This window comes from Bufo bufo, chromosome 3 (genome assembly GCF_905171765.1).
Source record: "Bufo bufo chromosome 3, aBufBuf1.1, whole genome shotgun sequence".
Lineage (NCBI taxonomy): Eukaryota > Metazoa > Chordata > Amphibia > Anura > Bufonidae > Bufo > Bufo bufo.
The window spans coordinates 140,388,324-140,460,412 of NC_053391.1; positions in this window are offsets into that span (position 1 = coordinate 140,388,324).

Consider the following 72,089-nt stretch of genomic DNA (forward strand, 5'->3'; position numbering starts at 1 on the left):
GGAACCCCTCCCCCTTTCTTGCCTTCTCTGTCTTTCCTATATAGAGAGAACCCTGGTATTGTTATATCCTAGTCATTACTCCCATTGAACCATGTCTCAGGAACAGCCACTAAATCTATATTCTCAAATGCCATTATAGACTCAAGTTCATTGATCCTATTCCCTAAACTGCGAGCATTTGTAGACAAGACTCTGAGCTTGTCATTTGTTAACCTATGTGCTACTGGCATCTTCTGGCATTGCTCCGGGGAGCATTCGGACTGCTGGATTATCACTCTTTTGCCACCCTTTCCTAGTTTAAATGTTCCTTAGCAAATACTTTGAACTGTTCACTGAGGACATTCGTTCCCTTGAGAGAAAGATGCAAACCATCTTTCTTGTACAGTTCTTTTCCATTCCAACGAGAGCTAACATGAGACACAAAGCCAAACCCTTGGTTCAGACACCATTCACCAAGCCATACATTGAATTCCTTAATGTGCATCTTCCTGTCATGCTGAAGGTTATGCACAGGCAAAACTGCAGAGAATGAAACAGTTGATGCAACTTCCCGTATATAATTTCTAAGTGTGTGAAAAGCTTCCTTCACCTTTGAAACCTCATTGCAAGCCAGATAATTTGTCCCAAGATAGACAATAACATCCACCTCCCTTTCCTGCTATGCTTGCCTAACAATATTAAGGATATGTCGTCTATCCCTGCTAGCGGTAGCACCAGGGAGACATCTCACAAAACCATTTTCCCCTGAAACTTCACACCTCTTATGATCGAATCACCCACCAACAGCTGCTTACTATCAGTCCTTACCTTATCCATTTTGTTTTTGGCTGCAGTCTTGCATACTTTAGGCATGGGAGATGATTGTTCCTCACCCACTGTGACTGAGCCATCCTCCATGTTGCTCTTGTGCTCTGAAAGTGCTGCAAATAAATTATGGAGAGCCACAGACTGTGGGACATGTCTTCTATCAACAACTCTGTCTTACAGAACCTGCAGTAACCCATCTTCCATTTCCAGGGGGTCTCTGTGGCAGTGGCATTGCAACATTTCCAGCCTGAGTTTGTTTAACAGTTAATTTACAAATCTCAGATTTCAAAAATGCAATTTTCTGCTGCATTATGGAAAGCTGTCTACAGATCAGACAGCATCCAAACCTCCGAAGAGTGGAACCTGAAAAAAAAGCACAACAATTCCTGCACAGAACCAGGTCTGCCATTTTAAAGAGGGGAAAGATTTTAAACAAATCTTACTTTTTTAGATTGTATCCACCTCCAGATTACCTCCAATGATAATGTTTAGTTATATGAATACTTATATTTGTGCTATGTTTTCTGTGTATTTTTTTATCTAATTGTCTTATCTAATGTGTGCATTTCTAAATAAATATTTACAGAATCTTTCATTGACCAATTGTATCCAATCTTTATTTTCAGCTCACTTAAAGCCTGGTCATTTCCACAATTACTTCAAATCCTTTCTTGAAATAGGTCACACATATTCCACCCTATGCAAAGATCTGTGTTACTGCTTTCTGAGTAAAATATCAACTTCTTAGATAAGTGTGACAGGATAGCTCTAATAGACGGTAAGAGGATTTTGGTGTAAAAGAAAATGGTAGTTGTTATTTATAGTATAGAAATGTGTCGGTCCAAACTAATTAACAAAAAAAAATCAATGCAAGTTTGTATAGAGTAGAACCAGGACAGCCAACCTGAAGCTTTCCAATTGTTGGAGAACTACAACTCCCAGCATGCCCATTCTGCCTAGAGTTATCAGCCTACAGCAGGGCATTGTGGGAGTTGTAATTGTACAGAAGCTGGAGAGCCACAGGTTGGCCATCCCTGGAGTAGAATGTCCACTCTGATGTTGCAGCCCACCTGGAACAGTTTATACATTGCTGTGATCTCGACAAATGTTCCTCCAGTCTATCTCTCTTCTCTTGCCTTACTTATGTACCTAACCAACCACCACAACGGACTTACTGTTGTCATTGTCTTTCAACACCACCTTCCACTCCATATCCAAGTAGTTTCTGTCTTTAAAGTAAGTAGAAAGTAACGTGCTTGTTAAAACAATACCTTTATTAGTATAAGGGAGTAACGGAGCAAAAAATTGCTCAAGTGATATCCTATATTTAAAGAAAGATACTTTTTAGAAAAAACTCCTGCTATGAATAGGATAATTAAGATAAATACTTACAGGGAGAGATAGATGATCACATAGGTTGATTTATATAACTATAGGTGAGGGGGATTATTGTTATAGGAAAGGAATATTTTTACCTAGATATCCCTAGAGATATAAATCCTGTGCCCAGGGATACCCCCTGATGGTGGAAGTACCCTGTCCCCGTAACTATATCTTAAACCCTAGTAAAGCCCTACTTGGATGATGGATACAAGATAAATCCTATGGGATATATAAATTAGCCCAAGGAAAAAACAACATGATATCTATATGTTTGTATAATAAAACTCCAACGCGTTTCACCTGCGCCTGGCAGCTCATCAGGGGGTGATAAACAAATATTGGTAGGAAATACAGATAAACCAATAGGTAAATGAAGATAATACTTAGCTCCCATAAACAGCCTGTTGGATATGATATAGATGATGAAGAAGAATTAATTACGTGTCTACTATCTATATCATCTGTCTGATAATTCTCTTTCTATCTTTCTGTCTTTCTCTATTGCTCACTTTCTATGTTATTCTCAGTTTTTTCATCCTCTATATTATATATGCATTTCTAAAAACACTGATTCTATGAAATGTATCATATCCTTGCAGCAGGTGTTGAAGATGCCCTCAATCAGGGCTGATTATATTTGCTCTACTGCGCCAAATCAATAGTAAACCAAGGGTTTTAGGTGCACGTAAGAAAATAACACACACACTGGGTTCAAAACAAATTCTCATTTATTACAGGAAGTACAGCAGTTTAAAAAGACATCAGAGGGGCATCCCTGAGGCATGTGGCATTGTTACTGTAACGGATCCGCTTCCGTTAATGGACGCTTCCTAGCTTGCGCCGAGGTTTACAAGCACCGCACTGGACACCAAAAGCACCGCAGACTCCACAACCGCCGTAGCTTAACTGGAGCCGCGCCGTCTTCCTTCCACCCTTAATGAACCTCCAGCATTCAGGACCGTGTGGGAAAGATCTCTCCTCCAGGGAATATGCAGAGCATAGCAATCCCCAGCGTGATGCAGCAATTTCCTCCAATAACGAGACGAGGCTGCGTTTTGAAGGGTTAGAAAAACATGAACTGAACTGAACTCTTTATTGAGGGCTACCCGCCCGTATTTATGCAGGTCCCCACAATGCATCATGGTTTCCTCCTCTCTGCCTGGAGACACCCGAAGTGCAATTCAATTATCTCCCAGGACAAAGGGAGATCACCAATACACATGTGGGAACAATAGGAGAGGAATCCCCACCCGAATACACAAAATCCTCCCTTCTGTCTGGGATATAATTATGGATTAACATAACTATCACAGACAGTAAAAATACAGTTTTTAAACATACACTGTAACTTTAAAACCATACATTCCATCTCCATAAAAATTACACATTTAAACTCAGCATACATCAAACATAAACACTTCCAAAAATCACACAAATCCCTCCAGCGGATCAAAAGTTTAGTGGAAGTCCTTTATGACCGACCGCAAGCACAATTTCCTGCCCAAAACAGTTCCATAGATTTGGGCTGTGCGGTCGGTCAATTCCATGCAGAAAAATGACTAAGTCCCATCTTCGAACGGGACTTAGTCTCTGGAGCTGAAAGTTCAGTATGGCAGAAGGTAAGGGTCAGCGGCGTTCGTGTATCCGCGCATCCGATTCCAGATCCACAGAATCCCCAGCATACACCGCTGACCGCGTTCGGTCCCACCAACAGTCCAGACATGCGGTACAGTTCTGTCACTGTTCCTGAAGGGCAACATGTCCAGGGGCCATAGTCGTAGGGCAGGAGGCTAGCCATAAGTCCTCTACAATGCCCAGTGGCAAATGGCAGTTTGTCACAGTTACATTGGCTAGAATATGAAAAGATGAAAAGACATAACACTTGGCATCTGCGCATTGTGCATTGTTTTACTAACTCTGGTATGCAAACTATGTAAACATCTAAGTCCAAGCACCATATTGTAATGGCTTTACTGTAACAGCAGTACAGCATACATCATATATTACACGTCAGGGAAGAGGGTCCTCTTGGAACTTAAGTGAATAAAGCGTTAGCTGAAAGCTGGAGGATATGGGGGCCATCTTACTTAATCAACAATTATATCCACATCTCTATCAGTCCCCCCTTTGCAGCCATTTAAATTGGCCTAACACTGTCCCTAATCTAAGTGGGTTCTACAATCTGTCCCATTGTACCTGTTGGTTGTTTCACCACTTTGGAGACAACCTATCCCTATTGGATAGACTCCCTCGTAATGGACTTATACAATGGGAAGTCAGATTCTCACCTATCCTTAATACAGAATATATGGGGTCGATGTTAAGTAGTGGCTTCTCCATTATTGTGAACATAAAAATTATTAATACTGGGAATCTTTGGGCAATACTATCCATGGGTCACTGGACTGGAAGTATCAGGCTGTAACAGCTTTGTTCTTCCTTTTACCCAACTTTTTCACAGCTCAGAAACCTATTTTTACTATCTCATTTGAAATCCATATTCTTTGAGTCAGGATCAGTAGTCACACAAGGAGGAACAACAGCACACAAATCTCAACATTTTCTTGCATTGACGGGCGTAGATCCAATTAGACTTTCTTTTGAGCTTTTCTGATGTGCTTGTGGTCAACAACAGTTGGAATGGACCACTAAGGCATGAGTCTGCCTGGGCAATTTGGCAGCCATTGTTGCCACCTGATCTGCCTTGGCTTTTCCCTTTGCCTCCTCTGAGTCTGTTTCACAGTAACCTTTGTTTTTATCACCGCCACTCAAGCTGGCGACATGAGGGCTTCCATAAGAGACCTCATTGCTTCCCCATTTTGATGGGTTTACCTGAAATGGTCAGGAAGTCTCTGGCTTTAAAATGGGCCCACATTCATGGGCTATACCTGGAATCAGCATAAATGTTGGCTGCTTTTTTCCTCTGCGTATCTGCAAGCCATATCCAGAGCCCTTAGCTCTGCTTCTTGGGCAGACATGTGTGGTGGTAAGGACTCTTCTTTTTAGTGTCATGTTTAATCACCACTGCTCAACCAGTGTAGTACCTGCCATCCTGGCCATACCTCGATCCATCCACAAAGAGCACATAATCTGGATTATCTAATGACTGATTTAACACTCTTTATCTCTCGCGACATCATCTGCAAACAATCAGTTAATGATCAGCCGGCACTCTGTTAAGGAGGCGTGGTGCACGCGTCCGAGATAGCAATCTCACATGTATTAGAAGAAGGGACCGGCACTCACTTATATTCAAGCTTTGTGCTTTGGTGGATACGTTTGTATCCAATAAAACTATTGACCCTAAATTGGGGGAATATTTGATCAATTATCATCCTGTAACACCAGTGTTTTATACACTCCCCAAAGTACATAAATCCCTTAGTCAACCGCCTGGCCGTCCAATTGTGGCCCTGACTGATTCCATCCTATTCCTATTCCTATTCCTACCTGTGATTCTCCTGGAAAAAGTTACTAAAAGTTACTCTTACTAAAAATATGCCATCTTTTTTGCTGGATACCAATCAATTTTTAAGCGAGATTAGGAACCTGGCGTTACAGGATGATGATTTATTGGCCACCTTCGACGTGTGTTCTCTATACACTTCTATTATCCATTCCAAGGGTATACGGGCTGTAGAGTGGCTGTTGTCCTTTTCCTCTCACACAGAACGTGAGAAAAATTTTTCTTGCGTTTACTTGAGATTATTTTGAATGAAAATTATTTTTTGTTTCAAGACACGTACTATCAGCAGTGCTGTGGGACTGCAATGGGCTCGAATTCCGCACCACCATACGCAAATACTTACATGTCATGGTTTGAGGATAAATATATTTATAACAATGAACTATTCAAACTCCATTGCATTTTTTTGCGAAGATTCGTCGATGACGTGTTTTGCGGGTGGCGGGGCGGCATTCGATCCCTTCGGGACTTTGCTGATTATCTAAACTTTGTATGGCATGAACTCCAATTTACGTTGCACTATGATAACCATGAGATTAACTTCCTGGACACCCTTGTGATCAAAGGTGAGGATGGAGCAGTGGAGACCGATTTGTACATTAAGAGTACTGATAGGAATTCTCTCCTTCATTACTCCAGTAATCATCCTCCTACAGTCAAAAAAGCACTGCCCCATTCTCAGTTCCAGAGGGTTCGCAGGATTGTCTCTGGTGCAGGAGTTAAGGAAAATCGCTTGAATGAGATGTCGGAGAGATTTGAGAGTCGAGATTATCCCACTTCACTGCTGAATAGTGAGAGGAATAAGGTTACTTCTTTGGCCCCTACTAAAGAAAAAAGTCACGTATACCATTTGTTGCTAAATACCACCCATGGGTGGACAAGTGTAGGCTGATTTTTAATCGACATTGGAGTATTTTGTCGAGGGCATACCCCTCTGTGGAGGAGTTTAAGAGTCCTCCTTTAATCTGTTATAAGCGCAATAAAAACATTCGTGACATGGTGGTAAGGGCTGACGTTGGTAGCAGTCAAATCGAGAAGTGACAGCATACTTTATCCACTCCAAGAAAGGGTACATTTCCCTGCTTGGGATGTATACACTGTTCGAGCGTGATCAGAGGGGAATATTTTTTAAATCCCCATACGGGAAAGCAATTTCCTGTTAAGGGGTTTTTCACGTGCAATAGTAATTATATAGTGTACTTACTGAAATGTCCGTGTGGACTCCTATATATAGGAGAGACTTCCATGCGGATGAAGGATAGCTTCTCGAAACACAAGTCCACCATATGAAAAAAGAACCTGCTCTTACCGATTCCCTACCACTTTGATCGCTGTAATCATAATATCGCACAATTGCGCTTCCAGATTATTGAACATGTACGGCAACCTCGCAGAGGGGGTGATAGGATTAAAATGTAAAAAAAAACGTGAATCCTATTGGATTCACACACTGCAGACACTTGAACCCAGGGGATTGAACCGGGAGTATGATCTCAATAACTTCCTGTAATTTTTAAGCTCTATTATTTTATCTATATATGTTTATGTGATTATTTGTTTTTCTATTATATTTTTTTGTTTTTCAGAAAACGTGATGAACCCCCAACCGCATCATCTCACCTTGAAATTGTTCCTACCTTTGGAGAATTCCTCATATGTCATAGTAATGTTGTCTTGATTGATGCTGCTGCAGTTGGGCTGTTCTTTCACGTGTTTCTGTTGTCTTTATCTTTGTTTAGTTCATTACCAAGGTTACCTGATGTCACTTCCGCCTTGGCGATTTATTTAAATAGTGTATGCTATACTGTGTGTATGCCATTATCTGCTTGAGAAAGGCTCGTATTGTGAGCCGAAACGCGCGTCACAGAAACTGTATTCCATATGTGATGATTAAAAGCTTGAATTTGCAGAAGATAAGTGAGTGCCGGTCTCTTCTTCCAAATCATCTGCAAACAGTCATGAGTCTCTTCCTCTGGATCTGGACGAAAAGTTTTTTAAATGCCTTAACTCTTCCCTTCCCCCGTGCTCCAGACGCAACAGGTTGGCCGGATTCAACGTATTACACCTTTGGACAGTAATATTGTTAGGCAACAAAATAGAACACTGCATTCTCAAATGGCGGTCAAGTAAAAGGATTTTGGATTGTACTTTCATGAGGAACAAGCACTGTCACTTTGAGGTTCTGGACTATTTCAGAGATTTTATCAAGCATGGCTTGTACAACTGCTACAGCTCTGACGTAGTAAGGGGCACCTCTGGCCATGGGGTTAAGTCTGGTTGAATAATATGCCACAGGGAGTTGTTACCTTTCCATGCAGTTGGGTGAGGACAGCTGAGGCCATTCACTTCTATACAATACAATCTAAATGTAATAATCTGATAGGCCCGGTGCAGGGGAGCACAAAATTGCCAGATTTAGGGCATAAAGGTATCTACCACTTCATTTATAAAGTGGAAGGAACTAAAAGATAAACAAGGTCTGTGTATCCAAGGTCTGCAATAAGGAACAAGGTCCAAAAATGTTCTCAGTGCATTAATGTTTCTGGGCTCCTTGCAGCAGTACCACCCAGGTATCCTGTTTACCCTCATGTGTGAAGGTAAACTACCAACTGTCTGGATGTAGTGGTACTGAAAAGTAAACATTTGTCAAATCAATCACAGTGGAGTGGGTAGGGGTAGTGGGAACCTGAGCCACTGGGCACAATGGGGCTTCATTGACAGCACGTAGGTCACGTACTATCTGGTACTTGGTGGGTTTTCCCTTCTTACTTTTCTTTTTCACAGGGTACAAAAGAGTGTTAGAAGGGGATAAAATCTCCTTGATAACCTCCGCTTCCTCGGACTGTTTGACATATGGCCTCTGACTGTGCCATACTCAAGAGATACTGTATCTTCCTGTGGGGCGCCAGGTTTCAGCTCCACTTTCACAGGAGAAACTGGGAGCATGCCAACATCCGTGGGTTCCGCAAGCAGGGCTTCTTTCTCTTTCTGCAGGGAGTACTGGCACAAATATGGTGTCACGGATAATACGGAGAAGAGGGACATCAGAAGGGAGAGGACAAAGAACTAGGCCTCAAGGCTAGGGAGAAGGGAAAGGGTCACCTCCTAGGAAACCCCTAGATCTGGCCCTGACTCCTTTCAGTATGTATAGACCCTGAAGGTGGGAAAATACATACGCAGGAACCTAAACCCTAGGAGCTCTGAGATGCCCTAAAGGTACTGAAAGGGAATAAGACTACTGGTTCCTTCCCAGGTGAATGAACCAGCGTCTCCCCGAGGCCTAGTAACAACAAGCACAAGGGAACAACCAAATACAAGAGCAGTAAAACTTGTCTCATATAAAATGGATGAGCAGGAACATAAGGAAGGTCCACACACCAACTCCTCCAAATCCAAGAAGAGAATATCAACCGCATGGTATGATGTGTGAAACCAAACTAAATAGGGAAGCAGTAATAACCGCCAGCTGCACCTGACAAGAGATATGGTCATTACCAAACAACACTGAGAATCAAGAGACTGTCAGTTAACCTCACGTGCAGTCAGTCTCTCTGATCTTCTAACCTCTGTCACAGAAGCTACCGTGAAACATGGACCATGAAGTTTTATAACTAACTGCCAACAAACAAAGTTCCTGGTCTTTGGGGGCACCTGTGAGCTTCACAGCGCCATCCTCCTATGAGATGCTGACACGTACTTTTGGAAGCAAGTCTACAAAAGGAGGCAACAGGGGGCGTTATCACTGACCAGCAACCAGGCAAGCACTTCTTGGGTAAGGGCAAATCTAACGCAGATGGGTTCTGGTAAAATGGGAGTGTACTACTTTCCCATCCCCTTCTACCCAAGGACTGGTGTCCGTGGAGATTAAGTCAGAGGGGGACATGTTTGCTGTGTACAATTGTCTTGGTTGCTCCAGTATCAATCAGAAACGGGACTACTTCTTTATCACCCAGAGTGAGGGATATCATTGGGGCCGGACTTGAATCTGCCAAAATGTTTAAGGGCACAGCCGATACGGGATTGCCTGTTTCCTAATCATGGTCTAACTTTTCCCCCTCACCTGTCATCCTCACTGCCTTCCCAGCCATCCCAAGACACGGTCAACAAAGAATACAATCCTCTCATGTGGTGTGGTCGAGAAGTACAACACACAGCACAACTCTCTCCCATCTGGGCTCTGGGTCCTGCAGACTCTGAAGGTCCATCCACTAGGACCATTATAGGGTGGCAGACTTACTTTTTCCTCTCTGTTTGGGAGGTGGTTTAACATTATAACATTCAGAACGCGACTTTCTCTGTCTCTCTACACCTCCTCCTCTATATAGTTGCCTCTAGCAGGAACACTTCTGTCTGTTCTATGAGCTTGTTATCTTTCAGCCACCCTTTATTTCCCTACATGCTTTTTCTCACTACTACTCTCAGTTTACCATCGGGGGGTGCATGTCTACACCTTTCATTAGCTTGCGGATGTCCTTCACTGCCTGTCTACATTCTTTCTTCCCTACTACCTCTTCAGAATCTTATCTCAAGGATAGCATTCTTGCGCAGCATCATATGAAAGACAGAAAGAACAGAATCTGTCTGGAAACCATTTCCATCCCAATCCCCTCCTTCTGTGATTTTAGCAGATGGGCAGGACCCCCAGGGCCGAATACTTCTCTTGACCTGGAGTCCTGAACATCTGCACCAACCACAACAAACTGTTATGAATCTAGATAAAGTTGCCCCCAAGGGCTGACTTAATCCTAGTAAAGGAAACAAAAACATAGAAGTTTAGGCATTTCATCTAATTAAACAATTAGACAATACTACCATTAATACCTAATTATAGGTACAGTACAGACCAAAAGTTTGGACACACCTTCTCATTCAAAGAGTTTTCTTTATTTTCATGATTATGAAGGCATCAAAACTATGAATTAACACATGTGGAATTATATACATAACAAACAAGTGTGAAACAACTGAAAATGTCAAATTCTAGGTTCTTCAAAGTAGCCACCTTTTGCTTTGATTACTGCTTTGCACACTCTTGGCATTCTCTTGATGAGCTTCAAGAGGTAGTCATCTGAAATGGTCTTCCAACAGTCTTGAAGGAGTTCCCAGAGATGCTTAGCACTTGTTGGCCTTTTTGCCTTCACTCTGTGGTCCAGCTCACCCCAAACCATCTCAATTGGGTTCAGGTCCGGTGACTGTGGAGGCCAGGTCATCTGGCGCAGCACCCCATCACTCTCCTTCATGGTCAAATAGCCCTTACTTTCAAAGTTTTCCCAATTTTTCGGCTGACTGACTGACCTTAATTTCTTAAAGTAATGATGGCCACTCGTTTTTCTTTACTTAGCTGCTTTTTTCTTGCCATAATACAAATTCTAACAGTCTATTCAGTAGGACTATCAGCTGTGTATCCACCTGACTTCTCCTCAACGCCACTGATGGTCCCAACCCCATTTATAAGGCAAGAAATCCCACTTATTAAACCTGACAGGGCACACCTGTGAAGTGAAAACCATTTCAGGGGACTACCTCTTGAAGCTCATCAAGAGAATGCCAAGAGTGTGCAAAGCAGTAATCAAAGCAAAAGGTGGCTACTTTGAAGAACCTAGAATATGACATATTTTCAGTTGTTTCACACTTGTTTGTTATGTATATAATTCCACATGTGTCCATTCATAGTTTTGATGCCTTCAGTGTGAATCTACAATTTTCATAGTCATGAAAATAAAGAAAACTCTTTGAATGAGAAGGTGTGTCCAAACTTTTGGTCTGTACTGTATATGTGTATCCTTCATTTACTGAGTTCAGTACTCTGTGTAGTGCTACTTAGATCTATGTGTATTTTCTCGTGCTTGTAGCCGTATCAGGAAAAATAACAGTAACTAAGATGGCTGCCGGGCAGGAAGTTTCCTCAGTTAACATGGCTGCTGGGCCGGCCGTAAGTTACAGGACTTAAGATGGCAGCCAGGCCGGAAATTGAATTAGTTAAGATGGCCACTGATGAAGAAGTTACCTTAGCTAAGATGGCCACTGGGGGTGTGGTAGGGTCTCTCAACGCCATCTTAGAGGGTAGTATCAGCGGCATGTAAAAATAATTACTTGTCTGTTCATCATAAATTTTTGTCCAGCCTAATTTCTTATACTTAATTATTTTCATGCTGGTGCTTGCATTCTTTTTTAGAATTTCAAGAAAAGAATGTCCTAAATTCAAAGCCGAATGTCCTGTGTTCACTCCTGTGAGAAAGTTTGTGATAATTTCACTCCTTTTTGGCCTAAAGCCAGAGCACACACTTCCCTATATCTCTGTGACGATTTTTTTTTTCATTCTTGATTTAACTCTTAATATAGCCTCATCATCACATTAATAGAGGTGATTTCACTCACAGTAAACTTGGCTGTGTGACCTTCCTTCACTAGTCAGTTTTCTATTTGGCAACACAGACATAATATTCAATGTAGAGCAGACATAAAGAAACGTTTCCCATACATTAACACACATAGGTCTTTGAACTTAATAACAAATAACATTTTCTGGAGCTTCATACACGCACACTCAGTACCTCACACACATTGCCTTATTTATTAGTTTGTTAGTATTGCAGACATTGTACTATCACACATTCCAATATTGTGACGTCACTCCCCCTCACAGCTGCGGACCCCGCTCTCTCCCTTCATGCACACCAGCCACATGGCCATATATTCACCAGGCAACCGAGACACAGTACACCCCATGGTACACAGACAGACAGACACGACACTCCCTGAGGACCACAACCAGACTCAACTCTTGACAGTCGGTCCTCTCAGGGGAGACACACAATCGATGAGCTTAATCACTCAAAGACAAACAAGACAAAAACAACCAACACCTTCCCCTTTTTTCCACCAAGCAGAGGTCACCCCTGTGCAGAATATTTATTTTTTCCCTCGCTACCACGTCTGGTCTGCCAGTCCAGGACTAACCCTCCGCCACTCCAGGCAGATAATTTATAGTCCTCCCAGGATTTTACATCAACCGATCAACGTACGTAACATCAACAGCAGAACAAATTACCACAGCACAGTGGAGTACAGCAGATGAGGCAGATGAGATGACCAGAATTTTCTCACCTTGCCTCTGAGGCTGCAGTCCTCGTCCTTAAGCGTAGTCCACCATGCTCTGGTAACCCCAAACCTCGGCTAGAAACGCTACTTCTCCTGAGCCCGTATCGGGCGCCAACTGTTGAAGATGCCCTCAATCAGGGCTGATTATGTTTGCTCTACTGCTCCAAATCAATAGTAACCCAAGGGTTTTACGTGCACAAAAGAAAATAACTGACACACACACTGGGGTCAAAGCAAATTGTCATTTATTACAGGAAGTACAGCAGTTTAAAAAGACATCAGAGGGGCATCCCACCTGAGGCATGTGGCATTGTTACATTGGCTAGAATATGAAAAGATGAAAAGAGATAACACTTCGCATCTGCGCATTGTGCATTATTTTTCTAACTTTGGAATGCAAACTATGTAAACATCTAAGGTCCAAGTGCCATATTGTAATGGCTCCACTCTAACAGCATACGTCATATATGACACATCAGGGAAGAGGGTCCTCTTAAAAACTTAAGTAAATAAAGCGTTAGCTAAGAGCTGGAGGCTATGGGGGCCATCTTACTTAATCAAGAATTATATCCACATCTCTATCATAGGCCCACTTCCATTGGGCTGAGCTTTCCCCCGGACACATGACCTATAGCTGTGACATTATTCACCTGCAGGAAGCAGCAAGAAGGCAGTGGCGCTACTGCGCTGCTGCCTTCTCAAACAGCTGATCGGAAGGGGTCCCAGGTGTCAGACCCCCACGGATCAGATGCTGATGACCTATACATAGAATAGATCATCAGTAAGGTAAATAACCCCTTTAAAAGGTTATTCCCATATCAAGCTCTGTGACACATACTTATCTCAATAATGTGAGGCTGTCTCCTTTAATTTTTATGGGATTTCCAAAAGTAGCCAAGGATACTTTTACTTATCAAGATGGGATCCAAGATGAGACCAGAACCTGCTGAACATTTATGACATATCCTGCAGATATGCCATAAATGTCGAGATGGGAATAGCCCTTTGGGGACATTGAACTCTTATCTGTAAGTGTCAATTGTAAGGTTCAGGTTACACTGACATCATAGTATCAATATATTACATTTCTGTTGCACCTGATGGGCTGAATGAACAGTTTGATAAAATGTTCTATCTGGTAATAAATCAGATGGATCCATTTTATATGAATATAATATATTATAACTGGAGATGGGTGAATCTCTTAAAATTTGTCTTGAGAATATTCGATTTTGGTACAAATTTAACAAAAATCAAAAGTGCTCGATTTGCCCTGAAAAGTTGTGGATGACATACTGGGGTATTCTAGGACTGTATACAATTACTTTCAAGCTCTTTAACGCCAAGACACTATAAGTAATCTTAAACTGACAGCAACATATATTGCTATGAGTAAGCACATGGTTGTTGGTGGTAGCAAATGGCTTGTTTCATAACATACTATGCTGTTGGATTTGTTGTGTTTTTTTAAATTAAAAAGCATAAAAAGTACATGGTCATATAGGAGGAAGCAATTGCTTGTTTTGAACAAGTGTTACAATAAAATTATCCCTTTTTGAGGACTAATTAGCTACCGGCTTGTTGTTCGATGAATAAAATACATATATTTGTTCTATCTTTACCAATTCCACCACCACAGATACAGTGCATGTGCCAGTTACAGTTTTCCAGGACAGTGATGAAGAAATGGCTTTAGTTGTTACAAAAGCTATGGAATTTTTTTGGGGGGAGCAGCAGCAGTTGTATGTAACCTCATGGACAAGGCAGGTGTGTAGGGGTAGTAGCGCCAGCAGGGGCAGTAGTTGCTGCAATGGCAGCAGTACAGTATAGAACTTGACCAACAAGGTAGGAGATGTGTGACTGTGTAGGGGTAATGTTACAAAAGGACACAGCCCACGGCAATGTATAGTCACTCTGATGTGGCAAGATGCATTGGGTCAAGTTTGGTGCACATACTGTATTAATGTATGAAACCTTGCAACAGCTTTTGAGAAAACTTGCAATTAGATAAAATCCCCTCCAATAGATGGTCACTTTGATATGGCAAGTCTAATCAGGTTTGGTAAACTCATTGATTTAAAAAGATTTGCAAGTGCAAGAGTTTTTTATTTTTTTTTTACTAATTGGAAAAAGTCTAGTGCAGTTAGCGCATAAAAATTTGTCAGCCAGTACACTCATGGATTTTTGGGATATAAACTGAGTTGCTAGCTGGCTCCTACACTATAAGGAAAAAAAATGAGTACTGTAGCTTTAAATATTGTTTCACAGTGTTAGATTAACTTAACTAACCCCATCTTGTCACTAAAATCTATCAATTCAATCTAACTACCTATTGTCTTCCCTAACACTGTCCCTACTTGAATCTAAACTAGTTCTATTGACTGTCTTTAGGGTACTTTCACACTAGCGTTCAGAGCGGGTCCGTCTGATGTCTGCACAGACGGATCCGCTCATATAATGCAGACTTGGGATCCGTTCAGAACGGATCCGTCTGCATTATATTGTAGAAAAAATTCTAAGTCTGAAAGTAGCTTCAGACGGATCCGTCCAGACCTTACATTGAAAGTAAATATGGGACGGATCCGTTTGAAAATTGAGCCATATAGTGTCAAATTCAAACGGATCCATCCCCATTGACTTACATTGTAAGTCTGGACGGATCCGTTTGCCTCCGCACGGCCAGGCGGACATCCGAACGCCTGCTGAGCGGAGCGAAGGCTGAACGCTGCCAGACTGATGCATTCTGAGCGGATCCTAATCCACTCAGAATGCATTAGGGCAGTATGGATGCGTTCGGGGCCGCTTGTGAGCCCCTTCAAACGGAACTCACAAGCGGAGCCCCGAAGGCTAGTGTGAAAGTAGCCTTACTCTGTCTCTCTGACACATATGTCCTGCCTCATGAATGTACAAGCTCAGAAATAAAGATGAATACCCTGATTAGGGTCTTTTATAGTGCCTATGACACAGCCACAGATGGCAGCTATAGCCCCCCCCCCCCTCCCGCCATGATTGGCTGAGGTTGACTTGCAAGGCATTATGGTCAGAGGCACCACCTAGGGTCATGTGATCTTCCTTCTTCATCAGCCCAACTCTGTGACTGTCTTTAGATCTTTAAAATGGAGGACGGTCTTATGAGCGATTTGCCAAAACTGAATTGTCAAAGATTCGGATTGCTTGGGAACATATGCATGATAGATATACTATAGACTGTATTACATTTATGGAGCTACTTTGGTGCCTCCAAGGGCCCATACAAGTTTGAATTCACCTCCACCTTTAATGAGCATTAAAAGCCTGCACACAGATATTTGTTGTCCAAATGTGTTGCAATGCTATAAATGAGTTGGCGGCACCAAATTCTGACACAGGTTGGTTATGTGTGTTGACATCAAGAACCATCTAAGATGCCTACATTTTATCTTATCTGCTCTATCTATGCCACTATTATGGATCCTTTAAAGCCGAAACCTTTCTATTATGAGCAAAGTCTCAATTTTGTTATTGAAGTATGCATTTATAAATTGTGTATTATATATTACTGAAGCTTAAGTTTGTGCTTATAAAAAAAAGTTTGTGTTGCACTGAGGTTTTTGGCTCTGCTGGGTCAGTATTTTGTGCAGCATATTGGCATTGCTGACCTCACCTACTTGAGTAGGCCCTTCCTTCCGTCAATTTGGACCTGGCTACAACACGGGGCCACTTTAGGTTCCCAGTCCACCCCTGAGGAGGCCCATAGACTTATTTTAAAGGGTTTTTCCAGGAGTGCAGTATTGATTTCCTATCCTCAGAATTAGAGATGAACGAATTTCAGGTTATGACATTCATTCACGCTTCGTTTGGTGGTAAAAGCAGAATTGCGTTATGGATTCCGTTACCACGAACTATATGGCAATTCTATGATGGAATCCATAACGGAATGCCTTTAGAAGCATTCCGTTATTCATTCTGTCATAATAGAAGTCTATGACTTGCATAGCGGATCCCTCCCGTGCAGGCGAGGACTCCAGCCTAACAGAAACAGGGTGGATCCGTTTTTGCAGCCCATAGACTTTTAATATGATGGAACGAATAACAGAATGCCTCTAAAGGCATTCCGTTATGCATTCCGTCATAGAATTGCGTTATGGTCCGTAGTAACCAATTTAGCTTATACCAGTAAATGAAGCATGAGCGAATTTCAAAATATGAAATTCGCTCATCTCTACTCAGAATAGGTCATCAATATCTGATCCGTGGGGGTCTGACTCTATGCAACCGCCGATCAGCTGTTTGAAGAGGTGAACACTGCAGCCTCCTCACAGCATACTGAGCAAAGACCCTATGTTGTATAGTTGTATTGCAACCAGGCACTTTCACTTGAATGGAACTGAGATACAAGCAGGCTATGTGACTGATGAAGGTGACGTCACTGTATGTTGTGGTATGACCTATCCTGAGTACCCCCCTAAAATCTCCATTAACCAGTCTCATGACTACAGAGCATCATTTTGGTATACATTTTGCCAGTACGTGTTATTATCATTATACATTTGTCTTAGCTTTAATTTTTGTTGGGTGTCAGTGGCATGTAAAATACATTACATACGTTCAGCAGAACTTAAAGGGCTTCTGTCACTCCACTAAACTCATATTTTTTTTGTCTCCTTAAAATCCTTATGCTGCGATTTCTCAATATATAGGGATATTACTCGGTTTGGTTCAGTAGTTATATAAAAAAACTGACTTTTATAATATGTAAATTACCTCTCTAGCAGCAGGTAGGGCGGCTACTTGCTGCTAGCAGCCGCATCCTCCATTCATAATGATGCCCCCTCCTCATGTTGATTGACAGGGCCAGCGGACGGGCTCGTTCTCTGCTGGCCCTGTCTGCATTCAAAATCTGGCGCCGGCGCCGTACCTGTCTTGAGTCGGCGCAGGCGCACTGAGGGGAGGACGCTCGCTCTGCCGCTCCATCCTCAGTGCGCCTGCGCCGATGACATCACATGTACACCCGGCGCAGGCGCACTGAGGATGGATCGGCCGAGCGAGCGTCCTCCACTCAGTGCGCCTGCGCCAACTGAAGACCGGCGCGAGATTTAAAACGCAGACAGGGCCAGCAGAGAATGAGCGCGTCCGCTGGCCCTGTCAATCAACATGAGGAGGGGGCGTCATTATGAATGGAGGATGCGGCTGCTAGAGAGGTAATTTGCATATTATAAAAGTCAGTTTTTTTTATATAACTACTGAACCAAACTGAGTAATAGCCCTATATATTGAGAAATCGCAGCATAAGGATTTTAAGGAGACAAAAAAAAAACAACGAGTTTAGTGGAGTGACAGAAGCCCTTTAATACCCTAATGTAGTGTGAATCTAGCCTAATGTTTGCACGCATTTTCTTTCCCTGTCTAATGATAGTATGGAATTATTTTCTCTTTAAAATCATGCATAGAAGGTGAAAATAATTACTTTTTATCTTTATTGAGCAGACCCAACAACAACGTTATTTGTCAGAAGGGGTTTATGCATCATTTGTGAAGCCATTAGTAGCTGTATATGTGTTTATCACATATGTAAATGTATTGAATGAGAAAAGGCTGCACTAACCTTTGCAAAATATTCATATTTCTATTGTTTAAGCTATAACAGTTTCTGCTAACATTTAACCACTTCCCGCAACTGTAACGCCGAAAGGCGTCATCGCGGCGGCTCCCCCAGGCTACGCTAACGCCAATAGGCGTCATCTCGCGTGAGCCGAGATTTCCTGTGAACGCGCGCACACAGGCGCGCGCGCTCACAGGAACGGAAGGTAAGAGAGTTGATCTCCAGCCTGCCAGCGGCGATCGTTCGCTGGCAGGCTGGAGATGTGTTTTTTTTAACCCCTAACAGGTATATTAGACGCTGTTTTGATAACAGCGTCTAATATACCTGCTACCTGGTCCTCTGGTGGTCCCCTTTGTTTGGATCGACCACCAGAGGACACAGGTAGCTCAGTAAAGTAGCACCAAGCACCACTACACTACACTACACCCCCCCCCCCGTCACTTATTAACCCCTTATTAGCCCCTGATCACCCCTGATCACCCCATATAGACTCCCTGATCACCCCCCTGTCATTGATCACCCCCCTGTCATTGATCACCCCCCTGTAAAGCTCCATTCAGACGTCCGCATGATTTTTACGGATCCACTGATAGATGGATCGGATCCGCAAAACGCATCCGGACGTCTGAATGAAGCCTTACAGGGGCGTGATCAATGACTGTGGTGATCACCCCTTATAGACTCCCTGATCACCCCCCTGTCATTGATTACCCCCCTGTCATTGATCACCCCCCTGTAAAGCTCCATTCAGACGTCCGCATGATTTTTACGGATCCACTGATAGATGGATCGGATCCGCAAAACGCATCCGGACGTCTGAATGAAGCCTTACAGGGGCATGATCAATGACTGTGGTGATCACCCCATATAGACTCCCTGATCACCCCCCTGTAAAGCTCCATTCAGATGTCCGCATGATTTTTACGGATGCACTGATAGATGGATCGGATCCGCAAAACGCATCCGGACGTCTGAATGAAGCCTTACAGGGGCATGATCAATGATTGTGGTGATCACCCCATATAGACTCCCTGATCACCCCCCTGTCATTGATTACACCCCTGTCATTGATCACCCCCCTGTAAAGCTCCATTCAGATGTCCGCATGATTTTTACGGATGCACTGATAGATGGATCGGATCCGCAAAACGCATACGGACGTCTGAATGAAGCCTTACAGGGGCATGATCAATGACTGTGGTGATCACCCCCCTGTCATTGATTACCCCCCTGTAAAGCTCCATTCAGATGTCCGCATGATTTTTACGGATGCACTGATAGATGGATCGGATCCGCAAAACGCATCCGGACGTCTGAATGAAGCCTTACAGGGGCATGATCAATGACTGTGGTGATCACCCCCCTGTCATTGATTACCCCCCTGTAAAGCTCCATTCAGATGTCCGCATGATTTTTACGGATGCACTGATAGATGGATCGGATCCGCAAAACGCATCCGGACGTCTGAATGAAGCCTTACAGGGGCGTGATCAATGACTGTGGTTATCACCCCTTATAGACTCCCTGATCACCCCCCTGTCATTGATTACACCCCTGTCATTGATCACCCCCCTGTAAAGCTCCATTCAGATGTCCGCATGATTTTTACGGATCCACTGATAGACTGATCGGATCCGCAAAACGCATCCGGACGTCTGAATGAAGCCTTACAGGGGCATGATCAATGACTGTGGTGATCACCCCATATAGACTCCCTGATCACCCCCCTGTCATTGATTACCCCCCTGTAAAGCTCCATTCAGACGTCCGCATGATTTTTACGGATCCACTGATAGATGGATCGGATCCGCAAAACGCATCCGGACGTCTGAATGAAGCCTTACAGGGGCATGATCAATGACTGTGGTGATCACCCCATATAGACTCCCTGATCACCCCCCTGTCATTGATTACCCCCCTGTAAAGCTCCATTCAGATGTCCGCATGATTTTTACGGATGCACTGATAGATGGATCGGATCCGCAAAACGCATACGGACGTCTGAATGAAGCCTTACACGGGCGTGATCAATGACTGTGGTTATCACCCCATATAGACTCCCTGATCACCCCCCTGTCATTGATCACCCCCCCTGTCATTGATCACCCCCCCTGTCATTGATCACCCCTCTGTCAGGCTCCATTCAGACATTTTTTTGGCCCAAGTTAGCGGAATTATTATTTTTTTTTTCTTACAAAGTCTCATATTCCACTAACTTGTGTCAAAAAATAAAATCTCACATGAACTCACCATACCCCTCACGGAAACCAAATGCGTAAAATTTTTTAGACATTTATATTCCAGACTTCTTCTCACGCTTTAGGGCCCCTAGAATGCCAGGGCAGTATAAATACCCCACATGTGACCCCATTTCGGAAAGAAGACACCCCCAGGTATTCCGTGAGGGGCATATTGAGTCCATGAAAGATTGAAATTTTTGTCCCAAGTTAGCGGAACGGGAGACTTTGTGAGAAAAAAATTAAAAATATCAATTTCCGCTAACTTGTGCCAAAAAAAAAAAATTTCTATGAACTCGCCATGCCCCTCATTGAATACCTTGGGGTGTCTTCTTTCCAAAATGGGGTCACATGTGGGGTATTTATACTGCCCTGGCATTCTAGGGGCCCCAAAGCGTGAGAAGAAGTCTGGTATCCAAATGTCTAAAAATGCCCTCCTAAAAGGAATTTGGGCACCTTTGCGCATCTAGGCTGCAATAAAGTGTCACACATCTGGTATCGCCGTACTCAGGAGAAGTTGGGGAATGTGTTTTGGGGTGTCATTTTACATATACCCATGCTGGGTGAGAGAAATATCTTGGTCAAATGCCAACTTTGTATAAAAAAATGGTAAAAGTTGTCTTTTGCCAAGATATTTCTCTCACCCAGCAAGGGTATATGTAAAATGACACCCCAAAACACATTCCCCAACTTCTCCTGAATACGGCGATACCACATGTGTGACACTTTTTTGCAGCCTAGGTGGGCAAAGGGGCCCATATTCCAAAGAGCACCTTTAGGATTTCACAGGTCATTTACCTACTTACCACACATTAGGGCCCCTGGAAAATGCCAGGGCAGTATAACTACCCCACAAGTGACCCCATTTTGGAAAGAAGACACCCCAAGGTATTCCGTGAGGGGCATGGCAAGTTCCTAGAATTTTTTATTTTTTGTCACAAGTTAGTGGAAAATGCAGATTTTTTTTTTTTTTTTTTTTCATACAAAGTCTCATATTCCACTAACTTGTGACAAAAAATAAAAACTTCCATGAACTCACTATGCCCATCAGCGAATACCTTGGGGTCTCTTCTTTCCAAAATGGGGTCACTTGTGGGGTAGTTATACTGCCCTGGCATTCTAGGGGCCCAAATGTGTGGTAAGGAGTTTGAAATCAAATTCTGTAAAAAATGACCTGTGAAATCCGAAAGGTGCTCTTTGGAATATGGGCCCCTTTGCCCACCTAGGCTGCAAAAAAGTGTCACACATCTGGTATTGCCGTACTCAGGAGAAGGTGGGGAATGTGTTTTGGGGTGTCATTTTACATATACCCATGCTGGGTGAGAGAAATATCTTGGCAAAAGACAACTTTTCCCATTTTTTTATACAAAGTTGGCATTTGACCAAGATATTTATCTCACCCAGCATGGGTATATGTAAAATGACACCCCAAAACACATTCCTCAACTTCTCCTGAGTACGTAGATACCAGATGTGTGACACTTTTTTGCAGCCTAGGTGGGCAAAGGGGCCCACATTCCAAAAGCACCTTTCGGATTTCACTGGTCATTTTTTACAGAATTTGATTTCAAACTCCTTACCACACATTTGGGCCCCTAGAATGCCAGGGCAGTATAACTACCCCACAAGTGACCCCATTTTGGAAAGAAGAGACCCCAAGGTATTTTGTGATGGGCATAGTGAGTTCATAGAAGTTTTTATTTTTTGTCACAAGTTAGTGGAATATGAGACTTTGTAGGAAAAAAAATAAAATAAAAAAAAATCATCATTTTCCGCTAACTTGTGACAAAAAATAAAAAGTTCTATGAACTCACTATGCCCATCAGCGAATACCTTAGGGTGTGTACTTTCCGAAATGGGGTCATTTGTGGGGTGTTTGTACTGTCTGGGCATTGTAGAACCTCAGGAAACATGACAGGTGCTCAGAAAGTCAGAGCTGCTTCAAAAAGCGGAAATTCACATTTTTGTACCATAGTTTGTAAACGCTATAACTTTTACCCAAACCATTTTTTTTTTACCCAAACATTTTTTTTTTATCAAAGACATGTAGAACTATAAATTTAGAGCAAAATTTCTATATGGATCTCGTTTTTTTTTGCAAAATTTTACAACTGAAAGTGAAAAATGTCATTTTTTTGCAAAAAAATCGTTAAATTTCGATTAATAACAAAAAAAGTAAAAATGTCAGCAGCAATGAAATACCACCAAATGAAAGCTCTATTAGTGAGAAGAAAAGGAGGTAAAATTCATTTGGGTGGTAAGTTGCATGACCGAGCAATAAACGGTGAAAGTAGTGTAGTGCCGATTTGTAAAAAAGGGCCTGGTCTTTAGGGGGGTATAAACCTGTGGTCCTTAAGTGGTTAACTAACTCTTTTGTATGTAAATCACATTGCTGTATTTCAGCCACCAACAATTTTCTGTCTGCATTACTTTTTTTTTTTTTGTATAATGCCCAATGCTGCTGCATAATAGAAAATTCGGCTTTTCTGGCTAGCTCAATTACACCTAATTGGATACAATTTATGGTTTGCCTTATTGATTCACAATGGCAGATTGAACACCAAACCCAGAGGCCATTTGATTGATAACAAATATAAATTGCTGTGTTTACTGTACGTGTTATTACAGAACCCATTTTGAATGTAGCAGATGATTAATTTGAGCTTGTGTTAGTGGGGCAGTTTGCAATTTCCTTTCACCACTTTCAACACATTCAATGATTACTTATCAAATAACATAACAATATATTTTTTTCCCATCCCTAAAAAATTAAAATGTAGTTTACTTTATGCATATAAATCACACAAAACAAATTCTAAATTGTGCAGGTATATGCTAATGCTGTATAAATTAATTAAATATAGCAATTATACTGTAGACCATATGCGCCCAGTGCAATTCACCATTCTAAATGCAAAGGAACAATAAAGCCCAAATATAAGTGGTGATACAAATTGTATAGGTCCATGTATGTAAAGTTCTGCCATATATAAATATTTAGGGAAAAAGCACAGCCATTTGAATGGAGTATACATAAAGATACACACTCTGTGGCTCCACTGTAGGCACCATATCATGGAGTTTTAGAGCATTGCTTCTAGATGGCACTAGAGTGTTGGGGTGTGCCACGATATTAGTATAGTGCATCTATAAATGTACAACCCCAATTCCCAAAAAGTTGAGACACTGTGTAAAGTGTAAATAAATGTAAAAAAAATCTCATAGACCCATATTTTAATCACAATAGAACAAAGAACACGTTTCACAAGTTCATTTTACCATTTCATTAAAAAAATGTACTCAAATTACTCATTTAGAGCTTGATAGCAGCAATCTTAAAAAAAAGTGGCAACAGGGCAACAAAAGGCTGGAACTAATAAAAACAAGCTGGAGGAGCAGTTTGATCCTCACATGACTGGGTATAAAAGAGTAGAGTCTCTCAGAAGCAAAGATAGGCACCGGTTCACCAATCTGCGAAAAACTGCATCTAAAAATTGTGTTCCATTAAATTTGAAAGACTTTGAATATCGCACCAAACATGGTAATGCACTCTTCTCACAGGGATGTGCAGGAATAGTTGTGTGGGAATAACCTGGTAAAATCCACGTGTGCAAGGGACAAGGCAGACGGTCAATATTAGATGCCCGTAATCTAGGGGTCCTAACATTTCCAGAAATCCTTGTGAACATAGTGTGCCTTGCAATCCACAAATACAAGTCAAAGCTGTACCATGCAAAGTCATATGCCAACATAATCCAGAAATGGATAGCCAAAAGCTCATTTAAAATAGACTGAGGCAAAATGGGAAACTGTTCTGTGGTCAGATGAATCTAAATTTTTAATTCTTTTTGGTAATAACTACAGATGCTCTGTTCCGCAGACTTGAGAGAAGAACCATCCAGCTTGTTATCATTGCATAGTTCAAAAGTCTGCATCTCTGATGGTATGGCATGGGCAGCTCACATATCTGGAAAGGCATTATTGATGCCGAACAGTATATAGAGGTTTTAGAACAACATATGCTCCCATGCAGACATTGGCCTGATTTATCATACCTTCTCTTCAGAATTCAGTCATCAAAAAGTCACAAAAATAGGGCTTTTGCAAAACTTCTGTACCCCCGTGCAAATAATTAGCGACTTTTTAGCATTTGCTTGTGCCAAATTTTGTGACTTTTTGCATTTGTACACCACTCACTCCAGATTTGTAATGTGGGCGGAAAATTGGGTGTGGTTAGCTATGTTAATGAGTTTCACTCTAGATTTAGCATTGAGACTTTTTTGAAAAAAAGTTGCAATCTCACTCCAGGAGGAGGGTGGAGTAGAAAAACTGAAGTAGCTTCTCTAGAATAAAGTGTTACATCTAAAGACAAATTTATCCAGTAACATGAGACATTTGATAAATGTGGCATAAAGTACTCCAACGCGGACTTAAAATTTTCCCCTCATGATAAATTCCCCCCAATGTCTCATTAAGGGAAGATTTTGCATATTTCAGCAAGACAATGCTAAACCATATACTGTATCTATCAAAACAGCATGGCTTTTCAGAAGAAGTGTTTGGGTGCGGAACTAGCGGACCTGAAATCCAGACCTTTCACCAATAGAAAACATTTGGAGGAGTGAATTGATTCTACCAGTTTGGAATTCATTTAAAATTGAGTGAGTGAGAGAGATGCTACTGTGGGTTTTTTGTTAATATATATGCATTGTCTGGGGGTACTATCTCATTATGGAGAGAGCCTAGTATGCGTCCTACATGTGCGGAGTATTGTTTCTGGGAAAGATATTCAAATTAGCCTTGCTAAGCCTATCTGATGTCAGCAGATATAAGATTATATATTTTAACCAGAAACCCAGAGGAACATTGGGTTATGATACTCCCCATGCATACTCAGTGCCCTCCGCAAGAAGAAATAATACCCCAACCAAGGCCTCTCAGGCAGCCAAGCAAAGTTTGTTTTGCTCAGCTCTGTTAAAGGGTAGTTGCCCAGAAAAATCTGGATTTCTGTACTAAGGTTTCTTTCCCTTTTGGAAAGGAGTCTTGCTTGCATGTTTTTTCCAGAGAATCTTTATGGGGAAATGCAAGCATAGCAATAGATAAAAATCTTATTATGAAATAACACTGGTTGAACAGTTTGAGGCTACCACCAAATCTTAGTGGGGCATTGCTCTATGAAGCACAAGGAGGTATTTATAAATATAGATACTAGAGATAGGTAATGTTAGACATGGTATTTTGTATCTTTTTCCCACCAGAAACCGTGAAGAGTGTTGCCTAGCCTACAATGGCATATATTAACTGGCCTCCATAATAGAAATAGTACCCACCTAGAGGTCCCCCTCAATTAACTAGAATATCTTTCTACTTGCTTCTCTGCTTTGATTTGCTAAAGGGCGCTTTTGTCCTGAAAGAGCTAGTTGCAGATTAAACTAGTTTTGTAGTCGCTTTAAAAGGCTTAGCAACGAATGGAAGGATGTGCTGTAGTTGTGAAACACAGCTTTTTAAAAAAAAAAATTGGAAGGAAAGCTGAATTACACATGCTTTTCCTGTGTGGATGTCTCTTTATTTGTCTGGGCTTTTTAGAATTAAAAATTAGCAAATCCATTTTGCCATTTCAGGATTAATCAGAAATGAGTGCGATATTCTAGCTGTTTTGGATGGAAAATTAGCTTGCTTTACTTCCAGTTGAATATTGGATTGGATTGGGTCAGTCTTTCTTTTAGAATCAATTTTTTTTGTGAGGCTTTTTGGAAAAACATGAGTCTTAAGAGACTAGAAAGTGTTAACCAAATCATAAAAGGTTTGTTCATCTCTAATTTGGAGCATCATGAAAGAAAAAATCAGGAAAAGAAGACCCAGGACTGTTAAGCAGCTACAATCCTACAGTACATGAGACAAGAATGAGACAACATTCGTTCCTCAAAACTCCAACAATTGGTCTCCTCACTTATCAAATATATACAGACTGTTGTTAAAAGAAGAGGAGATGCTGCAAAATTATATACATGGCCCTATCCAAACATTTTTTAGATGCGCTGCTGCCATCCAGATCTAAATTATTATTATTATTTTTTTTAAATTGGTAAAATGTCTCACTTTCAATAGGACAACCGAATCTGAATTATAAACAGTCCATATGACCCCCTTTAGCACACTCCAAGAATACAGACCACACACCAGACTCAGTAACTAAAAATATATAGATCCCCAAACAGATCCCCCTCACCAGACCCAAGTAATACAAATGCAAGATAAGCCAAGCCTTGTATACAGAAGCAGTATTAAACCCCCTACAAAGATGCCAGACTAGAACATCAACATAAATATGGATGCTGTAAATAAAAACACATCTAGGCACCCTAAAAAATACTGACTCCAGGCTAGACCCCTTAAAATACTTATCTCAGACCTCCTATTATTAGACCTCCTATTATTCACTTCAAAGCCCTTACAAGTAAATACAGACACCTCTGTATAAAAATACCTCATCTTTACTGTTTATAGACCCTATACGCCAAAAAAATACAGACTCAAAATGAGAGGTAATGGGGTATTCCGCTGACTAGGTGTCTGCAAGATACATAGTTAGCTGAATAACCTTTGATTCACCAGTCAAAATTAAAGGAATTTTCTGATATTAAATCTAGTATTGAGCGAATTGAAGTCCACGAAGTGGACAAAGCGGAAGTTCTTTTTGTAAAATTCGGTGAAGCAGCCAAATCAAATTTTTCAATAGTTTGCTCATCACTAATTAAATCCCTTCCAATGATCCACGTTGATGCATGATGAGCTTACAGGGAAAAATATCCCATGTAGACATTTCCTCTTAACTAAAAATAGAGTCATGTACAATGTGGTTCTTAGCTCTTGATTTGGTTGCATTGATCAGAGCCACTGTCTGAGACCTACAAATAGTAATGGACGAACATCTGCCGGGGCGGTTCGCGAACGCGATCGCGCAAACACGATCAAATGTTCGCGAACCGCAAGTTCGCGGCGGATCCCATTTATTTTAATGGCAAGCGATCCTGAAAAACCTTCAGCTCATATTTGCCGCCAAGAAATAATTACTAGAAGTTGCACAAATAGTCCCACAACATGGACAGTGACATACCAGATGTATTATTCGAATTTGTGATCTCCATTCATTATTTTTTTTTTTATGCAAAATGTCGGCAATATAATTTTTTGCGTACTCGCGTGCGCAAATGCACTATAAACTACCCAAATGCACTATAAAGAAAGTATATTGGTATATAACACCCCGCTTCAATCAGTTTTTTTGGGGGGCAACTGGTAAATTATTTGTTCCAAAAACGCTTGTCCCTCTATATACCTGCAGTATCGCAGCAGAACCGCACACAACTGCCGCACAATACAAATGCACTATAATATACTTTCTAACATAGAAATTATATTATAACATTGTACACGGAAGGCAATCCATTAGAATATACATAAAGATAAAACGTAACCTTTAATAATGTTACTATGAGGGTCCATTCACACGTCCGTAAGTGTTTTGCAGATCCGCAAAACATGGACACCGGCAGTGTGCATTCCGCAATTTGCGGACCGCACGACGCTGGCACTATAATAGAAAATGCCTAATCTTGTTTGCAATTGCGGACAAGAATAGGACATGTTCTTTTTTTTTTGTGGAAATGGAAGCACGGATGCGGAAGTGCGGATCCGCAAATGCGGTTGCGGATAGCACATTCCGGCTCCATTGAAAATGAATGGAGCTGCACCCGTTCCGCAAAATTGTGGAACAGATGCGGACCCATTTTGCGGACGTGTGAATGGAAAAGATATCCCTCAAAATGAAAATAAATTAAATTATTAAGGTTAAGCAAAAAGCATAGATGTGATAGGCAATAACAAGTGCTCGGCGGCACTAAATCAGGTGCTCGGCGGCACCAAATCAGAAACCATATGTCCTACCACAATCCGGGGGGTTCCAGTGCACATCCATGAATCCCGGAGGGAAAGCAAAAAACATCTATCCCTGGGCTAGATGATGATGTGGTATTGAAGGACAGGGTGGGCAAAAAACTGTCCCTGATATTGCCCTACAGGGGGGTGCTATTCTGGCCTTGATAGCCTAACCACAGACAACCCGCCCTGATAAGAGCGACCCCGTCCGGAACCTTACCCTATATAAAAATGGCCCTAGTAAGCCCCTAGCCCCTGACTTCCAGGTAATCACTATATAGATCTATGTGTTTTTGACTCATTATAAAAGTATATTATAAGTATATCGCACCCCTCTGTGTATCACACCTATCGATAGCACACCTATACCAGTCCTTAAATTGACATTTGTGGCCCTATTAGCTAGCGTTTGGTGTCTCTGACAGCCTGTCCCTGCTCCACACACAGCAACCTCTCCCTACACTGGCAAAACACTGAATGTAAAATGGCGTCCAGATCAGGTTTATTTATAAGGTAGGGGGTATGTCCATGTGCTGAAACGTCTTAATTGGCTGTCCTGAACCACCTAATGGATGTGTCATGGGTCAAAGTTCTTCACAATGTAAAAGAATATGGCGGGTGCTAATATCTCCATATGTTCGCATGTTCGGTGAATAGCAAACACGCAAAGTTCGCCGCGAAACGACCGCCGGGCGAACCGCAAGGCCATCTCAACCTACAAATAAAAGCCAGTCATTGTGGTTCCATATTGCTGCTATTCCATGTCAGTTTAAAAAAAATAAAAAATTGACAAGGGCACCCGCATGGAGATTTGATATCGGCTAGCTATATACCTTAACCCCTTAAGGACTGGGTCATTTTTCACCTTAAGGACCAGTCTGATTTTTGCAAATCTGACGTGTCACTTTATGTGGTGATAATTTTAAAACGCTTTTACTTATCCAAGCCATTCTGAGATTGTTTTCTCCTCACATATTGTACTTCATGACAGTGGTAAATTTTCAAATTTCAATTTCTCTGCTTTTAAAACAGATAGTGATACCTCATATAATAGTTATTACTTTACATTTCCCATGTGTATACTTCATGTTTGGATCATTTTGTGAATGCCATTTAATTTTTTAGGGACGTTAGAAGGCTTTTAGAAGTTTAGAAGCAAATCTTGAAATTTTTCTGAAAATTTCCAAAACCCACTTTTTAAGGACCAGTTCAGGTCTGAAGTCACTTTGTGAGTAGGGTTGAGCGAACCCGAACTGTAAATTTCAGGTTCGTACCGAACTTTAGGATTTTTGGATCCCGGACCCGAACCCGAACATTTCAGTAAAAGTTCGGGTTCGGGTTCAGTGTTCAGCGATTTCTTAGCGCTTTTTTCATGGCTGTGATTGGCTAGTGCAGCATGTGACCCAGCCTCTATATAAGCTGGAGTCACGTAGCGCTGCACGTCACTCTGCTGTGCTTAGTGTAGGGAGACGATCCTGCTGCTGCTATGAGGGAGAGAATAGAAAAGAATCTGTTATCAGAACTCCGATTGAACTCAGCGATCTACATAGATACAGTTGCAAGAAAAAGTATGTGAACCCTTTGGAATGATATGGATTTCTGCACAAATTGGTCATAAAATATGATCTGATCTTCATCTAAGTCACAACAATAGACAATCACAGTCTGCTTAAACTAATAACACACAAAGAATTAAATGTTACAATGTTTTTATTGAACACACCATGTAAAGATTCATAGTGCAGGTGGAAAAAGTATGGGAACCCTTGGATTTAATAACTGGTTGAACCTCCTTTGGCAGCAATAACTTCAACCAAACGTTTCTTGCAGTTGCAGATCAGACGTGCATAACAGTCAGGAGTAATCCTTGACCATTCCTCTTTACAGAACTGTTTCAGTTCAGCAATATTCTTGGGATGTCTGGTGTGAATCGCATTCTTGAGGTCATGCCACAGCATCTCAATCGGGTTGAGGTCAGGACTCTGACTGGGCCACTCCAGAAGGCATATTTTCTTCTGTTTAAGCCATTCTGTTGTTGCTTTACTTCTAGGCTTGGGGTCGTAGTCCTGTTGCAACACCCATCTTCTGTTGAGCTTCAGCTGGTGGACAGATGGCCTTCAGGTCTTGATAAACTTGGGAATTCATTTTTCCTTTGATGATAGCAATCCGTCCAGGCCCTGATACAGCAAAGCAGCCCCAAACCATCATGCCCCCACCACCATACTTCACAGTTGGGATGAGGTTTTGATGTTGGTGTGATGTGCCTCTTTTTCTCCACACATAGTGTTGTGTATTTCTTCCAAACAACTCAACTTTGGTTTCATCTGTCCACAGAATATTTTGCCAGTACTGCTGTGGAACATCCAGGTGCTCTTGTGCAAACTGTAAACGTGCAGCAATTTTTTTTTTTGGACAGCAGTGGCTTCCTCTGTGGTATCCTCCCATGAAATCCATTCTTGTTTAGTGTTTTACGTATCGTAGAGTCGCTAACAGGGATGTTAGCATATGCCAGAGACTTTTGTAAGTCTTTAGCTGACACTCTAGGATTCTTCTTCACCTCATTGAGCAGTCTGCGCTGTGCTCTTGCAGTCATCTTTACAGGACAGCCACTCCTAGGGAGAGTATGTCACGGATGGTGTACAGGAAACAAGACAATACAATATAAACAATGACTCACTGGATCCACAACTAAGGAACAAAAGGGAGACCCCTGCATGAGACCTGCCGCTCTCCCTTATTGCTCAGCCTATGCGACCACCCCAAAGGTGGATGGGCGCATATCCACGTACCTCGACTATCTTACACCTGAAGACCCTACAATAGTGAGGGGATACGACCACCGACTCCCTACACAGACACGGAGGGAGTCAGGGTCACCTGGATCCAGAAAACAGAAAATCATAAATACATAAACAGCACTTATCTTGCAGACGACTGGGGACTGTGGACTGAGAACTAGGAACAGCATGCACACACACTCCAGGAAGTTGTATAAGCCGCACACTACTGCATTCTGGGGAGGAACTTAAAGGGCAGCAATCAGTCCAACTGCATAACAGCTGAGATAGACTAACGAGATGAGGAACTCAACCAAAACAAAGAAATTCAAGGAGGAGGATCTGAAAGGCTCCTGTCAGAGCTTCTCAGCTGTCTGGCTGTGACAGTACCCCTCCCTCTACGAGTGATCTCCGGACACTCAGAGCCCACCTTCTCAGGATGGGACCTATGGAAAGCCCTGATGAGACGAGAGGCCTTAATGTCCGTCACTGGGACCCACATCCTCTCCTCAGGACCATAATCCTCCCAATGAACGAGGTACTGGAGGGAACCGCGGACAAGACGAGAATCCACAATCCTAGAGACCTGAAATTCAAGATTTCCATCAATCATAATCGGAGGAGGAGGCAAAGGCGAGGGTACAATAGGTTGAACATAAGGTTTCAATAAGGACTTATGAAAAACATTATGGATCTTCCAAGTCTGAGGAAGATCAAGACGGTAGGCAACAGGATTGATGACAGACAGGATCTTGTAAGGCCCAATAAACCTAGGACCCAACTTCCAGGAGGGAACCTTCAATTTGATATTCTTGGTAGACAACCACACCAGATCACCAACATTCAGGTCCGGACCAGGCACACGTCTCTTATCCGCCACACGCTTATATCTCTCACTCATGCTCTTTAGATTATCCTGAATCTTTTGCCAAATAGATGACAAAGACGAGGAGAATCTGTCCTCATCAGGCAAACCAGAAGAGCCCTCTCCCGAGAAAGTCCCAAACTGCGGATGGAACCCATATGCACCAAAAAATGGTGACTTATCAGAGGACTCCTGACGACGGTTATTTAAAGCAAACTCAGCAAGGGACAAAAAAGAACACCAATCCTCCTGATTCTCCGCCACAAAACAGCGCAGATATGTCTCCAGATTCTGATTGACGCGCTCCGTCTGGCCATTCGACTGCGGGTGGAAAGCAGAAGAGAATGACAACCGAACCCCCAAGCGAGAACAGAAAGCCTTCCAGAATCTGGAAACAAACTGCGTGCCCCTATCAGAGACTATGTCTGAAGGAATACCATGCAATTTGACAATGTGGTCAATAAATGCCTGCGCCAGCGTCTTAGCATTGGGCAAACCAGGAAAAGGGATAAAATGCACCATTTTGCTAAAACGGTCCATCACCACCAGAATCACAGTCTTCCCCGAGGAACGAGGCAAGTCCGTTATGAAGTCCATGGACAGATGTGTCCAAGGACGGGAAGGAATGGGCAAAGGGAGGAGAGGACCTGATGGCCGTGAATAAAGGACTTTGGCACGAGCGCAAGTCTCGCAAGCTGCCTCAAAACCCTCAACCGACTTACGAAGCGCAGGCCACCAGAATCTCCGAGCGATGAGATCCAGTGTGGCTCTTGCCCCCGGGTGCCCAGCAAGGACCGTATCGTGGTGTTCTTTAAAAATCTTGTGTCTCAAAGCGAGAGGCACAAACAACCTCCCAGGAGGACAAAGATCAGGAGCTTCTTACTGGGCTGCCTGCACCTCTGCCTCCAATTCAGGAAAAAGAGCAGAGACCACCACACCTTCAGCCAAAATGGGACCCGGGTCTTCAAAATTCCCACCTCCCGGAAAACAACGTGAGAGGGCATCTGCCTTCACATTCTTAACCCCAGGGCGGAACGTGACAACAAAATTAAACCTTGAAAAGAACAAAGACCATCTGGCCTGTCTCGGGTTCAGACGCTTGGCTGACTCCAAGTAGGCCAGATTTTTATGGTCAGTAAACACGGTAATAGGGTGTCTGGCTCCCTCTAGCCAATGGCGCCATTCCTCAAAAGCCAACTTGATGGCCAACAATTCCCTATCTACCACATCATAATTTCTCTCTGCGGAGGAGAGTTTCTTTGAGAAAAAGGCACACGGTTGCCATTTGGCAGGAGAGGAACCCTGAGACAAGACCGCACCCACCCCTACCTCAGAAGCATCAACCTCAACTATGAAGGGTAAGGAAATATCAGGTTGTACCAGGATGGGAGCGGAAGCAAAACTCTCCTTGATATTAGAAAAGGCCTTACGCGCCTCTACCGACCAGGAAGAAAAATCTACCCCCTTTCTGGTCATATCAGTGAGTGGTTTAACAACAGAGGAATAATTCAAAATAAATTTCCTGTAATAATTGCCAAAGCCCAAAAAAACGCATCAGCGCCTTCTGATTCTCAGGAAGCTCCCACTCAAGCACAGCGCGGACCTTCTCGGGGTCCATGCGAAAACCAGAAGCGGAGAGAAGAAACCCCAGAAATTGAATTTCTGGAACTGCAAACACACATTTTTCCAGTTTTGCGTATAATTTATTCTCCCTTAGAATGAGCAAGACCTGATGTAAGTGTTCCTTATGAGTCTTGAAATCAGGAGAAAAAATCAAAATGTCATCCAAATACACTAATACAAATTTTCCCATTAAATGATAAAAAATGCTGTTCACGAAATGCTGAAAAACGGCTGGGGCATTCATCAAACCAAAAGGCATAACCAAATTCTCAAAATGGCCCTCAGGGGTATTGAAAGCCGTCTTCCATTCGTCTCCTTCTCTGACCCTGACCAGGTTGTATGCCCCTCTTAGGTCTAATTTGGAAAAGACTTTAGCCCCAACAACCTGGTTAAACAGGTCCGGGATCAGAGGAAGCGGATAAGGATCACGAATAGTGATACTGTTCAGCTCCCTGAAATCCAGACAAGGTCTTAAAGAACAATCTTTTTTCTTAACAAAGAAAAAGCCAGCGGCAACAGGTGACTTCGAGGGTCGTATGTGTCCTTTTCTCAGACTCTCAGAGATATAAGCACGCATAGCGACCCTCTCAGGTTGGGAGAGATTGTATAAACGAGATTTAGGCAGCTTGGCGCCTGGGATGAGATTAATAGGGCAATCATACTCCCTGTGCGGAGGCAAATCCTGAACTCCACTCTCAGAGAAGACATCCGAAAATTCAGAGAGGAAAGGTGGTACAGTCTTAGTAGAAACCTCAGAAACAGATGTTATGAGGCAATTCTCTCTGTAAAAGTCACTCCAACCATTTATTTGCCTCGCTTGCCAATCAATGGTGGGGTTATGTTTAGTGAGCCAGGGTAGTCCCCACACTAGAGGAGTAGGCAAACCGCTAAGGACGAAACATGACACATCCTCAACATGACATCACTCACAATTAAACGGATATTGTGAACTATGCCCTTTAATGATTTCTGAGAAAGTGGAGCGGAATCAATAGCAAAAACAGGAATATCCTTTCCCAAAGTGCATACCTGGAAACCATGAGTTATTGCAAATTGATTATCAATGAGATTGACAGCTGCTCCACTATCCACAAAAATCTCACAAAAAATGCTCTTGCTCTCTAGCGCCACCCTAGCAGGTAGGACAAAACGGGAACTACAAGCAAACGGAAAACCTTCAATTTCCACCTCAACCCTGCCAATAGTAACAGACGGAACATTTTTAAAAGATTTTTTCCTTTTTGTCTCTTTATTACTCCCAGAAAACTGCCTGAATCTCCTAGAGGGACAAACATTTGCCAAATGATTTATACCTCCACAACAAAAACAAACCCTCCCATGCGGGCTGAATCTTCTATTGTCTGAGGCAATCAACCCCAGCTGCATGGGTTCCTGCTCAGAAGGGGCTGACAGTGACTGAGACCCCTGCGCACAGAATGAGACCGCTGCACTGTCCCGGGACTGAGTATGACAGGAAGGAGAGATCTCTCCTCTCTCACTAAGACGCCTGTCAATACGAACGGCCTGAGACATAGCAGAGTCCAGGGAGATTGGCCTCTCATGAAAGGCAAATGCATCTTTCAATCCCTCTGAAAGACCCTGGCAAAATTGACTTCGGAGTGCAGCATCATTCCAACCAGTATCAGCTGCCCATCTCCGAAATTCTGAGCAGTATATCTCTGCGGATTGTTTACCCTGGCATAACAGACGTAGTTTAGACTCAGCCAGAGCAATACGATCCGGATCATCATATATCTGACCCAGGGCTAAAAAGAATTCATCCACTGAGCGGAGGGGCCGTGCCCCCTCCGGTAGCGAAAAGGCCCAAGACTGAGCGTTACCCCTGAGCAGCGATACAATGATCCCCACCCTCCGTTCTTCATCACCAGAGGAATGGGGAAGAAGGCGAAAATGGAGTTTGCAAGCCTCTTTAAAACGCACAAAATTCTCACTACCCCCAGAGAACATATCCGGGAGCGAGATCTTAGGCTCAGCACAAACTCCATGAACGCAAGCTGAACCAGTCACTTGAAACTGAGAAAAAATCCTACGGAGATCAGCTACCTCCAATGAAAGACCCTGGAGGCGTTCAGCCAAAAGTGAAACCGGATCCATGCTTGAGACGGTTTTGGCGGCTTATAATGTCACGGATGGTGTACAGGAAACAAGACAATACAATATAAACAATGACTCACTGGATCCACAACTAAGGAACAAAAGGGAGACCCCTGCATGAGACCTGCCGCTCTCCCTTATTGCTCAGCCTATGCGACCACCCCAAAGGTGGATGGGCGCATATCCACGTACTTCGACTATCTTACACCTGAAGACCCTACAATAGTGAGGGGATACAACCACCGGCTCCCTACACAGACATGGAGGGAGTCAGGGTCACCTGGATCCAGAAAACAGAAAATCATAAATACATAAACAGCACTTATCTTGCAGTCTGGGGACTGTGGACTGAGAACTAGGAACAGCATGCACACACACTCCAGGAAGTTGTATAAGCCGCACACTACTGCATTCTGGGGAGGAACTTAAAGGGCAGCAATCAGTCCAACTGCATAACAGCTGAGATAGACTAACGAGATGAGGAACTCAACCAAAACAAAGAAATTCAAGGAGGAGGATCTGAAAGGCTCCTGTCAGAGCTTCTCAGCTGTCTGGCTGTGACAGAGTAGCAGCAGTGCTGAACTTTCTCCATTTATAGACAATTTGTCTTACTGTGGACTGATGAACAGCAAGGCTTTTGGAGATACTTTTATAACCCTTTCCAGCTTTATGCAAGTCAACAATTCTTAATTATAGGTCTTCTGAGAGCTCTTTTCCGCGAGGCATCATTTACATCAGGCACTGCTACTTGTGAAAAGAAAACCCAGAACTGGTGTATGTTTTTTATAGGGCAGGGCAGCTGTAACCAACACCTCCAATCTCATCTCATTGATTGGACTCCAGTTGGCTGACACCTCACTCCAATTAGCTCTTGGAGATGTCATTAGTCTAGGGGTTCACATACTTTTTCCACCTGCACTGTGAATGCTTACATGGTGTGTTCAATAAAAACATGGTAACATTTAATTCTTTGTGTGTTATTAGTTTAAGCAGACTGTGATTGTCTATTGTTGGGACTTAGATGAAGATCAGATCACATTTTATGACCAATTTGTGCAGAAATCCATATCATTCCAAGGGTTCACATACTTTTTCTTGCGACTGTATAGTTGTGTGGGTGCAGTGCACAATCTATTTACCCTGCCCTGAGCCCAGTGCCAGAGAAAAACAAGTTTTATCCGTCTGTTAGTTAGGTGGGCGGTGGCGGCCATTTTATGCAAGCTCAGTGCACCAGCACTGCATCTGTGCTTTTGTGACATTCAAATCCAAGCTTGAAATACTTTAATAATAATCTGGCTTTGAAAAAACACCCATTTTTGGCAATATCCAACATCTGGTGCCTTTGCAGGATTAGTCAGTGTTCAATTTAAGCTAGAAATACAGCTATAATTTTCTGGGTTTTTAAAAAAACACCCTTTTTGGGCAAAATACACAATTTTACAGCCCTTGCTGCATCAGCCCGTGTGAAATTCAATGGTTATATAATGCTGTCATATTCTGTTATTAAACAAACACCCATTTTGGGCAAAAAAAACGTTATTTTGCAGCCTTTGCTGCATATGTCATTGTGAAATACACACTTTAGATACTGTGGTTCTATTCAGTTATTTGAAAAACTACAATTTTGGTAAAAAAAAACTTTTAATTGCGGCCTAGTCTGTATCAGTACGTGTGAGATACACACTTTAGATAGTGTGGTTATATTCAGTTATTTAAAAAACAGCCATTTTGGTCAAAAAAACTTTGAATTGCAGCCTAGTCTGTATTAGTACGTGTGAGATACACACTTTAGATAGTGTGGTTATATTCAGTTATTTGAAAAACAGCCATTTTGGTCGAAAAAATTTAATTGCGGCCTAGTCTGGATCAGTACGTGTAAGATGCAACCTTTAGATACTGTCGTTCTATTCAGTTATTTGAAAAACAGCCATTTTGGTCAAAAAACTTAAATTGCGGCCTAGTCTGGAACAGTACGTGTGAGATACAGACTTTAGATACTGTGGTTATATTCTTCTATTAATAAAACACCCTTTTTGGGCAAAATACACAATTGTAAAGCCCTTGCTGCATCTTTGATTGTTAAAAACAAGTTTAAAAAACTTCAATAATTGTTTGGCTTTGAAAAAACACACATTTTGGGAAATATCCAACATCTGGTGCCTTTGCAGGACTAGTCAGTGTGCATTTTAAGCTAGAAATACAGCTATAATTTTCTGGGTTTTTAAAAACACCCTCTTTGGGCAAAATACACAATTTTACAGCCCTTGCTTCATCAGCCCATGTGAAATTCAAGGGTTATATAATGCTGTCATATTCTGTTATTAAACAAACACCCATTTTGGGCAAAAACATTAATTTTGCAGCCTTTGCTGCATATGTCATTGTGAGATACACACTTTAGATACTGTGGTTCTATTCAGTTATTTGAAAAACAACCATTTTGGTCAAAAAACTTTTAATTGCGGCCTAGTCTGTATCAGTACGTGTGAGATACACACTTTAGATAGTGTGGTTATATTCACTTATTTGAAAAACAGCCATTTTGGTCAAAAAAACTTTTCATTGCAGCCTAGTCTGTATCAGTACGTGTGAGATACACACTTTAGATAGTGTGGTTATATTCAGTTATTTGAAAAACAGCCATTTTGTACGAAAAAATTTAATTGCAGCCTAGTCTGGATCAGTACGTGTGAGATACAACCTTTACATACTGTCGTTCTATTCTGCTATTAATTGAACACCCATTTAGGGCAAGATCCTAAATTTAAGAAATATGAGGAGAGCATCAAATAAGGGACGTAGCCCAGGTCGTGGTGCTGCTGGTGGAGCTCCTGTTGCAGTGAGAGGATGTGGTCGATCTGTGCCAGCTACACGCACAAGTGAAACCACTTCCTCAGGTGCGAGTAGAACCTGCAACGGTATTTGGTTGGGCCTAATGCGGCTCTACGAATGGTGAGGCCAGAACAAGTATAGGCGATAGCAGATTGGGTTGCTGACAGTGCCTCCAGTTCCTTCACATTGTCTCCCACCCAGTCTCCTGCTGAAAGATCAGAGTTGGCACCTGCAGCTGATGTCCATCAGTCTTACACCTCACCCCCTTGCAAATCAGCCAAGCAGTCTGAGCCCCAAGTCATGCAGCAGTCTCTTTTACTTTTTGATGACTCTGTTAGCAGGGTTTCCCAGGGCCATCCACCTATCCCTGCCGCAGAAGTGGAAGAGATTTAGTGCAACGATGCCCAACCACTTATGTTTCAAGATGAGTACATGGGAGGACCATCGCAGCACATCTCGGATGATGACGAAACACAGGTGCCAACTGCTGGGGCTTTCGAAAGTGTGCAGACTGACAAGGAGGGCAGGGGTGAAGACTGGGTGGAAGATGATGTGGAGGACAATGAGGTCCTCGACCCCACAAGGAATCAAGGTCATGCGAGTCACCTGTGTAGTTCGGAGGAAGAGGCGGTGGTCGCACATAGCCACCAGCACAGCAGAAGAGGGAGTAGGGTGCAAAAGCGGAGCGGCCGTCCCCTAGACAGTATGCCTGCTACTGCCCACGGGAACAAGGGACCGAGCACACCAAAGCCAGCTCCAAGGAGTTCCCTGGCGTGGCAGTTCTTCAGACAATGTACTGATGACAAGACACGAGTGGTTTGCACGCTGTGCAATCAGAGCCTGAAGCGAGGCATAAACGTTCTCAACCTGAGCACAACCTGCATGACCAGGCATCTAAGTGCAAAGCACGAGCTGCAGTGGAGTAGACACCTCAAAAACCAAGAAAGGTCTCTGGCTCGTCCTGCTTCCTCTTCTGCTGCAGTCTCGGCCTCTTCATCCACCTCTGGAGTGACAGTGCCACCTGCCACCCCGCAAACAGAGGATCTGCCAGCAACACCACCACCTGGGTCACTAAGCATCTCCACAATGTCCCACGGAAGCGTTCAGCTCTCCATCTCTTAAACCCTGGAGAGGAAGAGGAAGTACCCCCCTACCCACCCACGATCCCTAGCCATGAATGCCAGCATTTCTAAATTACTTGCCTTTGAAATGATGTCATTCCATCAGGTGGATGCAATGATGAGAGGAAAAAAGGATGTGGCACTCACCAAGTTGCGAAAACAATTTCAGGCTTTATTACTTCATGTGGAATGCACAGACAGGCAGGGGAGCGGAGCAAGCCATTCACTGAGGATCGGCGGTGACGGCCGTTTCACGCTGAACTAGCGCTTCGTCGGACCGCTATGACGTCTCTGCTCACCAAACGTGCTACAAATAGGCGTCGCCTCAAACCATCCCAATAGTGATGGCAGGACGCTCCATATACACACAGAAACAAAGTAAGAGCACATCAAAGAGAAGGATACATGTGTAACAGAACATAGCGATACATGCAGGCAATGATTAAGCCGTTACTAATATAACAAATAACCGTCTGGTGGAGACGGATAGTTTTAAAGGCCTTATGGCGGTGGCTGTCCAACAGTACGCCGTGCCCAGCCGCCACTACTTTTCCAGACGATCCAACCCTTCCCTGCACAAATAAGTGGGGGACAAAATCAGGTGTGCACTACGCCACACCATCTGTGGCAAGGTGCAAATCACTACGGATACGTGGACCAGTAAGCACGGTCAAGGACGTTATATCTCCATAACAGCACAGTGGGTAAATGCAGTGGCGGTTGGGCCAGAGGCAGATAGCAGTTTGGCGCATGTCCTTCCACCACCGAGGATTGCTGGGCACTTCAGTTTGAATCCTGTTGCTTCCTCCTCCTACTCCGCTTCCTCATCCTCTACCGGCTACTCATCCAGTCAGCCTAACACCTTCACCACGAACTTCAGCACAGCCAGGGGTAAACAACAGCAAGCTTTTTTAAAACTTATATGTTTGGGTGACAAACCCCACACCACGCAGGAGCTGTGAACAGGCCTTGAACAACAGACCGATGAGTGGTTGGTGCCAGTGAGCCTCAAGCCGGCATGGTGATGTGCGATAATGGGCGAAACCTCGTAGCAGCTCTGGGACTAGCTGGTTTGACGCACATCCCTTGCCTGGCGCATGTGCTGAATTTGGTGGTGCAGAGATTCCTTAAAAATGACCCCGATATGTCAGAGCTGCTGCATAAAATGTGGGCCATCTGTGCGCGCTTTCGGCGTTCTCACCCTGCTGCTGCTCGCCTGTCAGCGCTGCAGCGTAACTTCGGCCTTCCCGCTCATATGTGACGTGCCCACAAGGTGGAACTCCACCTTGCACATGGTGGCCGGACTGTGCGAGCAGCAGCAGTCGATAGTGGAGTTTCAGCTGCAGCACGCATGGGTGAGTCGCTTTGCGGAACAGCACCACTTCACCACGAATGACTGGGCCTCCATGCGAGACCTGTGTTCCTTGTTGCGCTGTTTTGAGTACTCCACCAACATGGCCAGTGCCGATAAAGCCGTTCTCAGCGTTACTATCCCACTTCTATGCCTCCTTGAGAAAACGCTGCTGGCGATGCTGGAAGAGGATGTGGCACAGGAGGAGAAGGATGAAGAGGGATCATTTCGTAGGGTTTCCAGACAGTCATTCTCAAGTGGCTCAGAGTGTGGGTTCCTGCACTCACAAATGCCAGGTACACAATTGTCCAGCCATGGTACAGTTCTGGAGGAGGACAAGGTGGAGGATGAGGAGGAGGAGATGGAGGAGGAGGAACCTTGTTCACAGCAGGGTGGCACCCAGACCAGCTCATGGCCATCACTGGTGAGTGGCGGGGGGGATACAGAGTACACAGATGATACACCTCCCACAGAGGACAGCTTTTTGTTGCCTCTGGGCAGCCTGGCACACATGAGCGATTACATGCTGCAGTGTCTCTGCAATGACCCCTGAGTTGCCCACATTCTAACATGTGCTGATTACTGGGTGGCCACGCTGCTTGATCCCCGTTACAAGGACAACGTATCATCCTTAATGCCGTCACTGGAACATGATCGTAAGATGCGCGAGTACAAGCGCACGCTGGTAGACGCGCTGCTGGTGGCAATCCCACCTGACAGCGGGGGCACAGTGGAAGCACAAGGCGAAGGAAGTGGTAGAGGTCGCCAACGCAGCTGGGCACCGCCAGCACCTCAGAATGCAGGGTTAGAATGGCCGAAATGTGTAAAAGCTTTGTCAGCACACCACAACAACCAGCACCACCAGCTGATATGGAACGTCTTAGCAGGAGGCAGCATTTCACCAACATGGTGGAGCAGTATGTGTGCACACACCTACACGTACTGAATGACAGGTCTGCCCCCTTCAACTTCTGGGTCTCCAAATTGGGCACATGGCCTGAGCTTGCCCTTTACGCCTTGGAGTTGCTGGCCTGCCCTGCTGCCAGTGTATTATCTGAACGTGTGTTTAGCACGCCAGGGGGCGTCATCACAGACAAGCGCAGCCGCCTGTCCACAGCCAATGTGGACAAGCTCATGTTCATTAAAATGAATCAGGCATGGATCCCACAGGACTTGTCCGTACCTTGTGCAGAATAGACATGTATACCGGCCTTAACCAGCCATTGTTATACTACAGCGCAATTGCTCATTCTTGTTTGTACGTATTTTATTTTATGTCATTTCACTACTTTGTCTGTTACATTTTCGGATGAGATTTACCAATTTTGGGTGTGATGTACCACTGCTATACCTAGTAGACAGGTTAAAAAAATGCACAAATTTGTCTGTTACATTTTCGGGTGAAATTTACCAATTTTTGGGTGTGATGTACCACTGCTATACCTAGTAGACAGGTTAAAAAAATTCACAAATTTGTCTGTTACATTTTCTGGTGAAATTCACCAATTTTTGGGTGTGATGTACCACTGCTATACCTAGTAGACAGGTGGAAAAAAAATCACTAATTTGTCTGTTACATTTTCAGGTGAAATTCACCAATATTTGGGTGTAATATACCCCTCCTCTACCTAGTTGACAGCTTAATAAATTTCACAAATTTTTCTTTTACATTTTTGGGTGACATTAAAAATTTTTTTCTGTCATAGACCCCTGCTCTACCAAGTAGACAGGTTAATAAATTTCACAAATTTTTCTGTTACATTCTTGGGTTGACATTTTACAATTTTGGACGTGAATAAACCCCTGCTCTGCATAGGTTACAGGGAATAAAATTTCTGAAATTCTTTAATTCATGCGCGACACCTCCTTTAATTCAATGCTTAAACTTTAACAAGTTGTCCCACATTTGCACTTCAATAATTTGTCCCACATTTGCGCTTTAATAATTTGTCCCACATTTGCGCTTCAATAACTTTTCCAATATTTCCGCTCGATCCCAATTTTTTTTAGCCATTTATCTCCCTTGGATGTGGTCTCTCTTTCTCATGCTCCCTCTCCGGCGTGGAACCCTGATTCGCCGATAACCGTGATCAACATGGTAGGTTCAGAAAAGAACATCGAAAGTTGATAGAGAAGATATCCAAATGGATGGTGGACGTCACAGGGACGTGCGATCAGGCAGAAGTTATCTAGAGTCAACAAACGGCAGCAGGGCTTCTCCTGGCTAACGTTTCCAAATCCAAAATACCACAGTGACAGTCCCTATAATTTTTTATTAATCATTCCAATAACAGGGCATCTTAAGAGTACTGTATTGTTATTTATCGCCACTACCTCCCCGAGTCGGGAGTGGGTAATTGCCGCGCGCCCCCTCCTTTCCTTCAATTATTCTGTTTTAATAGCTTCTCCCACATTTTCGCTCGATCAAAATAAAATTTCATGCATTAATCTCCCTTGGATGTGGCCTCTCTTTCTCACGCTCCCTCTCCGGGCTGGAACCCTGATTCCGTGTTCAACATGGTAGGCGCAGAAAAGAACATCGAAAGTTGATAGAGCAGATATCCAATTGGATTTTGAACATCACGGGGACGTGTGACATGGTGGGGCAGTATGTTTGCACACGCCTACACGAACTGACTGATGGTTCTGCCCCCTGCAACTTCTGGGTCTCCAAATTGGGCACATGGCCTGAGCTTGCCCTTTACGCCTTGGAGGTGCTGGCCTGCCCTGCAGCCAGTGTATTGTCTGAACGTGTGTTTAGCACGACTGGAGGGGGTTATCACAGGTTATATTTACCAATGATTTGGGGTGTAGCCAAATTTAAAAAAATAAAAATTAATTTTAAAACCAAAAAGCAGTGTAGGCTACTTCCTCCTTCCCCAACGCCACTTCCAACTACACCGCCATATCCACCGCCTCCTCACCCTCCTACTCCATATGGACCTCGTCCTCCTAGATCAAGATTATTAGTTTTAATTTTTACGTATTTTATGTTATTTGAAGTCATTTCCCTATCCACATTTTTTTGCAGAGCACTTGCCATGCTCTTAACCACATTTTGCTGGCATTTGCAGCCCTCTAGCCCTTTCCGTGGCATTTTTAGAGCCATTTTAGTGCTCAAAAGTTTGGGTTCCCATTGACTTCAATGGGGTTTGGGTTCGGGGTCAATTTCGGGTCAAGTTTGAGTCCAGAGTTCAAACTTTATTGTGAAGTTCGGCCGAACTCATCGAACCCGAATATCCATGTGTCCGCTCAACTCTATTTGTGAGGCTTACATAATAGAAACCACCCAAAAATGACCCCATTTTACAAATTACACCCCTCAAGGTATTAAAAACTGATTCCACAAACTTTGTTAACCCTTTAGGTATTCCACAAGAATTAATGGAAAATGGAAATGACATTTCAGAATTTCACTTTTTTGGCAGATTTTCCATTTTAATAATTTTTTTACGCTAACAAAGCAAAGGTTAACAGCCAAACAAAACTCAATATTTTTTGCCCCGATTCTGTAGTTTACAGAAACACCCCAAATGTGGTCGTAAACTGCTGTATGGCCACAGGGCAGGGCGCAGAAGGAAAGGAACGCCATATGGTTTTTGGAAGGCAGATTTTGATGGACAGTTTTTTTTACACCATGTCCCATTTGAAGCCCCCCTGATGCACCCCTAAAGTAGAAACTCCAAAAAAGTGACACCATTTTAGAAACTACACCCCTCAAGGTATTCAAAACAGATTTTACAAATGTTGTTAACCGTTTAGGTGTTCCACAAGAATTAATTGAAAATGGATATGAAATTTCAGAATTTCACTTTTTTTGGCAGAATTTCTATTTGAATCCTTTTTTTTCCCCGCTAACAAAGCCAGGATTAACAGCCAAACAAAACTCAATACTTATTGCCCTCATTCTGTAGTTTACAGAAACACCCCATATGTGGTCATAAACTGCTGTACAGGCACACGGCAGGACGCAGAAGGAAAAAAGTGCCATATGGTTTTTGGAGGGCAGATTTCAATGGGATAATTTTAATTTGCCATGTCATTTGAAGACCTCCTGATGCACCCCTAGAGTAGAAACTCCAAAAAAGTGACCCTATTTTGGAAACTACGGGATAAGGTGGCAGTTTTGTTGGTACTATTTTAGGATACACATGATTTTTGGTTGCTCTATATTACACTTTTTGTGAGACAAGGTAACAAAAAATATAGCTGTTTTAGCACTGTTTTTATTTTTTGTTATTTACAACGTTCATCTGACAGGTTAGATAATGACTCATGATCTATTTTTAATAGAGCAGTGTGTTACAGATGCGACAATACCAAATATGACAACTTTTTTGGGTTGTTTGTTTCAGTTTTACATAATAAAGCATTTTTGAAAACAAATATGATTTTTTAGTGTCTCTATATTCTATATTTTTGTAATTTTTTGGGCGACTGTCTTATGTAGGGGCTAAATTTTTTCAGTATGAGATGACGGTTTGATTGGTACTATTTTGGGGTGCATAAGACTGTTTGCTTGCTATTACACTTTTTGTGATGTAAAGTGACAAAATGGCTTTTTGATACCTATTTTATTTTTTTATGGTGTTCACCTGAGAAGTTAGGTCATGTGATATTTTTATAGAGCAGGTTTTTACGGACGTGGCAATACCTAATATGTATACGTTTTTATTTATTTAAGCTTTACACAATAATATATTTTTTAAAACAAACAAAAAAAATCATGTTTTAGTGTCTCCATAGTCTGAGAGCCATAGTTTTTTTATTTTTTGAGCGATTGTCTTAGATAGGGTATAATTTTTGCGGGATGAGATGACAGTTTGATTGGCACTATTTTGGGGTACGTATGATTGTTTGTTCGCTTGCTATTACACTTTTTGTGATGTAAGGTGACAAAATGGCTTTTTGATACCATTTTTATTAGATTTTTTTTTACAGTGTTCACCTGAGGGGTTAAATCATGTGATATTTGTATATAGAAGGTCATTACAGACGTGACGATACCTAATATGTATACTCTTTTTTATTTATTTAAGTTTTACACACTAATATCATTTTTGAAACAAAAAAAATTATGTTTTAGTGTTTCTATAATCTGAGATCCATATTTTTTTTTATTTTTTGAGCGATTGTCTTAGGTAGGGTATCATTTTTGCATGATGAGATGACGGTTTGATTGGTACAATTTCGGGGTGCTTATGACTTTTTGATCGCTTGCTATTACACTTTTTGTGATGTAAGGTGACAAAAAATTGCTTTTTGTACACTTTTTTTTTTACGGTGTTCATCTGAGGGGTTAGGTCATGTTGTATTTTTATATACCAGGTTGTTACGGATGCGGAGATACTAAATATGTATACTTTTTTATTTTTTTTACATTTAACACAATAAAAATATTTATGAAACAAAAGAATATGTTTTAGTGTCTCCATAGTCTGAGAGCCATAGTTTATTTTTATTTTTTGAGTGATTGTCCTGAGTAGGGGCTAATTTTTTGTGGGATGAGTTTATGGTTAGATTAGTACTTTTTTGGGGCACATACGCCATTTTGATCGCTTGGTGTTGAGCTTTTAGTGATGTAAGGTGACTAAAATGGCTTTTTTTGACACTGTTTTTATTTTTTATGGTGTCTATCGGACGGGGTGGATCATGTGATATATTTATAGAGCCGGTCATTACGGATGCGGTGATACCTAATATGTAGAGGAAAGGGTCGTTTTTTTTTTCTTTTTTTAACTTGAAACTTTATTCTTTTTTTATTGAAAACACTTTTTTTTTTACTTTATCTCCTGACCCGTTTTCACCATGTAAACAATCCTGCATGTAGCACTTCCTTTTGCTGCATCCAACCAAACCCATGATGCACTTCTCCTTTCTATGTCACAACTTCAGCACTGCCCCTAACACCCAGCTATTTTAAAGCTCCTCCCACCCCGCTAGTTGCATAAAGTCTCCCCTTTCACTGCTCCTCTTGCTGCGTTGACACGTCCATGGACATAACATCACATGAAAAAAGAAAGTGATGCATGGACATGGTCATGTGACCACAATCCAGAACGGAAGATAGCAGCCATAAAGGTAAAAGAAATGTATTGCAAAATGACAGTGACCTCCATAAATCAGTATCTTACTTGTTACATGTATTGAAGTAATACAACCCTTGAACTAGAGACTGTTCTGGTTCATTACCAGCCCTCTATGTGCATTGTACGTAGTGGGGAAAGCATCATAATACTGTCTGTGTAATTTACATTACTGCATAATTATAAGCGATGTGCAACATCTTACATCATTACCAAATGTGTGGCCCTATCAGTGATTACAGCCTTCCCTCTATGGCTGTGCATATAGAGAGAGCTGTCAATCACTGATAGGGCTGCCTCCTTGACTTCAAAGCCCAGAATGAGCAGGAATTCAAATGGATAAATTACAAGTTTAACCCTTTCACTACCAGCACCATACATGGTGGCCGCTCGCACTTGCAGCAGGCGTCATGGCCCAACAGGTCTATGCTGCTTCAAATAGCAGAGAACTGCAGCTAATTACCATGTCTGGCGGTGATTAAAGCCTTTAGGAGCTTGCGTTTCCGGGCTTGTTTCTGGCATCCTCTGTTGCCAGTGAGGATGGCGGTAATTGATTTGAATGCGCTCAGCCTTGCAGAAGAGGCTGAAGGCATTCATGCTGCCATTCTTATTTTGGCCTAAAGGTGGCAGGCCAACATAAGAAATGAGCAATAGTCAGTAAAAATTGCATTTTAAAAATGCATGATTGTTCAAAATTACAAATTAAAATTTTTATTTTATATGCTCAAATATGAGCTTCTCTGGACACAGATTCCACACGGAATCCACGTCAAGAATAGACACTTTTGTGTTGTTTGCTGCCTTATTTAATTTAATGGAGATGAATTGCAAGTGTTTTTGGTGTGTTTTAGGGCAACAAATTCTACGTAGAAAAAAACTACATGCAAGCATACCCTAAGGGGATAGAAAGGAAAGTGTATCTCCAAATCTATGTAATATGTTAATAAGATACATTATATACATTAGTAGCATATAATAACATCTTCTACATTGAAGGTTTTGAAAAGACATTTTAAGGACAATTTAAAAAAAAAAAATCCTACCAATAGCAGGTTGTCTTGGACAATTACTGAGGGTCAAGTAAACTGAATTTTCAATTAGTCCTCTTAATATAGTCCCAGCACTTTATAACTTTGCTCATATTAATCTTTTGCTCTTTATAAATGCAGTTACTAATCATTGTGACTGGAAATGATCACATTCTCTATCATTCTGTCCTTGTTTCATGGATTATTCTCTTTTCATTTTTCCCAGGCTTTTTTCTATACCTATCTAGGAGGCAAGATAGATGGTTAATTTAATTTAAAATGAATATACTGTGTTCATTTAACAAGGTTCAGTAATATTAATTTGTGCAGAATACGGCATCTTCCTATTACTAGTCATAAGCAATAAAGACCTGTATAAAGGTGTATAACATCAAGGATTCATCTGTAACTTCTAGCAAAATCTAACATTTTAGGTTTTATTCAGACTTAAGGAACTTTACTTGTTCCTGGTATTTCATTTACCTGTATGTTGCTTGGGAGCTTCTCTCCTCTTCTCTACTAGGCCACAGTCAAAGTCTGAGTTAACAATGGAGGAGTGCTGTCATGAACCACAGAAAATAATTCAACTAAATCACTAAAATAGAAACATAGAAACATAGAATGTGTTGGCAGATAAGAACCATTTGGCCCATCTAGTCTGCCCAATATACTAAATACTATGGATAGCCCCTGGCCCTATCTTATATGAAGGATGGCCTTATGCCTATCCCATGCATGCTTAAACCCCTTCACTGTATTTGCAGCTACCACTTCTGCAGGAAGGCTATTCCATGCATCCACTACTCTATGATTACTGAGCAGCACTGCTTGGAAACTACTGCAATTACCACTATTGGTGATGCAGCGAGCCCCTGAGGAGGCAGTGCAGAGGATGAGAGTGGTAATGGCTCTGTGTCACACTGTACTCCCTCAGGCCGTTGCTCTCTGGGGATCGGTGCAGTCGAAATATGTTTTGAAGAATCAGGGCAGAAGTAAGAGTATAACTGTATAATCTTTACTAAGTGCAAAATATTACTTGTGGTACATCCAGCAGCATAAGTACAAAGTGCAGTTTCTGGCAGCAAATGAGAAGGTATCTTGGTTGGTTGTGTGGCAATTTACTGGCACTTGAAGACACTTGTGGATACAGGTGTCTTCTGTGATACAGGCTTGATGTTTGCTTGGCTTGGTTGTTAGCTAGGTGATAGGTGTCCTGTAATTTCACTGGTCACTTTGCTGTCTTGGCACAGTGATGCTTTTTGGAAACAGTGTTCTCTAACTTGATAATCTTTGTGGAGTGATGTTCTCACAGGAGAATTCTATACAGTTCCTAGGAATAGGAGCTCTGACATGTGCTCCCTTTGCTGTCTGCACTGGAACTTCCCCTCCTGGCAGGAAGTATGACCAGCCCACTCCTACCAAGAGGGGAGGAACATAATGGATAGCCCTGTTCCTGCCAACTATTACCTAACTTCCCTAGCTGGAATGCACAGACAATACATTTACATATATAACACCAACAATACATAACTATATACAATAAACATTTGCATACGTCCCCTGGGGGTACTGCAGTGAACAGTGTAGAGAGTGGTCAACAACACAGAAATGGACATCAAATAAAGGTTTCATTGTGCCCACTATGTCTAGTGAGAGAAGGCGAGTCTTTGTTCTTGCCATGGACACATTTACACAATTCTGTTTATCACCCCCAATTTGCGCTGCAATGCTACATGCAATAGTAGATTATTTCGTTAGATGTGGATTATTTGACCTGCAAAGGACATTGTGATAACCCAGAATAATGTTTTTCAGACCAAAAGTCTAAGATTGTTTATATATTATTGTTAGGCTAGTTTCACACTAGCAATAAGCCCTCCTGCAGGTTGTTAAGACATAGAATGCCAGGAATTGGCTGGACAAAAACCGTTGCAGCAGTCATTGTCCGTCCAATTCTTGGCACATTTGCTGGGTTGCGGCCCGATCTCTGCCGGTCCCCGTTATTAGTGTTGAGCGAATTGAAGTGAAACAAATAGAATTTGATCCAAATTTCAGGAAAATTTCGATACTAATTTCATCTCGCTTCATTGTAACTAATTGATTTTTTTTCCTAAAATGGTGGCTTCATGTGTTACAAAGTTAAAGTAAGAAGTCTAGGAAGGAAATATTACCCATAATGCTGTGCAGTCAGCCAATCAGCAGATAGCCATCCTCTGTGATGTCACAGCCAATTTACAGTGAACTGAGCATAGGGATAGATGCGCCAAGTTCTAGGGACAAAGTTTAACAAAGCTTTAATTGTAGAATCTTGGATAGGGACAGTGCAGGGGCAATGTACGGAGATCATAGGGAGAATTTTCAGACACTGATAGCATAGAGCAGGCATCCTCAAACTGCGGCCCTCCAGCTGTTGCAAAACTACAACTCCCAGCATGCCCGAACAGCCTACAGGTATCAGCCTACAGCAGGGAATTGTGGGAGTTGTAGTTTTACAACAGCTGGAGGGCCGCAGTTTGAGGATACCTGGCATAGAGAGACTGCAGGGACAGTGTAGGCTCTGTGTAATCTCCCTGTGCATCTTGTTACACTGCTATGCCATTCATTCTTAATCTGTTCTGTTACACATAGACTGACTGTGCATCAGACTTAGTCTCAACAGCTGGTCTATTATAAAAGCACATGTACCTAGTTAATCTGCTGCACCATTAATAATTAATCTGTTGAGTTATACAGATGTACGGTGCATTAGACTCAATGTCAACAGCCGTTCTAATATATAGGTGTGTGTGCCTAGTTAATCTGCTGTGTTATTAATAATTAGTCTGTTCAGTTACACATGGGTATACAAGTCATACAAGCTTTCCTGCTCGGCCAGTAGTGTGGCATCAGAATGGGGGTTTAGTGCGGGGGGTTGCCTAGTTACCCCAAAGAGTACTCACCTTTAGATCCAAAATGTTGAGAGACTAGCCTGTAAAGACACCGGTGCCTAATACAACAGAGTAAACCATTCTGGCAGTAATGATCTGACTATAGTGTGCTGCCACACCAGAACATTGTGACAAATGGCCCGTTGCTTCTGCTCACGTACTGCTGCCACTATTCTGACGCTATCACCCGCCTGATGCCACAAGCCTGCTGCTTGTACTGCCATCTGCCCTTACTGTGATCTACCAGCATCTTGTGCTGTTGCTGCAAGTGCTGTTGCCCCCCCCTCCCTCCCCACTCTGTGACTGGGCCACTATTGGGACTCTTCATGCTGTTGCCACCCTCACCAGTCTGTTATGGGGCCACTAGTGTTCCTGTTTGGCTATGTTGACATCACTGTTTATTTTTCAGTTCTGGTCCGTCAGAAGAACAGAAAAATAACATAAAAGAAATGCGTCCTGTCGTTTGAGCGTCCAGAGGGCCTCTATCACACGGTCAGTATTTTGCATTAGGATTTGATCATGATTTGGAAGCTAAAATCAGGAGTCTGTCCAAAACACAGAAGACATGCAAATATTTCCATCACATGTCATCTCTGTTTTGGACCCACTCCTGTTTTTGCCTTACCAATACTGATCAAATGCTGAACAAATACTGACAGTGTGAAGGCAGATGCGTAAACTACAGGGTTCGCTTTTTGGGCTGTTCTGACGGATCAGAATAACGGAAAAATAAGCAGTGATGTGAACACAGCCTTACTGCTGACACCCTCTCCACTGTCATAGGGTCATTCCTTGAATTTTGCACCACTGCACAATTAATGGCTATGTACACCTTTGGGTGCATTTTTTATGATTGCATTGTAATCATTTTGAGCTAAAAATAATTTTTTTAATTGGTCTTTATTACAAATATGGGACCTTTTTTTTCTGTACAGTGCTGAGATGCTGAGATCTGAATTTTCTCTATGTTCCACCAGCCAGCTAATCTGATGAGCTCCTTGTCTCTGCTCTCTGACATTATAAACACTTATTATAGCTCAGTTCTTATCTTACTGATAAGAATTTGGCTTAAGAAAGTGTTTATGGCCTCTTAGTAAATAAGAGTTAAGGGTTATTAGATGAGGGGCACAAAGTAAAAGTAAAAAGTACTATTCACAAAGCTAGACAAACAAATAAGCTTTTATGACAAAATGGCTCAATATTTTTAGTAAAGACCAAATGAAAAAAAGATTTTTTAGCCCAAAATGAGTAAAATACAAATACTAAAAAAATTGCCTCCAAAGGTGTACATAGCCTTTAAGTCCAAGCCGATAAATTAGACCTGACGCTAACATTGATCTGTAAGGCGGAGTTCCCACTTCTGTTGTTTGGTCAGGTATTTCCATCACTTATTGTGAGGCAAATTCAGGAGCCAAGCCTACTCAGACTAGGTATCAATAATAGATCTGCACCTGCTTTAGGCTGACAATTGCAGACCAAATAAGTGAAGTGTGAACTTAGCCTAATAATGAAGCACAGTCATTCTACATCTAACAGAATATATTCAAACTCAAGTGTTTGCACTGCCATAACATGGATTAAAAGAAGCTTTTTTTTTCTTAAGGAGAAGCATGGACAAGATGACCCTATATCTGAGGACGAAAGGCGATCCTTTTGAAACGTGTCAGATTTTTGGTCCACAACAGCTCCTGTAGCTGTAAGCTAGCGTGATCTGGAGCGCAACTTTTTTTGAATAGGAAACGTGTTGCCAGCCAGTGCACGTTTCCAACTACACAGCCTGACTGCTTCCACCGGACTGGAGGAGCGGGCCTGATGGTGCCACATATAGGTACTACTGACAGCAGACATGGTAGAACCCCGCTTATAGTCATTGGAACTTAGGTGCAGTGAGAAAGTAAGTGCAGGATATCTTATTTTACTTTGTGTTGGTGTATCACATAAAATCCCAATAAAATACATCTGAGTTTGTGGGTGTAATGTGGAAAAATTAAAGGGTTATGTATACTTTTTCAAGGCACTGTATGTCCCTGGTCAAGCACTGTGAACAGAATTCAATTTAGTGTGAACTACAGTGTGTTGGAAGTTATCTTTACTGAGACAGGTCCCTTCTTTACATCAGCCTGGCTTATTTAGGTCCTCATGCCTCTCTTGCTGCATGATATGTTCTATATGCCAAGTTATCTGCTTGTCCCAATCAGTGGCCAGTTTTAGGAACCTTCTCTTCTCCTGCAATTCTTCCTGTGTGTTCCATCAATATATCCCACTGTTCTATAATGCATGGGCATCACTCGATTGTCCATATATTGGCTCACCAGCTCACTTATATGAACGGGCCCATAGGATGATTTTCTCACTTTTGTTTAGCCTGTCTGCTGAATGAATTTTCTTTTAGTTTTCGTAACGCTGGATAAATTCATTTCTTGAGGCCAAGGGTAATACAACCTATAAATGGAGCCTTTCACTCTGATATTGTTAATTCAATAGTCCAACCTCAGCACTACATTTTGTGTGACTTCTATGTCATTTGACTTGCAGTTGTTAGGGCAATGAGAACATGTAGTAAACAATTCTCTTATTCTTGACCTGTTGTCCTTTCTTCATAGCACATATTTCCAGATGACAGATAAACTAATGATTTCACACAGAACAACAGCATTTAATATGTTGTCTGTGCCTTTGCTTATGCTAAATTCATTAGGTTGATCAATTTCTTTTCACTTGTACAGCATGGCATTGTTTTTACTGCTTTGATATAATGAAATAATTGACCTTTGATATATTGTATGAATCTGTATTCTCCTGAAAGCAACAAATGGAACTTTAGTTACAAATGTATACTTGCTTTGAGTGTTCTGACAATCACAGCTAGATGGGATTTCTTCAAATTCATTTTGGGTCCAACTCTAAAGAATCTATTGGAAGATTAGATTCAGGTACAAATACATTTGCCCCAAATCGGAAGTGCTCAAATTGCCTTAAAAAGTTGTATATGACACTTCAAGGTCTCCTAGGACAATTTCCTGTCTCTCTCTTTTTTTAAATATAAATTTGCTTTGCAACGAGTTTTTGGAAAAAAATTGCACAATTGCACAACAACTGCACCAAACATATATGTTGATGGTGACGCTGGAAAATACACTTGTTTTACAAATATTAACTGTAGAAAATTTGCAATAGTTTTTTGAAAAATATTGAGCAATATTGCACAACCTCTGCGACTAAAATATACCATGCCTGTGAAGAAGTAAAGTATGCTTATTGTAGACATATTAATTATAGAAACTTTGTAAAAGGTTTATGGAAAAAGGTACAATTGTACAGTGTCCACTGCAACTATGATGCTTAAAATATCATCAGCTATTATTTAGTTTTGTTTTATATTAATTTGGCTTTTAGCTTGCTCCTGGCCCAGATTTACTAATCCTAAAGATGGTGTAAACTTAGCCTGCTTGTCTAGACCTGCACAGGATTTATCACAGTGGCTCAGGTTGGATTATAAATCTGGTGGAGGAATAGACTAAATTTAACAAGTGCTGTGTGCCACTTGGTCAGTTATCATGGCATCTTAGTGGTCAATTACAAGGACCATTGCACTCCCAGTGCCTGAATGGAGCCCGATGGTGAGATTGCAGGAGCTGTTTAGGCTATGACAGCCTCAGGCCTTCTGAAGGCTCTAAAGCCTGTCATAGCAAAGTTCTTATTAAGCTCTGCCTGTGGCAGATCTTGATAGAAATGCAGTGAATTTCCCATAAGCTACAGTGGTAAATAATTTCAGTATATGGAAGATGCATTCAGATGATTGCATGTTAAAGTCCCTTGGGGGACTAAAAATAAATGCAAAATAAGTTATAAAAAAAAGAATAGTTAAAAATATATAAAAATTCTAATGAACCCCTTTCCCCATGTTCAAAATAAAAATAAACAAGGAAAAAAATAGAGATTTCTAATATTTCTGCGTCCAAAAACTATTAGAAAGGGTTTTCCGAGACTTTTATACTGATGGCCTATCCATCTGATTGGTCATGAAAAAACCCTTTTATAAGTCAGTTTTACCACAAAGGAAATGCTGTAAAAATGAACAATCCATAAAGCTATGGCAGAACTGTGTTTTTTTTTCACCAATTACACCCCATTTGGAATTTTTCTTTTGCATTTTCCCATTACATCATATATTCCTACAATATTAAATGAAGCTATTAGAAATGTCAACTTGCCCCACAAAAAACAAGCCATTATACAACTATGTGAATAGAAAAACAAAAAAAGTTCTGGCTCCTGGAAGGCAGAAAGTAAAATAACAAAAGGGAAAAATTGAAAATTGCTGTTGCAGGAAGGGGTTAATCGTAGATTTTTTTACTTAATTGATTTAACATAACAAAACAGTGCAACATACTTTATAACCACAAATCTTTTAATCAACACATTACTTACATTTTTCTTTCATGTGTTTCCCATTAATTTTAAAATAACTCTAAATTAAAAGCTAACTTAAAGGGCATCTGTCAGCAGATTTGTACATATGACTGGCCTGTTACATGTGCACTTGGATTTACGTGTCAAACTGTATTTTTTGTCCAACAAACGACAGGCCTGTCAATTAGTAGCATAGTGTTTGAGGATTATGTGAGTGGGATATTAATATGTTTTTCAGGACAAGTTTTAAGCCTACCTTTAAAGCCATGTTGTACACAAGTACTTCTGAGGACAGCAATGAACTGACATTTTAGTGAACAGAAAATTGCATTTAAATGTTTGAAATATCAGCAATTGAAAGCATTATATGTTCTCATATTACACAGTGACAGTTACTCTGCTGTGTGTATTTTTTTATATAAATGGCATGGGTTCTTTCAAAACTATCTGCCCAATAACACCAATTTTGTTAAAGGAAAGAAAATCTGTGAGTACCATGTTAGCCAGGACATAAAGAAGATAACAATTGAGAGTTTTCATTCCTTGATACCTTTTAATGGCTAACTGAATAGTTGACAAAAAATAGCACACTTTCAAGACTACTTAGGTCTCTTCATCAGGCATGGCATAATATCTGAGTCACATATTATAGACAAAAGGACAGTGTGGTAAATGAGAAACAGAACTATCAATATAGGAAGAGGAGCAAACAGTTGTAGCAGTAAATGTTGGAGCAGTTCATAGATATGGAGCGTGACAGTTTTTTTTATGTCCTCTGATTGAGATCTAATCCATTGTTGTGATGCCCCCAACAGTTTCTTAGACTGAGGGCTCTCAATTATTATTCTGTCCAATATCATATAACTTACCTAGACATGAAGACTGAAAAATAACTGTAAAGGATGTGGTTATGACTAAGAACAGAAGCCATAACAATAGGATGAACTGAGATTATTCAGATTTATTAAAGGGATAGTCCCACCATAAAAGCTCCTGTGGATGGGTGATAAATATCTGATCAGTTGATCAGTGGAGATTTGGCCGCTGGGACCCCACAAAGGAGTGAATGGTCACGCATGGTGGTTGCAGCTCAGTACTTAGCTATTTCTGGTGATCCTATAGAGAATGCAAGGAGTGGCTGCACGTGTGTGTAACCTTCATTCATTTGGGGGACATAGGGACAACCATTGTCATGATCAGTCGGATCCCAGCGGTTGGACCCCACCAATCAGATACTTATCACTTATCCTGTATTATGGGGGATTAATTCCTTTAAGATCTAGATATTTGTGTACCTTATTTCATTAGAAAATTAAATGTGCCCTTCCTAGAATTTTTGATGCATGCTTAGGAAGGATGGCCAAAATGCAAGGACGACCAAAATAGAGTAAGACAATTACTTAAAACATAACTTTTAATATATCCATTTAAAACATGACATGATCAAATCATCCAACAAAATCCAAAAAAGGATACTTCATTGTATAATAAAGGATAGTTTCACCATCTTGGAAGGTTAATGCAGGTGTTGTGGCCACTTAATTTTCTGCATTGGTCCCAACAGGGTGTGGGTGGGAATAATTCAAATTGAGAAACAGTACTTGTCCCTAGTATGCCCTGATTGTTAAGCTACCATGCTGCTAAATCCTCCCCACAGAGCTTTGCTCTGACATGGGTGACCCTACACAGAAGCTTGCCCTGATATTGGAAAGCCCAATATTGTGCATATATTAACCTCTTAAGTGCCAAACCAGTTTTGGCCTTAAAGACAGATCCTCATTTTTCAAATCTGACATGCATCACTGTATGTGATAGCTTTGGAATGATTTTACTTTTCTTAGTGAATCTGAGTGTGTTTTCATGACTTTATTAGTGGTATATTTTGATCAATATGTTTTGTTTTTAAAAATTCTAAATTTACAGTAAATTTTTACACAAAATAGCAATTTAAAAATTTTCATTTTTCTGCCTTTAAGACAGACGGTCATGCCTCACAAATAGTTAATAATTAACATTTACTCAATGTCTTATTATGTTGGTATCATTTTTAAAGCATACTTTTATTTTTAGTGATGTTAGAAGGGTAATAAATTAAGCAGTAATGTTTCAAATAAAATAAAAAATTCAAAACCTATTTTTAAGGACTTATTGAATTCTGAAGTGGCTTTTAGGAGCATATATATTAGAAGCTCCCAAAAATTACCCCATTTTAAAAACTGCACCCCACAAAGTATGGAAAGGTGTTTCCCAGGAATTAACATTAAATTTAAACACTAAAGGGGGGGTGATATCATTGTAGGTGCATTTGAGGTTAGTTTTTAGACTGTAGTTGCTATAACCACCTATGCAAAACTTGCTACTTCAGTAAAAGTACACTTGGGAAATGCCTGCCATGGAGTTGAGACTTTTCTGCGACTTTTTAGAAAGTCACACATTGTAAATATTTCTCAAAAGTGATCCACTCTGAAATTCTGTTCATATTTTCATTACAAATCTGTACTATTGGTGGTGCTGGAAGGCTCAGTGCTCCAAAAGTAGCAAAATTGACTCAAATTGTTTTTTAAAAACCTATTTGCGTCTTTTTGAAGCAAGAATTCTGCCATGCAGGATTTGGTAAAGTACCTCCTAAATTTCCTTTTCAAATTTTTAATTTTCTTGCATTTTTGGCAGATGATAAAACACCTAATATGTATTGCCCTTTATCCACAGTGTTTAGATATGCCCCCTATATGCCCCAGTGTGCTATCTGACTCATATACCAGCCTCAGAAATGAAGGTTGTATGTATTTTGGGACTTTGATTATTTTAAAGATGATTTTCAGGCACTATTTTAGGCTTGCATGGTCCTTTAGGTGCTAAAATATAAGAAACATACCCAAAAGAACCCATTTTTGGAAACAACACCCTTGTAGAGTTAGCATTTTGACCCTGCAGGGGTTTTATAGCATTTATTAAAACTGGGCTATGAAAATTGTAACTCATTTTTCCCCCCCCCAAAAAATATGTAGGCTTAGCTATTTTTTATTGTTACAAGGCTTAAAAACAGAAAAAAAATCCCCCAAATTGTTAGGCAATCTCTCAAACGTACAGCAGTACCCTCCATGTGATCCTAACCTTACAATTCTAGAGGCACCCATGAGAATCCATCAAAACCTATGAGCCCCAAAACACTGCCTAAAACATGTACACAATATCCAAGACCCATATCGTCATACAATACCAAAACCCGCTCCTTTACGAATCATCGAGAAATCTAACAATCAAGGTTCTAGAAAACAAGATAATTACCAGACCAAGATTAGGGAAATATGCAGTACACATACCAATCTTGCAGTGCCCCCTACTGCTACCCTATCTGGACTACCTTCACTATCAGTGTCACTATCTATACACCATCAGGGGAATAAAACTGAAACCAATAATCCTATCCTTCCCCTTGCTCACACACACAGGGATCCTATAGGGATGATACAAAACCACCCAGAAACTGCCATCAATAGTGCACCTACTACCCATACTCCTTTAGATAGCACTGATAGCTCCTCCACCGATTAATTTCTACTGAAATTTAGGGCGCTTAGATCAAAATATCTGGAATACAAAACCAAAAACCACTCACCTTCTAGTATTCGATTCGAAACTACTACTATACATCTCATCCACCTCAGCTCCTCTGAAGTAAATAGTGACAAGAACACCAACCTTCCCGTTACTGAGCAACATACCCTCACTCCTCTTTTAGTGAAATCAAATTGCCTGCTCGACTCTTCTATTACTAATATCACTGTACACCAAACATCAATACATGATACCATAGACACAGCTGGCCATACCATTATCGATAATACAATTCCAGGAGCTACTGCTCTGGTTCATTTTTTAGGTCTTGTAAAAATGCCAATCTCCAACACATACATCAGTAAGACACCTAACCTCCAGGCCCCTTCCCCCCCAAAAAACACCCCATCTCTCATCACCCAATACTACAAACCCACCCCGGGAAAAAGAAAAATAGAGCACGAAGGTGCAGGGGAGGCCAACAAAAAGGGAAAATCTATTTGGACAAGACATGCCCCCTCTGGAGAAAAGGACAAATCCCAAAAAGACTCCATAACTACAGTTAAGATATTTAACCTCTCATCTCACACACTTTCAATATCTGAAAATAAACTATTACAGAAAGGGCTTTCCTTTTGCCCATGCAACCCTGTTGATCCATTTGAGTTATATCTGGATATACAGAAATTTTGGAAAAATCTTACAATTAAAAGACATTTTCAATCAAAAAATGCAGAAATCCCAAAATATAATTCTGAAACCTCTAACGAACCCTTGACATATGCGCATCAAGAAGTTCACCCTAAATCCAATTTCTTCCCATTGCAAAGTCAGGGTCACTTCATACCAACCTTTTTTGACCTCGTGTCCACTGACATAAAAAGGATGACAGCAAAATCAAAAACATGTATCTACATAGAAAATCTAACAGCCAAAGAAAAAAGTGCCCTCAAAAAAAATAAAAATAACAAGGACCTGATAATCCGTCCAGCTGACAAGGGAGGAGGTATTGTCCTACAAGATTATGTGGACTATGAGAATGAGGCCCAGAACATCCTGAATGATATAGCCTACTATCAAGTAGTCTCCGAAAACCCTTTTCAAAACCTGAATAAAGAGCTAACAAATCTGATTAAAAATGCATATGAACAACAGTATATTAATAAGAAAGAAAAAAACTTTTTTATTACCAAAATCCCCATGCATCCCATACTTCTACCACCTTCCAAAAATACACAAGAATACTGAGAAACCACCAGGGAGACCTATTGTATCCAATACGAAATCAGCCACAAGTAACCTGTCGCACTATCTGGACCTGTTTCTGCAACCATATGTCCGTGAACTCCCCAGTTATTTACATGACTCCTGCCAACTAATCCGTGAACTGAGGGACATTCCATATAGGGATACATATGACCTATTTACTATGGATGTGACGGCATTGTATTCCAATATACGACACGACTTAGGAATACCGTGTATAAACACAATACTGTCCAATGACACTAAATTAAAGCCACCACAGGTAACATTCCTCCTGGAAAGCCTAAGATTCATTCTAGAGAATAATTTTTTCATTTACAATAATATTACATACCATCAATGTAGGGGGGCCGCGATGAGGACGAAGGTGGCACCAGCGTTCGCCAACCTGTTTATGGGGGAATTCGAAAAGAAATACATCATGAATACTTCTACCCCAAACAAGCATATTGTCTATTATAAAAGATATATAGATGATATCTTTATCATCTGGGATGGGAACGAGGAACAGGCCCAAGAATTCTGCACCCATCTAAATAACACAGATTGGGGAATCTCTTTCACCCCAAACTTTTATGATAATCAGATACATTTCTTGGACATCTCCATCACTAATATAGATGGCCAAAACATACTTTAAAGTGGTAGACACGAACAGTTACATACATTTTTCAAGCTTCCACCATAAAAAATGGCTCCAGAATATCCCCTACAGTCAGTACAAGCGAATCAGACGTAACTGCACACAGAATGAGGATTTTTTCCAACAAGCAAACATCATACAAAAAAGATTCAGTGATAATAGATACCCCAAGAAATTAATAAAAGATGCCTACGAAAAAAACGTATCTATTTCACAAAAAACCTGCCTAGAGAGGGGAAAGAAAAAAATGAACCAATCTGAAATGCACCTTAGTCTTATTACCTAATTCAATATATCTAGTAAAACTATCCGCTCAATACTAGCCAAACATTGGCATATCTTGCAACAGGACTCCTACCTTAAAAAATGTCTACCAATACAGCCAAGAATAATCTATAGAAGGGCCCATACTATCAGGAATATTTTAGCCCCTAGCAAGCCGAAGCAGCACAAGAAAACTCAAAAGAAAAATACACATGATCTGATAGGTAGTTTTAAATGTGGAACAAAAGGTTGCCTATGTTTTTTTTTTTGTTTTTTTTTCTCCTCTTTAAAATGGCAGACTTGGTTCAGTGCAGGAATTGTTGTGCATTTATTTCATGTTCCACTCTTTGGAGATTCGGATGCTGTCAGATCTGTAGACAGTTCTCCTTACTGCAGCAGGAAATTTCATTTTTGAAATCTGAAATATTTAAATTATCTGTTAAACTCCAGCTAGGACTGCTGCAATGCCACTGCCACAGAGGACCCCCAGAAATGGCAGATGGGTTAATGTAGGTTCTGGAAGACTTAGAGTGGTGGATAGAAGACATGTCCCACAGTCGGTGGTTCTCCATAATTCATTTGCAGCACTCTCAGAATGTAAGGACAACATGGATATGGACTCAAGCACAGAGGGTGAGAAACCATCGACTCCTATGTCTAATGTATGCAACAAAAAAGATAAAGTGAAGTCTCAAAGGAAGCAGCTGTTGCTGGGTGATTCAATCATAAGAAGTGTGGAGCTTAAAGAAAATGGTTTTGTGAGATGTCTTCCTGGGGCTACTGCTAGAAGAGATAGAAGACGTATTATTAATATTGTTAAGCAAGCAAAGCAGGAAGGGGACGTGGATGTTCTTGTCCATCTAGGGAAAAATGACCTGGCTTGCAATGAAGTGTCAGAGGTAAAAAAATCTTTTATCACACTTGGTAATGACGTACAGGATTTTGCATCCACCATTTCATTTTCTGAAGTTCTGCCTGTGCATAATGTTCAGAATGATAGGCAGAGGCGCATAAAGGAGTTCAACATATGGCTTGGTAAATGGTGTCAAGAGCAAGGATTTGGCTTTGTTTCTCATGATAGCTCTACTTGGAATAGAAAGGAACTGTACAAAAAAGATGGTTTGCATCTTTCTCTCAAAGGAACAAATGTACTTAGTGAACAACTCCAAGAATTTGCGGAAGAGTATTTAAACTAGGAAGGGGGGGGCAAAAGAGTGAAAATAAAAGAGTCCAATTGCCCCCCGAAACAATGCCAGAACAGGTCAGAAGCACAGAGGTTAAGAAATGATAAGCTCAGAGTCCTGTCTACAAATGCTCGCAGTTTAGGTAAAAAAATCAATGAACTTGGGTCAATAATGGCATTTGAGAATGTAGATTTAGTGGCTGTTACGGAGACATGGTTTAATGAAAGAAATGACTGGGACATAACCATACCAGGGTACTCTTTATACAGAAGAGACAGAGAAGGCAAGAAAGGAGGAGGAGTGGCCCTGTATGTGAAAGATAGCATTAAATCTAACCTAATACAAGTTGGTGAGGCCAACATAGAGTCAGTTTGGGTTACGTTGCAGTTTGCTAACCATGCAGTAACTCGTGTAGGTGTGATATATAGACCACCTGGTCAAGTTAAAGAACTAGATGATCTACTGGTTGAAGAAATAGCTAAAATGACAATGAAAGGAGAAGTTATCATTATGGGAGATTTCAATCTTCCAGATATAAACTGGAAAACCAAAATAGCAAGTTCTACCAGGAGTACAGATATTCTAAATTCCCTACTGGGGTTATCTCTACAACAAGTGGTTGAGGAGCCAACCCGGAGGGAGGCCATTTTGGATTTGGTATTCACAAATGGGGATTCGGTATATGATGTCATTGTAGGCGAAACCTTGGGATCTAGTGATCACCAGTCAGTGTGGTTTAATATAAGAACTGTGAAAGAGTCCCACCACACAAAAACAAAAGTTTTGGATTTTAGAAAAACAGACTTTTCAAAAATGAAATTAGTCATAAATGAGTCCTTATCAGACTGGCACGGATTACATGGAGTCCAGGAGAAATGGGACTACTTAAAAGGTGCATTATTGAAGGCAACAGAAAATTGCATTAGACTTGTCAGTAAAAGCAAAAAAAGGAAGAGACCACTGTGGTACTCAGCAGAAGTGGCCCAAATCATTAAAAATAAAAAGCTAGCATTTTGTAATTATAAAAAAAACCCAGAGCAATGAAGATAAGGAAATCTACAAGATTAGGCAGAGAGAGGCCAAGCAAGTTATAAGAACTTCTAAAGCGCAGGCAGAAGAAAAACTAGCTCAGTCTATGAAAAAAGGGGATAAGACATTCTTCAGATATATAAATGAAAAAAGGAAATTAAAACAAGGAATAACTAAATTAAAAACAAAGGACGGAAGGTATGTAGAAGAGAATAAAGGGCTAGCCGACTGCCTTAATGAATACTTCTGTTCAGTTTTTACAAAAGAAAAAGGAGAAGGACCTCCACTAGAAAGGATGACTAATAAATCATTTGATGCATGTATCTTTACAGAGGAAGATGTTCTAAGTTTGCTGTCTAAGGTGAAGACAAATAAGTCACAGGGGCCTGATGAGATACACCCAAAATTATTAAAAGAGCTTAGTGGTGAGCTGGCAAAACCGCTAACAGATTTATTTAACCAATCATTAGTAACAGGAGTCGTCCCGGAAGATTGGAAATTGGCAAATGTCGTGCCCATTCACAAGAAAGGTAGTAGGGAGGAATCGAGCAACTATAGACCAGTGAGTCTGACATCAATAGTAGGCAAATTAATGGAAACCCTATTAAAGGATAGGATTGTGGAACATCTAAAATCCCATGGATTGCAAGATGAAAAACAACATGGGTTTACTTCAGGGAGATCATGTCAAACAAATCTTATAGATTTTTTTGACTGGGTGACTAAAATAATAGACGGTGGAGGTGCAGTAGACATCGCATATCTAGATTTTAGTAAGGCTTTTGACACTGTCCCACATAGAAGACTTATCAATAAACTGCAGTCATTGAGCATGGACTCCCATATTGTTGAGTGGATTAGGCAGTGGCTGAGTGACAGACAACAGAGGGTTGTAGTCAATGGAGAACATTCAAAACAAGGTCATGTTACCAGTGGGGTTCCACAGGGATCTGTACTGGGACCAATTTTGTTTAATATCTTCATAAGTGATATTGCAAAAGGCCTCGATGGGAAGGTGTGTCTTTTTGCTGATGACACAAAGATATGTAACAGGGTTGATGTTCCTGGAGGGAAACAACAAATGGAAAAGGATTTAGGAAAACTAGAAGAATGGTCAGAACTCTGGCAACTGAAATTTAATGTGGATAAGTGCAAGATAATGCACCTGGGGCATAAAAACCCAAGGGCAGAATATAGAATATTTGACACAGTCCTGACCTCAGTATCTGAGGAAAGGGATTTAGGAGTAATTATTTCAGAAGACTTAAAGGTGGGAAGACAATGTAATAGGGCAGCACGAAATGCCAGCAGAATGCTTGGATGTATAGGGAGAGGTATAAGCAGTAGAAAGAGTGAAGTGCTTATGCCACTGTACAGAACACTGGTGAGACCTCACTTGGAGTATTGTGCGCAGTACTGGAGGCCATATCTCCAGAAGGATATAGATACTCTAGAGAGAGTTCAGAGAAGAGCTACTAAACTAGTACATGGATTGCAGGATAAAACTTACCAGGAAAGGTTAAAGGACCTTAACATGTATAGCTTGGAAGAAAGAAGAGACAGAGGGGATATGATAGAAACTTTTAAATACATAAAGGGAATCAACTCGGTAAAGGAGGAGAGCATATTTAAAAGAAGAAAAACTACCACAAGAGGACACAGTTTTAAATTAGAGGGGCAAAGGTTTAAAAGTAATATAAGGAAGTATTACTTTACTGAGAGAGTAGTGGATGCATGGAATAGCCTTCCTGCAGAAGTGGTAGCTGCAAATACAGTGAAGGGGTTTAAGCGTGCATGGGATAGGCATATGGCTATCCTTCATATAAGATAGGGCCAGGGGCTATCCATAGTATTCAGATATATTGGGCAGACTAGATGGGCCAAATGGTTCTTATCTGCTGACACATTCTATGTTTCTATGTTTCTATGTTGTAAGGTCATCACACATAACCGCACGCAATTTACCTCAAAGAAAAATTGGTCCACGTTTGAGATCAAACACCATATGACTTGCCAAACATGCTATGTAATATAACTCACTGAGTGTAAATGTGGCCTCCAGTATGTCAGACGCACCACTCAGGCCCTACATAATCGTGTTAATCAACACAGATACAGAATTCGTAGACAATACCTCAAACACAGCGTCTCTAGACACTGTGCGTCAACGATAGAGAAAGAGAAACACCCTCTAACAATAATCCCAATCGATTTTATACCTGAAAATCCTTTTAACAGATGTAATACTTTACAGAAAAGAGAGGTATATTGGATATATCAGCTAGATACCCTCACACCATATGGACTAAATGAGATCTCTGAGACCATACTATAAAGATATCCTATCATGCTTTTAAGATCCATGAAAGTCACCTATCATTCATTTATCATTGTTTTACCTATCCTTATCTCTAATAGAGCCATCCTTACCTCTAGTAGAGTCAATTTTTAGTATATTTATATTTTATCTTGAATTTTAAAAAAAAATATTCTTTTTTTTATTTAATCGAAAATGCATAGGCTGAAATTTATTGTAACTCATGCTACATACCGAAAATAGATAATTGTCACACTTTTTTCCAGCTGCAAATCAACACTAACACATATAAATATATCATATGATACTATGTCTGATCTAACTGATAGTATATATCATTGTCTCAATCATAACAACATCACATCAATATCCCATGCTATTACCTGCTCTGCGCTCTCCTCGCTGTCTGTGGGTGACGGATGGGATCCCAGCGCTGCTGACATTGCGATCGCTGATATATCCCACTGACAGCCGAGCGCTTGGCTGCCTGCGAGGACAGGGAGCAGTGTGACCTCTTTGAGACCTCTGCTCCTGCTCTCATCACACCTGTTCTGATAGAGGAGTCCATTGAAGAAGCCTAATAAAACAAAGCAATAGATCGTGCTTCCAATAATAGTGCTGCCCATTTCTTACGGACTGCTCTCTCCTGCTCACACAGCAAGCGCTACCTGTCTTGTTGTATAAATATAATCTTGTCCTGCCCCAGCGTGTACAACCAGTGAATCTCCTGTCACTCCGATGTTAGTCACGTACACAGGAGCGGAGTTACCTGACATTATATGCAATTTCATTTACATCAGCGTGCTGCCCACAACCACCGGCCTGCGTGCCAAAATACTCTTTAAATAGTCATTGTTGTTATCACTCTGCTACTATTGTCCTGATAAAGAGGGCTGTACGTCCTCGAAACACGTTGACCATAGAATAAAAATCCTTCTTTTAATAATATCACCTGGCAGGAATTCTCCTGTTTACAGCGCCGCTACAAAAGGCTCAAAATCTCCCCTTTTTACTGCATGTGATCCTAATCACCTGTTTGGGATCAGAAGAGATTACATAGTAACATAGTAACATAGTACATAAGGCCGAAAAAAGACATTTGTCCATCCAGTTCGGCCTTTTATCCTGCAAGTTGATCCAGAGGAAGGCAAAAAAAAAACTGTGAGGTAGAAGCCAATTTTCCCCACTTTAGGGGAATAAAAAATTCCTTCCCGACTCCAATCAGGCAATCAGAATATCTCCCTGGATCAACGACCCCTCTCTAGTAGCTATATCCTGTAATATTATTACACTCCAGAAATACATCCAGGCCCCTCTTGAACTCTTTTAGTGAACTCACCATCACCACCTCCTCTGGCAGAGAGTTCCATAGTCTCACTGCTCTTACCGTAAAGAATCCTTTTCTGTGTACAAACCTTCTTTCCTCCAGACGCAGAGGATGTCCCCTCGTCACAGTCACAGTCCTGGGGATAAATAGATGATGGGATAGATCTCTGTACTGACCCCTGATATATTTATACATAGTAATTCGATCTCCCCTCAGTTGTCTTTTTTTCTAAAGTGAATAACCCTAATTTTGATAATCTTTCAGGGTACTGTAGTTGCCCCATTCCAGTTATTACTTTAGTTGCCCTCCTCTGGACCCTCTAGAGCTCTGCTATGTCTGCCTTGTTCAGTACTCCATGTATGGTCTGACTAATGATTTGTAAAGTGGTAGGACTATGTTCTCATCACGGGCATCTATGCCCCTTTTGATGCAACCCATTATCTTATTGGCCTTGGCAGCAGCTGCCTGACACTGGTTTTTGAAGCTTAGTTTGCTGTTTATTAAAATTCCTAGACCCTTTTCCATGTCAGTGTTACCCAATGTTTTACCATTTAGTATGTACGGGTGACTTGCATTATTCCTTCCCATGTGCATAACTTTACATTTGTCAGTGTTAAACCTCATCTACCACTTATCTGCACAAGCCTCCAATCTATCCAGATCCCTCTGTAGTAGTATACTGTCCTCCTCAGTGTTAATTACTTTACACAGTTTAGTGTCATCTGCGAAAATTGATATTTTACTATGCAAGCCTTCTACAAGATCATTAATAAATATATTGAAGAGAATAGGGCCCAATACTGCCCCCTGAGGTACTCCACTAGTGACAGTGACCCAATCTGAGTGTGTACCACCCTCTGTTTTCTATCCCTCAGCCAGTTACTTACCCACATACAGATGTTTTCTCCCAGTTCGAGCATTCTCATTTTATATACTAACCTTTTATGTGGTACAGTGTCAAATGCTTTGGAGAAGTCCAGATATACGACATCCATTGATTCGCCGCTGTCAAGTCTAGAACTTACCTCCTCATAGAAACTGATTAAATTAGTTTGGCATGACCGATCCCTCATGAAGCCATGCTAATATGGCGTTATTTGCTTATTTCCGTTGAGATGCTCTAACATAGCATCTCTCAGAAAACCTTCAAACAGTTTACCCACAACAGATGTTAAACTTACCGGCCTATAGTTTCCAGGCTCTGTTTTTGGACCCTTTTTTAATATTGGCACCACATTTGCTATGCGCCAATCCTGTGGAGCACTCCCTGTCAGTATAGATCTGCAAATATCAGAAATAAGGGTCTGGCTATGACATTACTGAATTCCCTTAGGATACGGGGGTGTATGCCATCCGGTCCTGGCGATTTGTCTATTTTAATCTTTTTAAGTCGCTGTTGTACTTCTTCCTGGGTCAGACAGGACGCTTTTAATGGGGAATTTATTTTTACATTCAGCATTTCATCTCACAGTTTATTTTCCTCAGTTAATACATTGGAGAAAAAAATATGCGACTCCCCCCTCATTACTCTTTAAAGGGCCGACACCTTCAGATTTATACTTTTTAACATTTATATAATTGAAGAACATTTTAGGGTTAGTTTTACTCTCTTTGGCAATTAATCTCTCGGTCTCTAGTTTGGCCGCTTTTATTAGTTTTTTACATGTTCTATTTCTTTCCTTATTGAGATTGAGTTTGCTGGAATGATATTTTAAGAGCCATAACTTTTATTTTTCTGTTGACATAGTTGTTGGTACCATTTTGGGTACACATGACATTTCGGATGATTTTTACATTGTTTTTTCAGGAGGTGAGATGACCATAAACAAATATTCTGGCATTGTTTCCTTAATTTTTATTCATGGTCTTCACCATGTGGATAAATAACATAGTATGTAAGGCAAAAAAAGACATCCATCCAGTTCAGCCTATTATCTTGCAAAGTTGGTCCAGAGGGAGGCAAAAAAAAACATGGGGTAGAAGCCAATTTTCCTTATTTTAGGAATCTGGCAGAATAACTCCCAGAATCAACACCTCCATTATTCTAGTAATATTGAAATACATCCAGGCGCCTCTTTTAGTCAGTTCTCCATCACAACCTCCTTAGGTAGAGAGTTCCATAGTCTCATTGCTAAAGAACTTTCTTCTATGCTGGTGTAGAAACCTTCTTTCCTCTAGACATATAGGATGTTCCTTTGTCAGCCACAGTCCTGGGTATAAGCAATTTTTTTACTTGCATTTTTCTTTATTGTTACTTTTTCTTTTTTTATGTTTTGCTGTTAGGGGACTTGCAATTGCAATCATCTGATTGCTGGGAAAATACCACACATTGCAATATTTCTGTTCTGTTCCGTACATAACCCCAGAGGTCATTGTTAGGACCCTACAACTGTGGCACCAGGGGGCCATAATGGGTATATAGGAGGCAGCATTCCTCTGTAAACCCCTTAGATGTTGCGGACGGTTCCTATTGATAATTCTGAAACATCCCGGATGCTCCCGGAAAAAGGAGATACCTCCTAGAATAGTTGGAAAATTTCCCAGATTCTGCTTGGAGGGCTGTTTTCTCTTGTGGTCTGTTACACTGGGATGTTGCATCATTAAACTCAGTCCCGGTGTCCAAGCTTGGATTAAATGGGGGCATGGTGCATGACAAAAAGGGGTATGATGCATCACAGAAAAGGGTATGACATCTAATGAAGCAGACATAGTCATACAAAGGAGCATGGCAAATGTTTTGCCACACACTACTAGCTCTCTCATGCAAGCATTTACAGTTGGCAAGTATGCCATTACCTTAAGGGGGTTAAAAGTTAATAAATACTGGACACTAAACTGATGAACACTGGAAGTGTCACAGTAAGATCTAAACACTGTGCCTGTGGGCAAGAAAGAGCTCTGTAGCTTGTTTCTTCTACTTTTTCAAATCTTTTGCAGAGAGTTACAGGTGAAACTTGAAAAATTAGAATATCGTGCAAAAGTCCATTTATTTCAGTAATGCAACTTAAAAGGAATTGCATTAATGCAGCTTAAAATTAGAATATTGTGAAAAGGTTCAATATTCTAGGCTCAAAGTGTCACACTCTAGTCAGCTAATTAATCCATACCCCTGAGCAAAGGGTACCTCAAAATTGTGACTTTGAGGTTTCATAAGCTGTAAGCCATAATCATCCATATTATAACAAATAAAGGCTTGAAATATCTCGCTTTGAGTGTAATGAGTCTATCTCATATATTATAATAAATTGAACGTGTTTAGTAGAGGTCTAAAATGAATTGACTTACTATTAAATAAACTCATTGGTCTCTAAACTGTATACTAATGAACTGAGTGTGCCTTATTATTAGAAATTAAAATATAACTTTTATTAATTTATTAGATAAAATAAATTGAGACACTAAATAAAGTATGTGACTGCACTTTCTAGAGGGGGAGCAAGGGATGCTGACACATGTGTGGCCCTTATCAGTTCCTTATCTGGAGGGGGAATAGCCTAACAATTGAGTAATAAGGGGGGGGGGGTTTCCTCAGCCTATGAGCTTTCCCTATGCCAACTAGTGAATCCCAGTGAATCCCTAAATGGCTGTAGTCGGAGCACCCGCCCTAAGAAGGGATTCCCTGCCTATAGACTGGCCTAAGGTGGCCAGGGCCTGGATGGACACAGGGATGTTCTTTTGAACAGCTCACTCTCAGACAGCAGCACTGTGCTGTCTGAGCGTGAGCTGCAGGGAAAAATTCACCCTCCCTCCCACCCCTGCAGCTGACAGAAATAGATTTTTACCTTTATTTTTTCAATCCCTGTCAGCTGCAAAGTGGGGGGCGTGGCTTAGTGGGACCAGGGGGAGGGGTTTTTAAGTCCATCTTTTAAGGGTGGCCTGAATGGCCACCCTACCTGCCCCTGAACTGTGACCTCCACAGCACTTCGCTCCCTTAACAGTGTCATCCACAGCGCCATGCGCTTTTAAAGCTGACCTACAGCAGTGAAGAAAAATGGCTCGGTTGTTATTTAAACCTGGTGTAAAACTGTGTGTATATGGAGACTACGGGTCTGCGAGCTTCTATTGGCTGATAAGGGTCATGTGACCAGACTTCTATTGGCTAATGCATTTTTTAGGAATATCTCACGCAGGGATGTCCTTTTGAACAGCTCACTCACAGACAGCAGCACTGTGCTGTCTGAGTGGGCCTGCAGGGAGAAAGTTACCCTCCCTCCTTCCACCCCTGCAGCTTACAGAAGAAGATTTTTGCCTTCATTTTTTCAATCCCTGTTGGCTGTGGAGTGGGAGGGGCATGGGCTAACCAGATTGGGGGCGTGACTTATAGGGACCTGGGGGCAGGGTTTTTAAGTCCATCTTTTGAGGGTGGCCTGAATGGCCACCCTACCAGCCCCCTGAACTGTGACCTCCACAGCACTCCGCTCTCTTAACAGTGTCATCCACAGCACTCTGCCCTTTTAAAGCTGACCTGCAGCAGTGAAGAAAAATGGCTGGGTTGTTATGGAAACCTGGTGTAGAACTGTGTGTATGTGGAGACTAAGGACCTGAGAGCTTCTATTGGCTGATAAGGGACATGTGACCATACAGTGGAGGAAATAATTATTTGACCCCTCACTGATTTTGTAAGTTTGTCCAATGACAAAGAAATGAAAAGTCTCAGAACAGTATCATTTCAATGGTAGGTTTATTGTAACAGTGGCAGATAGCACATCAAAAGGAAAATCGAAAAAATAACTTTAAATAAAAGATAGCAACTGATTTGCATTTCATTGAGTGAAATAAGTATTTGAACCCTCTAACAAAAAAAGACTTAATACTTGGTGGAAAAACCCTTGTTTGCAAGCACAGAGGTC